Source organism: Chrysemys picta, chromosome 16, assembly GCF_011386835.1.
Source record: "Chrysemys picta bellii isolate R12L10 chromosome 16, ASM1138683v2, whole genome shotgun sequence".
NCBI lineage: Eukaryota > Metazoa > Chordata > Testudines > Emydidae > Chrysemys > Chrysemys picta.
Window position 1 is genome coordinate 27,522,063 of NC_088806.1, and position 72,089 is coordinate 27,594,151.

The 72,089-nt window shown below is 46.8% G+C and overlaps 1 long non-coding RNA gene across 1 annotated transcript; it reads right to left on the reverse strand.

The window, feature by feature from the left end:
• Positions 1–9,022: 9,022 nt before the first annotated feature.
• On the reverse strand, positions 9,023–27,041 carry LOC122173874 (uncharacterized). Its single transcript, XR_006174836.2, has 3 exons — positions 26,809–27,041; positions 12,174–12,303; positions 9,023–10,770 (listed from the first exon to the last, which is right to left on the reverse strand). It is a non-coding gene; the product is annotated as an uncharacterized LOC122173874 (long non-coding RNA).
• Positions 27,042–72,089: the final 45,048 nt, after the last annotated feature.

Here is a 72,089-nt window from a genome sequence, read left to right on the forward strand (position 1 = left end):
CAGAGACAACCTTTCCCTGGTCCCAGGCACTTCTAGCCAATGAGAGCACAGCATTTCACCTGGTGGCCACTTTAGCCGAGGTGTCTCGGCTGAGATCATTAATGCTTGAGTTACCAGATTAATGCACAGTGCAAAGCTCCTGTCTACACTATCCAGTGTGCATTGGTTGCCCTGAACAATGGAAAATGCCAGGGTGGGGATTGTGAGGCAGAGAAGTGAGCTGCAAGCGTAAAGCACTGTCCGCTTGGTCTCAAACAGCCCTGGGAGTGCAGGGGCTGAGGGAGAGTAACACACCTGAGTGTTCCTGTTTTCCTGCTCAAATCTACTCAGCCTGCTGCTGCTGCAGCCCATGGCTTGTGGCCTCTGCAGCTGGACGTCTAAAGCCAAACCTGGCAGGAACGGCAGGGTTTGGTCGGGCGGCAGAAGTAGCAGAATCTGCAGCCGCCTAAGTGGCGCTTGTCATCCTTTTTACTCACTCCTTTGCAGATACAAACTGGAGGGGCCTGCCGCATTAGCGCCTGCTCCTCCAAACCAGCATCCCCTGCTGTCATTAGGCTCATAAACAGAGCCAGCAATTAAGCATCTCACGCTGCTCAAATAAATGGCTGGGCGTGCATGCGCTGCAGCAGACAGCATTATGTGGCGAATAACATACTGCCTGGTGGGGGTCCTTTATTGAGTTGTTAGCCCCCCAGGATAGTCAGCGTTCTGGTCTGATGGTGCCAAGGGAGGCTCAGCTCTAAAGCAATGAGCAGGCGGGGGGACCTTGCTGTCCCATAAAGGGCTCTGTCTAACAGACTCAATCCTCTCTTAGGGCTCCCTTCCTCCTGCAGGAGGTTTTGGCTGGTCTCTCTCTCTCTTCCAGCCCAGCACCGTTCTAGCATAATGCATCGGCCCCATGTAAGTGTCTGATGTGGCCTGCGCAGGTTCTGCAGCCCCAGCCGTGCTCTGGGTGCGTCTGTGCCACCCTGGTGGCAACCCCCACATCTCTAAATCTTGCAAACCAATGGCTCCATTTGGACTGTGCCGTGCTCAGGGGAGCTTGCCATTCCCCTCTGTATCCTGGGCTGGTTGCCTTCTAAATATAGGAGCTAATTGGAGCCGGCTGCTTGCCCTTCCCTGCGGTTTCTTCATTTCAATCAAAATTGTTTTACTCTGGCAAAAGTCCCCATCCCATAATCACTGGCTTCGCTGCCATGGCCGCTGTGGAAGGAATTAACAGGCCTCAGATAAGAAATTGACTCCAAACTCTGGGTTTACATCAGACATTAAAGTCAGCTCGAGGAGCTTTCAAGTCTTGACTGGGAAGACGTGCATCTGTGTTACTTTTTCTGCTGGTTACTTGACCAAGGTGGGAAAAGACCCTGGTAGCCCCTTTCACCCCCTCCGGAGCCAGGTGTTCAAGTGCGCAGCACCTACAGTGGGGGGCCTGGTTTTCCAAAGAGCTAAGCACCCAATGTGCACCCGATGTGCCGAGCGCTTAGGAAAAACCAGGCCTCTGTCCACACCCCTAATGCAGGAGCCAGCACACTGCACTCAGGACACGTTGGCCAGCTCTTCAGCAATTTATGCCACAGGTGACCTGGCCTATTTGTGTCTTTTGCAACTGCATCAAAACTCTTTCTCCGGGGTGGAGGTGCTGCGGGGTCTGCATGGGACTTGCCTCCGGCGCCACCCCTGGGGATAACCTGCCCTTCGGTCACAGACTTTAGTTAGAGCCGTTGGCAGAGCAGAGCATGGGGAGGAGGGAGCAGGGCCCCTGTGAGAAATCCCTGTCTTGGTCCAATTGGAAGAAACATCCTAAGAAAGAAAGGAAGCTGAGCAGTTGGACTAAGAAACTGCAGAGCTGAAGTTTGAACCTTCTTTATATCCCAACATCCTTTGTGAGCCTCTCCCTTGCTCTCTCTAGGGCTTGCTCATCTCCTGAGTGCAGAGTTTTGGCTTTGTCAGACTTCCCACGCTGGTTTTAGGCCCTAGCCTGTTGCACAAGCTACATAGCTGAAACCAGTAAGACGGCTGGAGCCAAGCCCATGGGGCTGTGCGCCAGACCCCAGAGTGCCCAGCCAATTGGCCACCTGGTCCTTGTAAACAGGCCTGCAGATAACCATTTCAGTCTGAGACTGAGCGTGTTATAGAAACACCCTCAGAAATCATTCTCGCCCGGCAGTTACATGGAACGAGTCTATGGGGTCTCAGTACAGTTCCCTACTGTCCACGTCACAAAACCCCCCCTTCCCCTTGGCACGAGCTAGGAATTGTGATGGCCTGAAGATATTCTGATGCAACCTCGGAGCATCCCTGACACTGAGAACTGGACCTGTTTGGGGCACCATGTAAATGAATAAATCAATAAACCTCAGGACTGTCTCTGATTAAAGACCAACCCTTTCACATCACTGGGAGAATCCCTGAGATCAGTTTCCACTTGCATTCCCCCCAAGATCTGTTTGTACAGCTCAGCCCAGCATGGTTTAATCGAGGCCATTTGTGTGTACTGAAGCTCTGTTGTGAGTTGATTTCCCCCCCACGGCAACCTGATTTTGTTGTTCCTCTTTCTTTCTTGTTAATCTGAGCAACAGAAGGGTTAACGCAAAAGGGGATGGGCTGACAGCCTGGCAGGCCAAATTCCTCTCTGTTGTCCCGAATCAGAAAAATGCATCTCACTAGGGTGACCAAATGTCCCAATTTTATTGGGACAGTCCCGATATTCAGGGCTTTGTCTTATATAGGCCCCTAATGCCCCCCACCCTCTGTCCTGATTTTTCACACTTGCTGTCTGGTCACCCTACATCTCACTGACTCCAAATGCCTTCCTGGACTGGGGCCTTCCTCTCCTGTTCATGTGCTTAAATGCTTGGCTGCATCAAGGTCTCCAGCGCTAGAACAGCTAAAGAGGGGTGTTTCAGCCCTTCCGTGGAAGCTGAGCGAAGTTATGTGAACCTCCCTGTGACGCCCTCCCTGGCCTCTCTGCTGAGATTGCTGAAAAGAACTCAGCCTGCTCTCAAAGATATGTGGGAACACACAGGGCCAGATTCTCAGCAGCTGTAAATCAGTGTGCACTTCCATGGTGCTTTGCCGCAGCTGAGAATCTGCCCTCCCGCCCCCCCCCGTCTCCCACCAGAACTTTGCTGCTTGTTCCCTTTGCAACTGTGTTTCTCTTCCAACCCTTGCAAAGTAGCACAACTGGTGGACCACTGGTTTCTGTAAAGCCAGAGCATTCAGCAACTACCAGGGCCTGCTAGGGTGCACGCAAAGCCTCTCCCAGCCAGGCTTCTGTGACTGGTGTCCAGCCTAGAGAATCATGTTAGCTGACTGGTGGCCAGCTATCAGAGCTCCCCCATCTGGCTGCCAGACCTGCTGACTAATACGCATTCCAACCCAGAGTCAGACAGGAGACCCCGGCAGATGCTGTGCCTGGTGATCCCAGGGGGAGCCTGCCTTCCCACCCCCGCTCCCAGCTGAGCCTGTAGCAGCTGCATCGAGCGGCCTGCCCTAGATGTTGCTCTTTGCAGTTGTCCGACCCTGTCACTGCAGGGAGGCACAGTTGCTTTTGTCCCTCCCATCTACATTTAGGGAACTTTTTGGGTTATTGTGTTTGCAGGCTCCAAAGGGGTCGCTGTTATGTGATGCACATTCCCATATTCTATGCAGAAGTGGTGTCTTTTGGGGGTATCTTGGGTCCCTGGGCTTAATGGTGTTGAACATGTCTGGCTAAAGAGAAATACCACTTTTGGGCCTTCCCAATGCTCTTGTTGGGGACACTCAGTTTATGAGTTACAAAGCACATTTTATTTGGTGCTGTCAGGATTCCTTTCCCACTCTGAACTCTAGGGTACAGATGTGGGGACCCGCATGAAAGCCCCCTAAGTTTATTTCTACCAGCTTAGGTTAAAACCTGGTACGCTGCCACCACCAAGTGATTTAACAAGAAACAAGGAAAGGACCACTTGGAGTTCCTCTTCCCACAAAATATCCCCCCCCAAGCACTTACACCCCCTTTCCTGGGGAGAATAATATCCTAACCAATTGGTTACAAAGTGATCAAAGACCCAAACCCCCGGATCTTTGGACAATGGAAAAATCAGTCAGATTCTTAAAAGAAGGATTTTATTAAAAAGAAAAGGTAAAAATCATCTCTGTAAAATCAGGATGGAAAATAACTTTACAGAGTAATCAGATTCAAAGAGCCAGAGGAACCGCCGCTAGCCTTAGTTTCAAAGTTACAGCAAAACAGGGATAAACCCCCCCTCTAGCAAAGGGAATATTCATAAGTTGAGAAAACAAAGATAAACTAACACGCCTTGCCTGGCTGTTACTTACAAGTTTGAAATATGAGAGACTTGTTCAGAAAGATTTGGAGAGCCTGGATTGATGTCCGGTCCCTCTTAGTCCCAAGAGCGAACACCCACCAAAACAAAGAGCACAAACAAAAGCCTTCCCTCCCACCCCAAGATTTGAAAGTATCTTGTCCCCTTATTGGTCCTTTGGGTCAGGTGTTAGCCAGGTTACCTGAGCTTCTTAACCCTTTACAGGTAAAAGGATTTTGGTGTCTCTGGCCAGGAGGGATTTTATAGTATTGTACACAGGAGGGTTGTTACCCTTCCCTTTATGGTTATGACAGGTGCTTTCAATCCCCTGGGATCAAAGAAGTCAGACAGAGCCAAGCTGCCCTCTATCTGCTTCTAGGGTATCAGCTTCTGTTCTACATCCTCCACCAGCGGTCCATTGGCCTGGGTTCAACAGCATTATCAGGCCATTGGTAATCAGGAAGAAAGCAGGAGGAAATGTTAAGGGGGAGCCTAGAGGAGCAGCCCTCTTTGAAATCCTCAGATCCACTGGCTGCAAGGGACAGGATGGGGGAGGGCAGATGGATGCACTTGGGTACCAGAAGGATAAGGTGCATGGCTTATCGTCCATCTCTGCAAAACCACAGCGCCTTTTCACAGAGAACAACATTCTCCCTTCAGCTAATGGAGCCAAAAACCTTCTGACCAGGATGGAGCTGAGTCAGGAAGGAGGGCGCCTCCCCAAATCAATGCAGGGATGGCACCGGCCCAGCACAGGCAGCTGTGCATCTAATCCCTGTTTCGTGCTTGGAACCCAAATGGGCATTATTTATTTTCCCTTCAAGTGACAGTGCAAAAGTTATACTGATCAAACGGCTCATTCCTCAGGCAGGGGACTCTGTGGCCCAGTGTTCATTATCCTTCACCTTTCAGTGCTGGCTGCAGTGTTTACTGCAGTCCATAGCTCAGACCCTATGGACCAGTGATCCATCTTGGTTGCTTTTGGTGCCATCTCCCCTCCTGGGTGCAGCATCTCTAGCCTGCCCATGTATATCGGCTGCCCGTGCCCCCACTGCAATGGAGAGCACAGAGGCCTTTGCAGGCTCGCTGCCGGTGTCCCTGCAGAACAACAGGCTAAATCACTGACTTCCAAGTCAGCTGAGCAGATGGGCACGTCCAGAACTGTCTGATTTTGTAGCCGGACATCAACTGAAGGTCCAGTCTGTGCTCCACATTTCTGGCCTCCCCACTCCCCCACATCCTTTGCTATTGTTTGATGTCTGGCAGCCACTTACCATGGCGTGCCTTGGGGTCGCTGTTCTCAGATCGAATGCAGTTTAGTTTTCAGGCCAGGGTAAGTGGACTCCCAAACCTTTTATGCAAGTCCTGCTACTGCTGGGTTTGCCTTGCAATGCTGGGCTCCTGGGTCAGTCCCTGGGGTCTGCCTCTGTTAGGGAACCCTCATTCCTAGCTAAGGTCAAAGTGCTGCCGAGCAACTGCCCTGGCAGCAGGTGGCAGTTGAGGTGGGCGAGGTGGAATGGGCCATAGTCTCTGGCAGGAATTTGTTCAATAAGCCCACCAGGTGGAGTGCTGCGTCTGAGACTAGAAGAACCAGGATTCTGGCTGACAGGCTTCCAGGCCTGTGAATCAGACTTGATTTACTCTAATCCAGAGTGCCAATGCTGAGGCAGAATATTACATTATGGGCCAGCCAGGTGGCTGGTCCTTCTAGCAAAGAACAGAGTCCCGTGATATCTAATTAGCTAAGGGCATCTGTGTTTAACCAGCGACGCTGGTTACTCCACTGGGCTTAGCTCATCAGCTGGGCTACTTAGTGCTGCACTAAAGAAATGCTTATCTGAGTGCAGTCGAGCCAGCGAAAACTGAATTTCCCAGGGAGATACAGACACCACTCCCATGCACCAACATCACACACAGGTTCTATCTGCACATGTGCCATTCACAGTCAGACCTCCACCTTTGGATGGGTTATAACCCCTCCTACTTGAGGGCCTGAGCCCTCTGACTAACAAAACTCAGGAAGAAAAGTCCCTTGGGGCCAGGTTATCCCAAAACTGTAGGGTTTCTTGCACCTTCCTCTCAAGCAATTAGTTCTGGCCAGAGGCTGATTGAAAATTTTCTGTTCAAACTTTTTTTGATAGACAATTGGGTTTTCGACTAAATGAAATTCTGTGCAAAAAGTATCTCCTATCCTTGAAAACTTCCAATTTTTTATTGGGAAATCAAAAACTGAAAATGTTTTGGATGAAATTGTTCCAGTTTTCAGCTGAAAATATTTGGATCTCAGCCACAAAGTCAAAATTTGCTAAAGACCTATTTTCCAGATACCGCTAATCTCTCTCTCACTAACTATCTACAGATCTCTGTATTTACACACACACATCTCTATTCGGGCTGGTTTCCTTTCTGCTTTTTCAAAGGGATGAACCTCTTCATCTCAAAAGTCAAGAAAAAAAATGATCATGATAAGAAAATGTTCATTCTATATCTATGGGCCACCTCCTCCTCCTGGATTGGATCTCCACGTACTCTCCTACTTCCCCATTATTAGAGCCACTATTGCAATAATTAGCGCCTCGCTTTTTCCTTTTCCGGGCTCTGCCATTAAAGGGTGAATATGCAGAGGTAACAGCGAGGGCAGCCACTATTGTGACTTTGTATAAAAAAATATAGAGAGAGCATTTTGTTCAAACATTTGTCTCGAAGGAACCACATTTGCGGTTGCAACAGTTAACAAAAAAGATTCCCTCGTCTTCCCAGTAGCTAGCTGCGTCTTGGCTGCGTGCCGCCTCACTGGAAGACAGGATTAGGGACTGAAGTTGCAGACACATAAGAGAAGATTTGTTCTTGTGTTAGCTGGACTGGAAGATATTGTTTGTGGGGATTATGTTGCTTGTACATGGAACAGTCCTGCTTCCAAATTCTGTTGGCGACGTAGAAGAAAAACAATGTCGTGTCCCTCTTGAGATCTGACAGCAATGCCAGAACAATGCTTTGCAATACCAGGGGGAGATTGTTTTCGGATCGTTTTATATGGAGCTGCAGTGTCTGGCATTTCCTTTGCTGCAAATAGGCTAGAGCCCGAGCTATAATAGATTCAGCGGGCTCTATAGTTAGTTAGTTGACATGATTCGTTTAACTGGGAAATGAAAATGATTATTATTTATATTACAGGAGGTACTTTGAGGTCCCATTGTGCTAAGAGCTGTACTAAGACATAAGAGACAGACCGTAGCTCAAAGAGGTTCCAGAATAGACACGACACACACACACTGAGAAAGCTGGAAAATGAAATACTACGGGCCGGATCCTCAGCTGAGCTCCTTTCACTAAGCTGATTGATGCCAGCCACCAACCTGAGCGTATACATCTATCCCAGTACATACTCTTTTCCATCCTGGGGAGGCTGGAAGCCTACAGCATGTGAGGCAATGCAGAGGCCTGCCTGAGGGAAAAATATGCATGGTAAATCTCCGGCAGCATGAAACAGGTGCGTTCCATGCAAGGTCCCGGGGGAAAGATGAACTCTGCCGGTGGGTGTCTAGTTAAGGGCGAGTTATAAGTTGTAGTCGCTGGTCTGTCCGTCTGTCCCTCCTTGTTAACTTTTGTCTTGTACTTAGATCATGAGCATTTTTGCAGCAGGGACCTTCTTTTTGTTCTGTCTTTGTACAGCACCTAGCACAATGGGGTCCTGGCCCCCATTCCCATGGGTTACCATGTGCTCCCACTAATAGAAAATGGTGAAAACCAGCCCCAGAATAACATAGAATTCCCCCCAATTCCATTTCAGTATCAGAATCTGTTTGTTACAGGTCCTGGCACTTCATTCTGTAGTAGGGTGACTAGATGTCTCGATTTTATAGGGACAGTCCTGATATTTGGGGCTTTTTCTTATATAGGCTCCTATTACCTCCCACCCCCGTCCCGATTTTTCACACTCGCTGTCTGGTCACCCTATTCTGTAGCATGATCCTTCCCACTTCCTGGACTAGGGATGCCCAGATGGCAGGTGACCCTGTGCTCTCCCATAAGATCACAGCTCTGCAGAAATAGGCGGACTCAGCTGCAGTCATCCCTGAAATGCGACCGCTGGTTCAAATCCATTTTGTAGCCTGGGGCTGCCTGGCAAATGCAGTTGCTGTGAAGTGAAAGGGAAAAGGTGGCATCAGTTACCTGCCTGCAGGCCTGACACACAGAACCCTTCCCGCTCGGGAATGGGGAGGTGTAGGGGCTGCTACCCACGGTCACAGCTCCTCCTCTCCCATCTTCCAGCAGAAAGAAACTAATCCTGGATGGAACCCTCCTGCTGAGTACTATGCCTGTCCTCACTCAGCTTGTTTATACTTGCCTCTGGTAAGAACATATTCTAGCAAGTCGGTCCTCCCTCCCACCCAGGCAGGTGAGTTCAGCACAGGCTTCTCCTATACCCTGGCCCAATGACACTGGGAAAGCTCTACACATGCATCCATCCTCCCTCCCCGAGGGGTTTCCTGCATCACTGTTGTCTTCTCCATTCTGCTCCAGCCTCGGGTGGCTTTGGGGTTTCTAAGATGCTATAGAAACGAAGGGGCACTTACAACTCCATCTGATTATATGGACCCAGCGTAAGATCTGTTGGGTTCGACCAGAAATGAATTTTTTCAACTATTTTTTGGAATTTCCCGTGAGCCAAAGAAATGGTTATTCACCCAGCTCTACACACAAAGTACTGAGGATAAAGGAACAACAGTGTTTTATTGTCACTATAAAAACCACTCTGCAGCATTATCTCAAGAGAGCCAGGCCCTCTGACATGTAGCTTGCAATGTCACATACACACAACAGCACTGCCTACAGGTGAGGGAAGTTTGCGAGAAGTTTTTGATCAAGGCAGCAATTTTTCCACTGCAGTTCAATTACAACGTAAAATCAAGCACATTAAGGCTGAGGCTCTCAGGAGCTATTAATTCTTGAGAAAAGGATAATGAATCTAATAAAATTAGATTTTCCCGCTCCCAGGGGGCCCATGTGAATTATACACAAGGTATAGACAGCCATGGCCCCATTTAAATGCATCATGTAGGCCTGAGGCTGATGGTAGTGCATAGTATGTCATAGGGATTGGTAGTGGAAAATCTCTGATGCTTTCATACAGAACCTTGTTTGAGCGAGCTGTTAAACAGACATTCTTACTGCCTAGGAGACTAGAGATCAGAAGGGAATATAAGGCAGTATACATCAGCTGGGGGTCTCTGCTACTGTTCTAAGCAGCCAGAACCCATTATGAACCCCATGAGTGACTCAGCTAGTTACTGAATCTATCTGTCTATCTATCTATCTACTGATATGGCCAGCCAGAGCACTACAGGATCTGAGCATTTGGAAATAAAATGTTTAACTACAGTTACTAATTCGGAGCGGCAAACCCACTCTGTGTTGAATAAGGTAATTGTGACAAAGGCAGTGTGGAAGGAGCAGAGATTGTAAAGCAGCCACTGCCCACTTGCACACGGGGCTGACACTTAGAACATTTCTCCAACAAATCGTGTTCATCTATGCATCTGATAATTTTGTTCTTTACTATCGTTTCAGCCAATTTGCCTGGTACTGAAGTTCCTGCCTGTAATTGCCAGGATCATCTCTGGAACCTTTTAAAAAAATTGGCGTCACATTAGCTATCTGCCACTTAGAAGCAATCGGGGTGAAATCCGGGCCCCATTGAAGTCACCAGCAAAATTCCCATTGGTTTCAATGGGGCCAGGATTTCACCCCAGCTTTCTTTAACTCCCACCCCCCTCCAAACATCAAACCAAACCAAGCCTAGAGGTGGATGCACAAAACTTTCTTGAAATACTCCTGACATTATGAAATGAGGCAGCAGGCTCCTTCTCCCATGTTTGCTGGTTTATCCTCCACCCCAATAATCTGTATAGCTAATTTTTCATGCACAATAACCTTCTTGTTACGCTGTAGGGACCTAATCCAACGCACATGACAGTCAAGACAAGGATCCTATCAGTTTCTCTGTGGGTTGGATGAGACTCCTAGAGCTCAGCCACAATTGGGCAGCCAAGCCCCCATAGCTGGTTCCTTGGACTGGGGGAAGAGATAGTAAGTTCACCTGAGCTACTCAAAGGGGTTGGTTGCAATCATTGCAAGCTGATGCTCTGGAGAAGCCAGAAACACCTGCTATCAGGCAGAGCCAGCTCCTGCTCATGGGAGTATCTCTGGTGCCAGCCATCATGGCCATATGTAGGAATGTGAATCGCGTTGCCGTTACAAAACCGCTCTCTCGTTCCTCTTTTTCTCTCACGCTGAATCTTTGGACTTGGCCAGATGCTCAGTAGCTGCTGGGAAGCCAGCTCCGCTCCCTGGCCCCGGCTCCTTACATACTCCTGGGTCCGGACTGGTTTGCAGGAATGAAGATTAATGACTGCTGCTCGGTGCCTTCTGATCCACTTCATAGCACCATCTGTTGCGTGTGCTTGGGAAGGGATTAAAACCAAGAGGAGTGGGGAGAGAAGACACCAGGTTAGAAAGGGAGAGTGGAATAAAACAAGCCTTCCCCTAACCATCAGACCGTACCCATACTATGAAAATAGAAAGCATTCCCCAGGCAAAAAGTGTTGTCAAGACAGAGATAAGGCTGAGACTTTGCTCCTAAAATCTCCACTAGGCAAAATGGTGCAGCCTCTGCTCAGACCCTATCCCCTCACCTCCGGTGGCTGTCAGAGAAATGGAGGTTGCCTCCTTGGTAATACAATCAGAGACCTGACGTTTATACAAGACATGGAGGACGTCCGGACAGCCTCTGGGAGGTTCTAACTAGAGCTGGTCCAAACAATTTTTTGAGACGAAAATTGGGTTTTTGATTAAATTGACATTTTTGGCCAGGAAACATTCGTTTTGGTCAACATTTTTCAGGCTTTTCTTGAAAAAACAAAACATTGGAGGAAAAAAATCCAGTTTTAAACAACTGGAAATCAGAACTTTTGGCAGAAACCTGAAAAATTGCCTGACAGTTTTTCATTTGCTTTGAAATTTTATAGGACAAATAAAACACATGTCCCAACCAGTTCTAGCTCTACCACTCGGCTCCTCTTCCCGGCACATCCCAGACTGACCCATGTAAACTTTAAGCACGTTGGGTAGCCTATGGAAATTTAAGCATTATCTTAGGCAAGATGCTTGTCACAATGATAGCTACCTGCTGCTGTGACCTCTAAATGCCCCCATCCAATTCATACCCACCCAACTATTCTATGTTCTGGGGGTGGAGAAGATATGAGTGGTTAGTTATGACCTATTTTGGGAGAGTGCTTGGGGCATGGTAGAACCTGGAGCTCCTATATGTAGGGTGGGACACAGATGAGGTTCTGTTCCAGATCGGAATCTATAAAGATGGTGATCATCAATTATATGCAGGGGGCTAAGCGTTGTGTCCAGGTCTCAACATAAGTACACTGTAGGGGGTATGCGTGAACAATCCAGACTTACTATTGGGCTGGCACGTTGCTCTCATACAAACATCTCCCCTGGATGGCTTTGAGTGGGTGTCTGAAAATTCGCCCTGAGAAATATGGTGCATCGAAGAGCAGTAGCCAGTCAGAGAGAGGCGCAATGAGAATCTGTCAGTATCAGAAGGGTGTCAACACTAAAGAGAGAGAGGTGCTATACAGGGTGAGTCAGAGAGAGTGAGAGTGAGTGTGTGTGTGTGTGTGGGGGGGGGAGGTGGGAAATGGGGGGGGGGTCTGACTAGGAGTAACAGTCAGAAGTGAAGAAGGATACAATTTAGGCTGAATATAAAGGAAGATTCATAGATTGGCCAGAAGGGACCATTAAATCATCTAGTTTGACTTCCCGTATAGCACAGGCAATAGATTTCACCTGGTTAATGCTGTATTGAGCCCAAAGCGTAACGTCCAGAAAATCATCTCCGGTTCTGATTTGAAGACTTCAAGAAATGGAGAATCTGCCGCTTCCCTTGATCGTTTGTTCCAAGGATTGATCACCCTCACTGGTAAAACCAGACATCCCGTTTAGAAATAAGGCACATTTTTAAAAACGTCCACCCATTACATCTTGTTATGACTGTCTCTGCTAGATTGAAGAGCCCTTTAATAGCCTGTATTTTCACTCTGTGAAATCACTGGTACCCAACAAACAGGCCACCTGTAGATCTTTTTGATAAGGTAAACAGATTTAGCTCTTTTAGTGTCTCACTGGTGGGCATTTTCTCCAGCTTTTGAATAATTTTTCTGGCTCTACTTTGCACCCTCTCTAAATTGTTAACATCCTTTTAAAAATGTGGACACCTCAACTGGACATAGAATTATCTCTGAACAACGTCTGTGGAATTGTTTCCCAAAAGAAATGGCTTGGTGTTCCATCTCCTGGATCATTTAAGACTAGACAGGAGATAATACTAGGATATGCATCGTAGGGTACAGCTCAGCACAGGCCTTCTTCCCCTCCAGAGTGGGGTGGACAAGATGGGATCTTTTTGTATTTTTAACTATTATGATCCTGTATTAAAACGCGGACAGTTTCCCCTTGGGTCTAATAGAAAATGTGGACAGCATTATGATGGACCCACAGAGAGTGCTTGATTAAAATGTAGACAGTGTCTGGTTGATCCAATGTAAAATGTAGCCTGTACTTTAGTGGGTCTGGTATAAAAGTAGATACATTCTGGCCAGTCTAATATCAGCTGAAGCTATTGCTCTGGTCAGTCCAATATAAGATGCAGTAATTGTTCTAGTTGGTTGAAAGCAAAGTGCAGACAATGTTCCAATGGGCCCAATATAAATGTAGGCAGAGTTGCAGACAGTCCAGCATACAGGGAGGCAGCACTCCAGTCAGCCCAATATTCACATAGGTTGAGCTCCATTCAGTCCAATATCTATATAGGCAGCACTGTAGTGTCTGGGAATCTTAGTTAACAAGTAACCTACTGGGGGTTTGGGCATAAGCTAACAGAATGCTGCATGCGTACTAGCAAGAACTATATAAATAGAGAATTCTTTGATCCTGAAGCACTGAATCTCTGTGGTATAGGATATATCAGCGCAGAGGCTAATAAAACAGTGAGAGATCAGAGGGCCAATTTCAGGAATTCCTGCCCTAGGAACACAAGAATTCTGATCTAAATCAGACATGAGGGAGGTGTGTGTGTATGGAGGGGGGGAAGGGGGGATCTCGTTCCAGCAAACAATTAAAATCTGGAGATTAGTGCCTGCCAGTTCCCAGCAGGAGTCTGGAGAGCTAGGTAACCTCCATATCAATATATCTTTATGAGAGCATTTACCTCCTGGTGCTTCAGATGCTCTCCAGACACGCCGAGAAATATATATTAAGAAGTAAATAATTTGTGCTATTCCAAACAAATGAGTGTCTCCACCAACCCCATCCTGAGATCAGAGCTGTGGGCATTTTAACTGGAGAAGCATTGGGTTTTGTGATGTTCATGGTGGAATTACCTGTAAATATCATCACAAGCCTTGGCGACCCTGCCAGCATTTGGTGGAGCTGACTAGGGCTGTGGCAAACGTATCCGTGTGGATCGTTTTGGGTGGGAAACCTGATTTTTCCTGGCGTGATCCAATTGGTTATTGAGACACACAGCCTCCTATTTGTTCTTGGGGGTGAACAGTGCAGCAGACGAGCTGCAGGAAGCCTAGAAGGAGGCCAGAGGTGCTCAGTGCGCTATGCAAAGGTCAGGGGGTGGGGGAGAGGGAAAGGGAGGAGGACAGAGCAGAATCAGGGGACTAATGGCCCGTGACACTGAGCAAACTCTGGTTGGATGATTGAAACATGCAGTGAAAATTTCGCCCTGCCACGCTGATATCTATGGAGAGAGAGCTTTGTATTGTCCCTTTATGTTCATGTTTCCCCAATGAAATTCACGTTGTAACTTTAGTGATACTAAGCAGGCAACAATAGAAGCTTGGGGGGGGGGGGAAATCTTGGCATTATCTCTTCTACAGCTGTGAACATCTGTATTAATGCCCAATTACTGGTACACTGAGCCCTGCAGGAAACTGACAATCACTTGGATTCTGACTCCTTAGAAGACAAGTGGAAGGGATCTACCCCAGGGGAATGCCAGAGGGACAATGCCTTGGGCTCAGCCCCTCTAGCCACTGGGTGGCACTGTTGCTTCAGAAGAATACTGCGGGAGCAGTATTGATCTGGGAGTTAAAAAGGTGATCAGCTTCCAGTGACAGAGGTTCTGAAATGGCACTTTCGGCAGCTTAATAAGTCACTTCTGCGGACTCCTCCTGTCACTGATAAAAGGCACATTTCATGCAATCGTGTGGAGTAAAGAATGGTAGATGAAGCTTCAGTTTAGTTTTGCCGCCTAAGAATCATATGGTACTGCATCATCGGTAAATTAGAGACTACGCCCACACAATCCAAACTCATTTGGGAGGGATTAGCTCCTGATAGTTACTCCAGCCTCTGAGCAGAAACTAAGTGCTGAAGCCAAATCTCCTTCCTTTCTCTTGGATATTTCATACCATACCAGGACTCCTTATTCAGTTCTTCTGCGATGCTCTCCAGATAAAGATGTGTGTCAGGGCATATGTCGCATGGTTTGGACAAGATAACATAAGAATGGCCAGACAGGATCAGACCTATGGTCCATCTAGCCCAGTATCCTGTCTTCCAACAGTGGTCAGTGCCAGATGCTTCAAAGGAAATGAACAGAACAGGGCAATTATCAGGTGATCCATCCTGTTATCCAGTCCCAGATTCCGGCAGTCAGAGATTTAGGAACACCCAGAGCATGGGGTTGTGTCCCTCACCATCTTGGCTAATAGTTACTGATGCACCAAGCCTTCAGGAACTTACCTAATTCTTTTTTGACCTCAGTTATACTTTTGGAGTTCACAACGTCCCCTGCCAACGAGGTCCACAGGCTGACTGTGCGTTGTGGGAAGAAGCACTTCCTGATGTTTGTTTTAAACTTGCTGCCTATTAATTTCACTGTATTTAAGGTGTGAGTGTACCATGGATACATAAAATGGCATTATGATATTTTCTGGCATTATGATATTTTCTCCCTCATATCTTCTGCAGTGAAGACTGAGGCAAAGAATTCATTTAACTTCTCCATAACAGCCTTGTCTTCCTTGAGTGACAATCACTTTAGTGACAATCACTTTAAAGCCCTAGGCAAACTGCCATTCCACCTCAGTCGTTCAAAGGAGTCCTTCTGAAGCCCATAATAGGGACAATCTGGGGCTCTGTCAGGTTGCTGGCAGGAGAAAAGCAGATCACACCCGGGACCAGCTCATACATCAGCCCTTCATTTCTACAATCACTATAGGATCCCGTGTGCACCAGCTGGGAGTTCTTTTCAGGGCCGGCAACGGCTCCAGCTTTTTTGCCATCCCAAGCGGCAAAGAGGGAAAAAAGAAAAAAAAAGAAAAAAAAAGGAAAAACCGATTGAGTTGTTGCCGAAGTGCCGCCGAAGAGGAAGAGACGGAGCGAAGGACCCGCTGCCGAATCGCTGAAGACTAAAGCGGAGCGCTTCAGCTGCCACCGAAGTGCCGCCGAAGACCTGAACGTGCCGCCCCTTTCTATTGGCCGCCCCAGGCACCTGCTTCCTTCGCTGGTGCCTGGAGCCGGCCCTGGTTCTTTTGCAAGGTTCCTCCGCTGGCTTTACTAGCACTAGGTGCTGAAAGTGCTTTGCAATCATCAGTGAATGGAACCTTTTGTGTGACCCCTCCCACCCCCCACCATTGAGGTCCTTGTCACAAGCACCATACTTTATCTAAGGACTTGAGCATATTCCTGCTTCTGAGCCCATCAATGCTGCTAACTAAATGGCCAGTGGGACCCCGAAGGGCAAAATGTACTGCCCACTCAGCACTGCCAACCCTTACTGACCTAGGACGAGTACACCGAGGCAGGTGACAGTCCCTGGGCTTGTTCTTGGTCCCACTGGAGTCAATAGGAGGTTTTGTTTCATTGGTTTCCGTGGGAGCAAGATTGAGCCCACCAAGAAGCTAATTTCTATCATCAATTATCGCCACGATCTCAATGAAAGCACCTTGTTTTTTCATAGTTTTCTTTCTGAGTCGATTCCTTGCTGGGCTCAAAACCCTGCTCATCCCAAGAATAGGAGCGGGAAAGGCAGCAGGAAAGCAAGCCTCGTCCATGCTTTCCTCTCAACGTGCCTCACCCCTGGCCTGCAGAGACCTCCTTGTTGAGGTCGGAAGGGAGTTCAGTCACCCTGGCTTACTCAGGAAGACCTTGGCCTCTCTGTTGAGACTGCCAACAAGAGGGGGTCAGTTAGTGCCAGTGGAGATCTGGACACCCATTCCAGCTGGAAATGGACCGAGTCCCCGGATTATTTTGCAAGGCATACACAAAAGAGAGTGCGCGGTGGGTGCACTTTTGGGACAACCTTCCAGTGTGTACCCCAGAAGCAGTCATTTACAGACACTCCCTGTCCTTGTTGGCTGGTGGTATGGGGGTAGGTGTTTTGTTTTGGAGCTCTGTTTTTCTGTAGTCTCTGCTGTGTGTTACTGACATGGGCTTTATGTTTGCACTGACCGAGATAATAAAGAATCCTGTGTTTTCAAAGGACAGAATCCACGTTTTTGAAGCATGTTACATCTGGCAAGCCAGCAGGAGGGGTTGTGAGCGGCTGGTCCCTGAAGTGCGAAAACAACCCCCCCCCAGTGAGCAGAACCTAGAGACCAATATAGCCAGCAGCTGGAACTTGGAGCATGGCAGGTTAGCTCTAATTAGGTGCCTTAATCAGAACTGAGACAGCGAGGACATTGCTCGTTTGGAAGATCAGGGGATGCCTCCTTTGTTGGACCCAAGGGATGGGATGGAGCAGATAACCACCCCATCTCCAGGGAACAAAATAGTAGAGAATCCAACCCCAGTGGGAGAAATGAAAGCAGCACGAGCTCTGCACTATGCTCCTGCTAAAGAAAGATTGCCCAGCGACAGGACAGATTGGAGGTTTGAACTGGAAGGATGGATTGCGATTGTCAAGTCTGGCCCATCAAATAGAAACAGGACTATGAAGGGGCTAATGAAGGCAGTGGTCACAGCAATTTGAGCTGGAACGTCTTTGGAGCCACATGGAAGGAAATAGTACCATGATATTACTGAATTTTGAGATCCTACTGTCAAGAGAAGGGTCAACGGAACTCTATCGTAATCTTGCCAGTGTCCCAGAGTCCCCCAGATGCAGTCCCCAGTTTTCTAGGAGCAGGACTGGTCTGACAGTTCAGCAGATGATATACAGATTCAGTTCCTTAGTCCTCAAGGCCAGAATAAAATTGTGCCGGTTAACACTGGTGAACAACATCTGAAGGGCAGCCAGCCTATAATCACCTCAATAAATCCGGATGGTGACGCCTATTGTCCAGCTACGGCAAATGACTCCCAGACTGCTGGTGATTCTGCTGGAAGTGCCGAGGTATCACACAGCTATCGGTCAAAGGAATCAGTGCTAGCAAAGGGACTTAGGGAATCATTGGCCCACCAGGATGAGTAAAGAATGGAGGATATTCATGTATGATCAGCTTGGGACACCACGTTACCAGTATAGGAACCCACAGACCAATTTGGGGAGTTTCTCTGAGTTTATCTCTCCAGTGTACCAGTCACTAGACTATTTAGTGTCAGTACATTTAGTTACAACAATAAATACCCCAAGATTAATTGCTTAAGAGATCCTGTCATATTTAAATGGTTAATTTGAAGCATAGGCGTATCTCAGTCATTACACAATACGTTTATGATGCAAAATTGAACTCATGGCCCTATAAGTCTTGGTCCTTGGGCAGTGAAGGATTTGTTCATGTTGGAACCAAGTAAAAGCTTTATAACCAAGAAAGACTCACCTTTAATGCTGGGAATGTGGGGACGACATTTAAAGTTGCAGGTGGCAGGGGTATGAAAGGCCTACACAAAAGGGAATGCCCAGAGACACAAAAGGGAGTGCCCAGGGTTGAACCTTTTGGTCAACCCTCCCAGTACGTTCCCCAGAGGGGGTCATTATTAAGACACTCAACCCCCTTATTGGCTGGGGTTGCTGTGGTTTGTGGGGGACATTTTGTTTGGAGCTCTGTTTTCGCACAGAACTCCAAGACTGCTCCGTGTTACAGGCGTGTCCAGTTTATATGGCCTGAGATACTATAGAACCCTGTGTTTCCATGTTTTGAGGTGTGTTACAATTTCACACAGCCCAGTGAATAGCCATCAGATGGGTAGCAACTTTCAGACACGACTGACCTAGTTCAGACTCACGCCGGTGAACCAGCTGTGCTCTAAAGGCTTGTGCTCCAGCAAGCATAAAGCTGCCCCACATCCCATAGGGCGCAGTTCTTGCTGTCTCCCCGACAGATCCAGGGACCAGCTGTGGGGTCTGAGACAGAACCTGTAGCCAGGCTGGGCTACAGCAACCTTAGGGCTGTGCTTACGTCATAACATATTTATTGAACAACAAGAAATAATGGATCTGGAAACCTGCCTCAGTCATCCCTGAAATACTATATTGGAGGAGGCAGGCTCCCCATCCCAGGCTTCTCACACTCCCCTGCTCTCCCCCAGTGCTTAAAACACCTGATAATGGGTATGTCTACTCTGCAATTAGACACCAGTGGCTGGCCTGAGTCAGCTGACTTGGGCTAGGGGCTCAGGCGAAAGGACAGCAGTTGTTGGGGCCCAAAAAGAGCTCTGGGACTGTCCCACCTCGCAAGGTCCTAGAGCCTGAGCATCTGTACGGGAATTCAACAGCCCCTTAGCTCGAGTCCGCTGGCAAAGGCCAGCCGCGGTTGTCTAACTGCAGTGTAGACATACCCAATAATTCAGAGCCGGCAGGGATCCTCATGGTCATCGCGGGGTCTGATCTCCGGCACAGCACAGGCTGCTGATTACTGCATCTAGCCCCATAGCGTGTGAGCGATTTTAAGCCTCCAGTTGACGGTGGATGCAGCACATCCCTGGATAAGTTGTGCCAGTGGATAACTACCTTCACTTAACAATTGGCACCTTATTTTCACTTTGAACTTTTATGACTCCAGTTCCCAGCCCCTGGATCTTGGAATGACTCCCTTGATTTATTTTTCGGTTACATCTTTCCCGGGTCCTCCCCAAATATCCTGTGCATCTAAATATGTGAACGCCAGCAGTGAAAACAATCCCCCGAATTCACAAGAGGGCCAAAGTCATTCCTGTCCTGCAGCTCTGCTCTGACAGTGTGTCTAGGAGGGAATTTTGACGGTGCAGATCTCCCTGGGGTGAGTGAAGGTGCTGGCAGACCCTTTGGGAGTAGCAGTGCTGCGCACTACAAAGCATCACTGTAATTACTGTAATTTGAATGCCATCATGGCGAGGCAGGGACATGTCAGCAATTTAGGAAAGGTCAGCGCTGCATGGGACTGATTACGCCTGCGGAGAAGAGAGCGTGGGGTAAGGGACAGGAACAAGCGTGAAGCTTCAGCTGCTCTCAGCTACTCTTCCATTTGGTTTCAATCCTAGCAAGTTGGGTTGCTAGCGGTAACAGAGCTGATGTAAGACACCGGCTACCAGGCATTTGACTTGGCATCCCGGGATATTTCGGTTAAGAAGCTAGGACAGCACAAGTTCAACCTGGCATCCACAGGTGGATGGGGCAGTCTGAAAGAAGGCATGGATTTGGGCATGGGCGAAGGGGTGAGACTTGCACGAAGCCCAGGAAGGTGGAAAGTGTGGTGGAGAGGGGCGGGAACTCAGATGGCAGACACCTGTCTGCACCAAGTGCCCCTTCCCAGCATCTGGCATGCCTCTCTGGCTGGGGGAAAGTCCCATTGCAAGATGATTTGCTGCAGAGAGGAAAGGGAGCATTTTGGACCCCCTGGGTGCAGGAAGGAGTTTGGCTTCATGGATTTTCAAGTCAGGGCCCTTTATGAAGCAGGGTTATTCCTTGGACGTCACTCAGTCATTATTCCCTTTGAATAGCTCTGGGTTCTTAGTCATCTTTATTCTATTTTTCTTCCCAGGCCACTTGCCCTTGGAACAGTTGGAGCATGGCTGTGCGTCCACCAGCATTCTGGGTGCGTAAATGCCATACGCAAGTTATCATTACTCACTGCTGCTGCTACAATGACTGCAACACGCTGTCATACAACTGTCTGTATCCTCCCAGACAATGAGCCAGGCAATTACCTCTGGCTGCTAAGACTGCACTGCCAGCCCTGACATTCTCTGGTGCATTGCAGGGGCTTCGGACCCCCAGGCTCTGAGCTCCCTCTCCGACTCATTGCACGGCTGCTCTGTTCAGGAGTGGACTGCGGCTGGGGGACAGTGAGCTATGGAAAATATCAACAAGGGTTGGGCTTTGCTTTTCACTCCTCTTTCGAGTCTGAGCTGATTAATGCATAAGGGAAATGCCTGAGAAACACCAAGCAGAAGATGAAGTGCAAAGAGAATGGGAAATGACATCTCCTTGAATTGTGCTCTGTAGGCGTGCGGCTTGCCATCCCTTAGAGTCAATCTGAGGTTCCCTTTGCAGGTGGCTGGGAGGAGGGGGAATTTTGCATGGGACCCGACTAACAGAATGATGTTGACAGAGTCCGAGCAAGAGATGGCTCCCTGGAACAGAAGGAGGGAGAGGGAGATGGATGGAAAGACTTTGTGTGAGATCAGCAAATGAAAAGTCAACCACTTGACCCACTCTGAACTTATTTCAGATCCATCAGGCATAGAGAAAATTGAGACCATAACTCAGACTGCTTCTATTGGTCGCATTACCATTTCCATTACACTGGGCTGTTTATCTTAATTGGGCCTCAGCCTGTCCTGGGACTAATTGCCAGGTCACGCTGGCTCTACATTAAGGAACCAGAGAGATTTTTTTTCTTTTCAACCACCTGAAAGTCCAACTCCTGGCCACATTTCTCCAAGGGCCATCTCCTTATCCTGCTGCCTATCCTCCAAAGCCAGTTAAGTATCAAACGCCACGTCCATATCAACCCATCTTGTTACTAGTGTGATTATTTGTATTACAGACTGTCTAGAGGCTCTATGATGCCAAACAATAGGCTCCACCCCGAGGAGCTCACACTCTACAGAGACAAAGGAAGGGTTTTGATACCAGAACTGAGGCACTCAGGGGTTCAGTGTCTCACCCCAGGTACCACAGGATGGGGTAGAAGAGCTAGGAACTAGACCCAGAGACCATCCTGCCTAACAACAATGGGTAAAATTTTCCACAATGCCTAGGTGGTTTAGGGGCCTACTCTGCCAGTCTGCTTAAATTTCATGCGGATGTGCCACATCACCTTCCATGTACATATTTATCTTTTAAATATAAGCATCCATCTTGTAGGTGACACAGGAAAAGGTGGGTTTGCAGGAGGGATTTGCAGGAGCGGGGAGCGGTTTGGGGTTGCGGGTCATTCTAGTCAGAAGTAGCAATGTAAGAGAAATTGTGGTTAGGCACAACTGTGACTAAACACAACAAAGTTATTTCTCTCTTCTCTTCGGCCTCACTTTTAATTCCTTTCTCCCCAGCAGAGAACACAACAGCGGGCATAACTGACTAGCAAAGGGTGTGCCGCATCCCCCTCTAGTGGCTGCTCCACTCGATGCTAATAGCCTACTATAGCTGCCCGCTAACATACTTTCTTCCTTTAGCTCCAGTGGGATCACACAGGCCCTAGATTCAGTTACTAACGATGACCCAAGCAGTGGATTTGTTAAAAACTGGTGCCAGACAGGGACTCGACTGCAGGTACTTCTGAGGCTACTGCAGTGCTTACTCTTATGGGAGGATGCTGCTTCAGGATGTAGCCAGGACAGTGTGAATGAGGAATGTGGAATGCAAAGCTGCCTGATACTTGGTTCATAGCATTTTTTTGTGAGCCCACATTTCTTCCTCAAGTTCCTTTTGCCAGAGGATTCGCTGAGGCTTTTCACCCATTTCTTACACCGTGTATAGATAGGTATTGATTTAACAGTCCGCCTGGCAATTTAATACAGCTGATATTTACTAGCTGAAATCCAAATGCTGCAGGTAGGAGAGGAGGTATCCAAAGACAGAAGATCCATCTCTGCTTGTCATGCCATGGAGCCTGGCAAGGTAAAGGGAACTCTAGAACTCAGAAAAACACAATGGAATTTGTGGTCAGCTCAGCGGGTCTTGTTCATGTTGCTAAACAATAAATATAGATATGGCCTCATTTATTTGTTTGCATGTTTCCGGACCTTCGCTAAATAATGCAGCTGAATGCAGTGTCAGGTCTTTCTGCCGGCACTACACTTCAGTCTGAAGCCTCCTGCAGAATAAAACAAAACACAGGAAGAGGAGGAATTCTGAGCGGCCAAAGGGAATGGCTACACAGGGAATTTATTATTTTTTTTTTACCATGAGTTAATTTATTGCCAGTTAATTCCAGGGAATTAACACCCCTGTAACAGCTCATCTGGACACTCCCCAGATTTTTGTTTTAGGCCACACACATTTGTAGCATCAGTCTAGGATTTGTCTACACATAAAAATTAATCTGGAATAAGATGGAGTGTGAATTTAAAACAGATTAACTACTGATTAGCTCCATGTGTGGTCACTCTGAATTGGCTTAATCCACCGGAAACCAAACCAAATTAAGGCCACTTTAATTTTGAATGAGAAGGTCCGTGCAGGGATTTACTATAGTTTAACCGATCTGGACAACCCCTGTAGACAAGCCTTTAGACTCAGATGCCCTGCCTATTACACGAGCTGCAGTGCCTAGACCCTGCCTGAGATGAACTGAGTCACTTCCACACAATTTATAGCTCATATCATTAATCAAGTGCCTCCCCTCAGTCTCAGAATGTTAGCAGGGCCTGTCAGGCAGCCGCGCCACGCAGGATGCTGTAATGACTTGTGTCACGTCTAGACACCTAATAAAAAGCCATTCTGCTCGCTGAGCCAGCAGCACCAGTCAGGCTCAGACACATGCAGAACCCTGGGTACTAAGAGGTCACTTGGAAGGGAGCATGTATGTAAACAAGCCAAAGAGATCAATGCAGTTAGCAATTGCAAGCATCCTGCTGCCGATGGGATGTCGTTATCTCCCCGCCGTCCTGGCCAGGGCAAGATTCTTGGGCACAGATCACATGCAAATCCAGTTCCAAGAGGTATCTTTCTTCATCAGATAGTGTCCCACTCAGGGCTAATACGGAGTCTCCCATCGGCTGGTTTTCAACTGCATGTGTCCAGACGGGAGCATGGAGGGGGATTCATCACACACTTTTCTCTTCCTCCCTCTGCCTCTCACTGCCCAATCAGGAGACATTAGGACTGTGTGTGTGCAGAATACACCAGCGTAGGGGGGTCAGAAACTGCTCCATTGTTAACTCATTGTTAACAGCCAAACTCCTCCAAGCAGATGTAAGCTGGAGGGGGCCACCCCTCCCAGGGCTTTCGGGACTGTGTTTGAGCCAGCCAACAGCATGCTCATCGGGCCCCAAGCAGTGGTTAAAGTGATACATGGAACTGCTGGTTTTACACTCTCAAAACTGCCTGGGCATTAACCCTAGCAAGGGCAGAACATTGCCGTTTGTAACCTTGCTCAGGCCTGTGTGTGTGAAAGGGTTTATTTTGGAGCTGCAGCTGGACTGCAGGGGACTAGCATTATAGAAATTCATATGGCAATCTCCTATCAGGCCCCTCCGTCACCTCTGCTTGAACATCCTTTTCAATCAGAAGGAAACTGAATTTCTCTGAGGTCCTCGTGTCTATTTGATTTCCTCCTAACACACATCTATCTATTTATCTCCTTTGTGGATTTAGGGAGGAATAACATCATCAAATGCACTAAGGACCGCTAACGTCTTTAGACCTCAAGGGGGTTGGAGACCGTTTCATCAGGCTGTGGCAGGAAGGGCACCTGTAGAATTGAGGAAACCTGTAGCGGTGGAATAAGGGGCAAAAATGCATCCGCTCTAATGGCAGACAGGAAAGCAAGGTGGAAATGCAGCAAGAACCAGTAAAACCTCTAGCAACACTAAACGCTCCTGTAAATCTCTTCTGTGGCCTCGCATGCTAAGAAGCATTTAAAGGGAAAACAAACAAGCAAATGGCTCGTGGCTCTCTATGTAAACTAAATACCTGCGTTGCCCTGTGCCTTTATAAACAGCTCCAGGAATGAAATGAGAAAACCGCAGCACAGGCAGAGAGGGGAGGCAGGTTAAAAATGGAAAGGGACCTTGCAATACAAGTGACACTACAGATTACACAGTCCAATAAACAAACATAAGGGCTGTTCAGTTCCACCCGTGGCAGCTGCCTGTTCCCAGCGGTCAGAGTTCTCAAGACACATTCACCAGGTCACCCATGAGAAAACGCAGGCAGGGTTTAGAAATGGGCATTCTGCAGCCCACAGGGGTGTGGGCCAAAGTGTATGGGAAAATGAAAGCAACTTCCTTCAGCTTTTATTTTCTTTTATGGGCAGGTGCTTTTAGGTGGACAAATACAGCAATATTGTAGCTACTCTTAATCTGCAACTGAAAGGGCCTGCTGTAATTAATTAGCCCTTCATTACAGAGCATTCAGATAATCCATGGCTGGCAATGCAGTCAGGATTCTGCAGGTTTGTAGACATTCAGATGCTGCATGCCAGCTTTTGTGCTTCTTGGACAATGGAGAAAGGTGGCAGGAACTTAAATGTGTTTACATGGACTTGCATGTAAAGAACTACATTTTAAATAGCTCGTTAGAGCCAGGGATTTGGGATCACTTGTGTAGTGACCTCTCTAAAGAGCGTAGGATGTGCTCAGGACATTTCAGACCTGTGTTCTAAAAGGGTGTGTATTTTTTGGGGTGTGTGTGCAATTTTGCACCTGCAACTAATAGCCAGCAAAGATTTAAGGTTGTGGAGGAAGCAAGGGAGCTGGAGGTTGAATGAAATATTTCTATTTAACAGTTGCATCAGCACTGTAATGGATTCAGTATTAGCTCAGCTCTGTTACTGAGAATAGCAAAGCGGGATTCTGAGAACTGAAGCAAGGCAGAGTAGGGCTTCAAGCCTTCTCCATATGCCTTTGCCTGACCCATGTCCGAAATCCTTCGCCATGGTCTAGTTCCTTTCGCGCCCCCCCGACAGCACCTGGAATAGCAACACAACAATCTCCTTTCTTGCTGATAAGGGTAGAGAGAAGTGCAGCGTGAGAAGCGGGCCAGGTACTTGCCTACTGTGCCACTTTCTTTGTTCCTCTGTGCTGCTGGCATGGTAAGAGACCTGGGTGACGGAATCTCCCCTGCAGAAAGGCCATGGCTGGAGAGTGTGCAGTGCGCAGCTGGGAATGTTTTCCAGCACTCTCATTTCCTGGATGCGGTACATCCCCTGTGCCTTGATGAAAAGTATTTCCCTAAGTGTGGCAGAACAGCAGTTCAGTAGTTCTGACCTTATCAGAGTCATCCTTCGAACAAGGCATTAGAGCGGTTCTAACACCCACGTCTCACCGGTTAGAGCTCTAGGAACCAGGTCAGTACAAACGCTGCTGTGCTAACGCCTTCGCTGATCGCTAGCTGCCACTCAGAACAATGTGAATTGAGCTCATTCTATTGCTCCGAGGCATCCTCCCACGCAGGACCACTCTAAACAATGACTATCTGTTCTTGATGCTAAGAGACCCTTCTAGGTGTTTAAAGGACAGAGGGATACAATTTTCAAAAGTGCCTAGGTGATTTAGGAGCCCAGGTCCCTTTGATTTTCAATGGGACTTGGGAGCTTTTGAAAATTTGACCCAGAGGCTCCATTCCTGGACTCTTAAGGGTTAGGGCCCAAATTTCAGCTATCCAGTCATTGAAATCTACACTGATCACCACACCTGCGTATGCTGGGTCAGATGGCAGCTGGTGTAAATTGGCATTGCTCCATTGAAGTCATGATATCCCGTGGTTTTGCAGCCAATGGAGCAATGCACCAGCTGAGGATCTGGCCCAAGCATTAGGCACTCAGATACCTTGGTGATGGGCATAAGAACATGAATAGAATAGAATTAATCAGGAACCTGCGTGTGCACCTGGACAGCAAAATGCAGAGCTAGCTATTTTCAAAGTGGAATCAAAGCCACTTCAGGGAGCAAATCTGGTGAGGGATTGTACCCATTGGGAGTATCTGCAGGTCTGGAAGCTGGCTTTGCTGGGGCTGGGACAAGGGCTGTGTCCACACCGCCATTCGAGCGCTCTGGAGACCAGCAGCTTCAGATGCCCTGGGGCTCAAGCTTCACTGGCTGCCCCAGCCAGAGAGGCCCAGATTGGCAGAGCCTGCTGAGCACCCTGATTGGCTCAGGTGCACTAGTTAAGGACATTGTCTGTATAAATAGGAGGATCCCGGGCTCACTGCTACAGACCCCGCTGAACTCCTGATACCTCACTCCTGGCTTCTTATCCCCAGGTTCCAGATCCCCCTCCCCTGCTCCTGGCCCTTCATCCTGCTGCTGCTCTCCTACCCTGACCTCAGCTGATCCCTCCGCCTTCTGACTGGGCCTGGCTCATCCACTCCAACCCTGACCTTACCCTTCGGCATGACTCCAGTACAGATTGTGGCATCCAGAGTCGACCCACAGCCGGGATCCCGACGTCCGTACAGTTCTGGCCTTTCCTCCGTGACTTCCACTGTCCACTGCCAGCTTCACAGCCACGTGCCAGCCAGCGTGGCGGATATCGAGTCTGGTCCGGGCAGGCCTCTGAGCGAAAGCACTGCTTCCAGTTTTGAGGGAGACCTCGCTGGTGAACTTCAGGCCTTGGCACTAAAATTAACAAATGACGCGGTCAGATCTGGGGTCTGAACTTGATGAGGAAACGAATATTACGGTGCTATCTCCACTTATAAAATCACTCACGCTGAGCCTCGGAACGATAACAGCACCCTGATAAGTGGCTTGACGTGTTTAGCCTGATGCATCAGTATCAGCACTTGTTAGCATGATGAAAGCCAAGCTACTGCAGTTGCTCAACATCTTTGAGAGCTTAGGGGGCTTTCAAGAGTCTGGGAACAAATGACTCCAATACTTCGAGAGCTATTCTGCTCAGCGTAGGAGTTTTGTGGAGAAATCTATCATAGTCGTTAACTGCACCACAGGGCATGATCTGTGGTACAACACAAGCCGCGGCAATGCAGACGCCGACCCACTGCCGTACCCTAGCACTGACCTGGGGAGACTAGTGGAAGCTCCACTAGCAGGAATCAGTTCTGGGACCAATGAGATCCCATTATGCAGGCGCTGGCGACAATGGTTTGCAGAGTTATTGCAACTCAGCCAAGTGTCGCCCGACACTTTGTTTTACCTGATACCTTTTTGCTGAGCTGCTCCCTGTCGCTATGAGACATAGCAAGTCCTTTCCTTATCTTAGGAACCTATTATTGGGTTTGGGCTCAGCCCTGCCACCCTCCACCCATCCTTGGGGAACAGAATAAACCAAGGAAGGAAAATGTGCAACTAAGGAAACCAAAAAGCAACTTGCCTGGCAGATTATTTGCGGAGGATCCGCCTCTGCTTTCCAATTCCAGCTCACATTCACTCCTGGGAATTACTGCACTATGGAACTGCAGCAGCCACCTCATTCTCTAGTCTAGCAAAGCCGTGAGTCAGATTGTCATTATCCGGTTTCACAGAAATAATTCTACTCTTGGAATGGGAAGTTGAGGCTGAGGGTTCTCTTTTGCTGAGGCTCAGGGAGATGCGATGCAGGAGTAGAACATCTGCAATAGGTTAGAAACTCCCTTGCATCCTGGCTCACGCGCCGCGTTGTGATGCTGCTGCACCAGACAAAGAGAAACCCCACTCCTAATTCCACCTGCTCCATTGGGTTTCATTAGGTCGTCTCCCCCCTGGGATGTGGTTTGAAGCAAGAGCTTTTGCTGCACCCAGATAAGTTGCCCCAGCTGACTGTTGTTACAAGCTATTGAGATTGCATATGGGCAGAAAATGGCATGCTAGGACTCACTGCAAGGGAAGGTTTTTTGTTTTTTAAAAGCTGCTGCTGCTTGTGGGCCCCATCTCCCTTCTCTTCTCCAAACACCGCTGTTTTCAAATGCCCAGGACCTTCCTTTCTATCTTATGTATCTGGCCCCACCACCACAGTATCTGAGCACTTCAAAATCTTCAGTGTACATACCCTCCCAACAACCATGGGGGATGTTATTAGATTATCCCCATTTTACAGAGGAGAACTGAGGCACATTGGGGCAGATTTTTAAAGGTATTGAAGCACTTAACTCTCGTTGATTTCAATGGCATCTATACACCTTTGAGGACCTAGGCCTAAAGTGATTTGCCCAAGCCCTGTGGTGGAGCAGGGAATTGCATCCAGGTCTACCAAGACCGAGGGAGACATCCTGACCACTTGGCTGTCCTTCCGCCCTTTAAAATAGGGAACTCTCCTTTGATTGGCTGGTGAATTTTTCAGGCCTCGTTGCTGCACATCAAGGAAACTGTCTCAGGGCTTGTCTACACAAACGTGTAGTTCAGGGGTCGGCAACCTTTCAGAAGTGGTGTGCCGAGTCTTCATTTATTCACTCTAATTTAAGGTTTCACGTGCCAGTAATACATTTTAACGTTTTTAGAAGGTCTCTTTCTATGAGTCTATAATATATAACTAAACTAGTGTTGTATGTAAAGTAAATAAGGTTTTTAAAATGTTTAAGAAGCTTCATTTAAAATTAAATTAAAATACAGAGCCCCCAGACCGGTGGCCAGGACTGGGGCAGTGTGAGTGCCACTGAAAATCAGCTCACGTGCCGCCTTCGGCACGCGTGCCATAGGTTGCCTACCCCTGGTTTAGTTCATGGCAAGCGGGGTGTGAACCTACCCCACCGTGCACAAACTGCCCATGTGGACCCTGCGGGACTAATCAAAGAACATGAATGAACTGTTAAGGTGCATCAAAAGGGGCAGTGCGCCTGCAGCAGGCTAGTGTAGGTTAGATTCACACACTAGCTTGCCATGGATTGTTCATGTAGGCAAGCCCTTTGTTCCCAGATGGAAGGGAGAATTGAGCAGGGCTTTCTCCAGCTCGTGTTCCACATGGCCAGCTCTGGCTGTGGTCATGTGATATCACACGCAGAGTGTGAACTGGAATGGGCAACCTCACGTGTTCAAAAATCACAAGTCAGGCACCCCACAATCATGAGATTATGCGTAATTTTTAAGCCAAGGAAAACATTTTGAGTGCTTTTTCCTTTAGCCTTCTGGATTCTGAGCCTTAAGGGTACACTCGTTTCCTGTTTCCAAACTTTTCTCCCCTATCACAAGGGCTAGAAACTCTCTCCTCCTCCTCCTGCCCCCTTTAAATGAAAGCGGAGAGTCTCACAATCTCTTGATTCCAGCCTCTGGGAATTTCAGAGAACTTGCCACATATTGTGAGTCTCAGCATAAAATCCTGAGAATTGGCAACGCTGGCTGAAATCTCACCCTAATCCGAAACCCGTGTCTAAGTCTGGAGCTCAAAGCCCCTGCCTGTTAGAGACCTGGGCAGGTCCTTGAAGATTCTACTGGTGGCCAGTCGTATGGTCTGGCACTCGGGCTGTAACATTTCCATGGATCAGAGAGTATACGTGTGTGAACGTAACACCAACAAACCCCGGTCATCAGCAGGCGGGATCCAATCTGGGATCTCTGGAGCTTAGTGCATGAGCCTCTACCGCATGAGCTAAAAGCCACCTGGCCCTTAGCTAAGGCAGTAGAGTAGACTCATTAATTTCTAAGTGGTCTCTGTGCCCCTAGAGGGGACAGAACACCACAGTCAGGAGGTGTGTGGGTTACACGCACGCATGGGAGCGTCGAGGTATTGCTATTATTAGCATTTGTTGTGTCTGGGCAGGGAGTGGTCTTCTGCCTTCCTGGTCTTGCCGCCTTGCATTTATATTCTCTCACCGGAAGGTCTGATGTTGGGAGAAAACTGCAGCCTCCCTGGGCATGCCTGCAGGAGCTTTCATTATCTGGACACATTCATTACTGTTAAGGGCCCTGTCTCAGAGGTAGGCTCTCTATAAATTATGTGTTCATTTGAAATTATTACAAGATGTCGGGCTAATGAGTCTTTCTTCCCCTTTGATTATTTATAAGGCATTTACTTTGCATTAGCTGTGGCTGCTGGGAAGGGATCCAGGCCCCAGTAACTCAGGTGGCTGTGGAACAGGGACCGAGTAACCCTTTTCGATTGCCTTTGATCGAGGAAGGCGTGAAAGCCCGTCTGGTGGCAGGATGTGTCCAGTAAACAGAGACAGAAGCACCCTTGCACTCCTGCTTTATTGCTACGTGGACTGCAGAAGCCCGCTAGGCCATTAACAAGGCTTTGTTGTCACCAGCGTCTAGCCCTAAGGGCAGCAGAGGACTCTGGTGGCTCACTGCACCTGCCTGCAGGAGACTGGCTCTGCTTTCAGACCTTGTGTTCCAGGCAGCGTTGCATTTGGGGTTCCAAAGCAAAGCAGACAGACTGCAATGGGGACGTCCTAGTGCCCCGGTCGCCTAGACTCAATGGCAAAGCTCCCTTTGACTTCAACAGCGGCAGGATTTCACCCCATGTATTTAAGGGGAGGTGAGCGGATGTGAAAGAACCAGGTGCACAGGCAAATGCAAAGAAGAACCAGTCTGCAGCAATGTGTTGCTACTGGCTGTTCCTGGCTTCCCCAGGGTAAGCTGCACAGCCACTGCTGGGATAAGACATGGGGACCCAGCCAGTTCTAATCCAATTATTGCACCACATGACCAAATGCCAAAGCGAATGAGGTGCTAGGCGGAGATTAGCCAGTGATAGGAAGAGTAGTGTTGCAGAGGAGACAGCAGCTACGAATATGGCCTTCCTGCCAGCTGGAACCCCACATACCAATATCTGCCACCCCATGCCAATGTCTAGCTGTGCTAATCCATGCCAACAGGAGGATGTTCTTGTGGTGAGGGTACTGGACTGGGAGTTAGGAGATCTGTGTTTGATTTCCAGCTCTGCCACAAGCTCCCTGTGTGACTCTGGGCACGTGACAATCTCTCTGCACCTCAGTTTCCAATCTGCAAGATGGGGGTGAGGGGGTGATAATACCTAGCTCTACATAGGCCTTTTCATCAGTAGCTCTCTAAGTGCTTTCCAAAGGGAGGTAAGCATCATTACCCCATTTGACAGATGGGGAAACTGAGGCACAGAGCATGGTGATGTCTGGCCCAAGGTCACCCAGGAGGCCAGTGTAAGAGCAAGGAATAGAACCTGAGTGTCAATCTGGTTCTCTAGCCACTAGGCAGCACTGCCTCTACACCAGCACTGCCCTGCTTCACAGGGGTATTGCAAGGATAAAGTCATTAATACAGACGAGGGGCTTCAGTCCTGGAATGGTGCGGGCCTGGGTGTGTACAGAGGCTAATAGAACATCTGCCATCTCCCACGCTGGAAAGGTAACAGTGGTGTAAAAATGAGTCACTAATGCAGACCCAGATACTTATGTAGCTATCTACCTAGCCGCACCAAGCAAATTACCACCTGCTGTGTGAAGTGTCGGGACATTCAGCCTTACAAACAAATCCTCTTCATACGGGATATTGCTGATAGATAGATACAGACACTTTCACAATACCATTAAGCGTGAGTTAAGCTCACTGAACCAAAATTAACAGCAACAACCAATTGAAATTTGAACTAGCACACAGCCAGCCTTGGGCAAGGTATGGGCTTTATATTTTTAATTTCAATCATTTCCAGGATCTGTTGTGACAAAAAAGCTCCTGACTCTCTCTGAAGTTCTTGGAACAGTAAATAAATTAACAGTGACACAACTGTGGATTCAGCTTCCCAGGCACCTACTGCTGCGTTGCCTCTTTCAGTGACTAATGCTTAGCACAAGAGTTATGGATTCAGAGGAGAAGATAAGAGGTAGTGGATGGATAGCACCGGCCTGAGACGCTAGCACACAATGTCCGACATGTGTCTTTGCTTTTTTGCAGTATGATTGTTCCAGAGAAGAGTCTAGCAGGGAAGGGAGGGGATGTGTCGTTTCTTCTTTGCTTTCCTTTAACTGGATCCCTCAATTCTATCCCCTTCCCTCCGCCCCTTTGCTCTCTTTCATTTTGTGGGGCTGGCATGACCCTTGAACTCCAGGAAAGCTTTTGTTACTCCATGGATGTTCTTTGTGCAACCACTGCCCTCCAGATGCACGGTGGTGCGCTTTGTGGGAACCGCAAGTCACAGACAGGCAGGCACCGGGGTGACTTTGGCATGGGAGAAACTGGTCTAGTATTTTAGTCACCGGGATGTTAGCCATTTCCTTGAGTCCCCTTTAGTGCTCCCATGCTAAACTCCCTGGACTCTGAGTGGACTACCAAGGGACTGCAGAGAGAGTCGTTCTCACGCCATGTTTGGAACCACCTGTCCCATAAGGCTTTGATCCTACCCCAACAGGACTGTGGAAAAAGACTTCCAGAAGGGGCTGTCAAGATGTTGCACTGAGCAAAAGGAGCACTGCCTCAAATTTCTCCCCCCCTCTCATTGCTCCCTTCGCTTTGGAACACACTCACTCACAGCCTGACCAGGCAGCATGCAAGATAAATTGGACGCATTTGGTAGGTGTCAATGTTAGTAGCAACCTCAGCCCTGAGGATTGATGGGACAATACCCAAACATTCCTCAGCCCGTTCTATCTCCCATTGATGTGTCATCTGTCTCACTAGCAAGTCCTTCTGCTCTGGAACATGGCTCCATCTACACCTGTCAGGGCTGCCTTCTTATTGCTTCCTTGCTGCTTCTCCAGCAGGCTGACTTCCCCTGAACCGCAGAAACCTGTGAGAATTGGATCCATGGGAAGAACCTCCCCTCCCGCTTGCCTGTTTGAGAAAACACAGATCAGCCTAGAGAGGCCCAGATCCTCAGCAAGAACTTGTATCCTTTTCTGATTACAGCTGCTCGAGTGACGAGCTACAGCAGTACAGCTATGCGGATTAACACCAGCTGAGGAACTGGCCTGTTGTATTAGAGAACTGCTGAGCCAGCAGCAGTCAGCATCATCACAGCTGACGAGATTCCCAGTTCTCACTCCTCCTCTTTATTATTAGTCTTACAGTGATGCCCGAAGACCAACAACAGGTCTCCCATTGTGCTACTGAAGGGAGGCAGGCCCAAAAAAGGACTGCACAAGCCACCTATGTACAAGAAGCCCCTTCACCCACCCCCAGACCAAGCCTTTCCATCCTCACTACAAAGCTTCTGTGTTTTTCCCATCCAGGAAATAAATGAAATGCTTAGAAACAAGAACCTTGTAAGAACATAAGAATGGCCATACTAGCCCAGTATCCTGTCTTCTGACAGTGGCCCATGCCAGATGTTTCAAAGGAAATGAACATTGTCCAGTACAGACAGAAGTAAACAAAATCCTCTGAAAGAAAAGGTCAAGAAATTATCAATAGAAAGGCTGCAAGGTGGCGGCTTCCTTAGCTTTGACTTCTATGAATATGTCTTGTCCGATTAGCCTCACATTTCCCATCTATTACAGAAGTGTATTGTGTCAGAAACCATTCTCCACGCTGAGAAAACTCCTTATTAATTCTCAGGCCCTTTGTGAGCACAAGGGAGTGGGAGTGTATTGTGTGAGGGATGAATCAGATCCCTATTCTGTGCCTGTTGCCAAAAAGAGATTGTTAAAAAAAAAGTCAGTCGAGAAGTGTGTCCAGATCAGGGAACAATCTATTTTTCTTCCCGTCCAAGGGGTCCTTTGTACCTATTCTTTCCTTGTCCTTTTCTAGCATTAAAGATAGCTCTGAAGATAACATGTTCATTTGTCATCTTCTTTTTGAAATGTATATATGAATTCTTGGTCAATGTTCCTAGCCAGTGTAGCTTGCACCTGAACTCAACTAGACACATGAATTGAGTCAGGGAGGCAGACTGAAGGATCACTGAGCAGAAAGAGGAGTTAGAAAGCAGATCAGATTCCCAGAGGACTTAAAGTTTCAGCCATTCCATCCCTTTGTTGGGAGTACGCGCAAGAAATTTTGAGTAGGTGCAAAAGCTTGTGCTGCAGTTGCTTTGGAGGACTGCAGTAAGACAGGGACAGAGAATATATTATCCATATAGGCAGATGCTTCAGATGTTTTCCAACTCTGTATTTTACCAACTTCTTTCACCTTCCCTTGTTTCTGTTTGGTGTTAAATGACATCTGAAGCATTTTCAGTTCACATTTGTGGGTGGTAAATATTAGTTTGGTTAATATGCCCTGTACCAGTGGCTCTCAACCCTTCCAGACTACTGTATCCCTTTCAGGAGACTGATTCCTCTTGCATACCCCCAAGTTACACCTCCCTTAAAAACTACTTGCTTACAAAATCAGACATAGAAATAGAAAAGTGTTCCAGCACACTATTACTGACAAATTGCTTGTGTTCTCATTTTTACCATATAACTATAAAATAAAACAATTGAAATATATATCTTGTACTTACAGTTCAGTGCATAGTATATAGAGCAGTATAAACAAGTCATTGTCTGTATGAAATTTTAGTTTGTACTGACTTCACTAGAGCTTTTTCTGTAACTTGTGTAAAACAAGACAAATAGCTAGAGGAGTTGCTGTACCCCATGGAAGACCTGTGTACCCCCAGGGGTTCATGCACCCCTGGCTGGGAACCACTGCCCTGTACGGTCTCTTTTCACTTCACACCTACAGTAAAGAAGCTCTTGGAAAGATGGGCAGGTCATGAAGCAGAGATTCAAAACAAATTAAACCAATTATTTGCACAGGTTTGGATGGATCACATTCCTATCTATATACTGTGATTGCAGGCACAGCAAGATCATTGGACTCGTTCATCCCAGACCTCCCTCCCACATGTTTCTCATGGTCACAAACTGGCTAGAACCTCTGCAGCTAAGTACTAATAAACCCACATTCCTGGTTACCTGGCGTTGGAATATCAGCACTCTCTATTACAGACACTCATCTCTCTTGAGTGGCCCTAACATGGTCAAACCTCACACCCGTTGAAGTCCGTGAAAATATTCCCATTAACTTTAAAGGCAGTTGGATTAGGCCCCCAGCTCTTAGCCAAGTAACCCATAATCTCATTGACTTCAGAACTCATTACAGTGATACTGAAGACAGGGGTAACATTTTCAAAAACACCTAAGTGGCTGAGGGCAGGTCCACCCTACAAGCTTTTGCCATGATAAGAATGTCAGTTAGGAGTATTATATTTCGCAAGATTTCTAACACCAACAAAAGCCCCAGTTTATGATGGCATAAAAATGCTTTTCCCATTATAGCTTTTCACACTCCGGAACTGGTATAAGCAAAAGCAATTTTGGGCTGGTTGTAAGCTGTGTCTACATTAGGAGCCATATCAGTAAACCTTTTCTAGTGCAGAACGTGACTTAGAAGCCTAAATCCCATTGACTTTCACTTTTGAAAATAGGACTTAGGTTCCTCAGTCATTTAGACACTTTTGAAAATTTTGCCCAGGGCCTTTTCTTCTTATGGACTAGTCCTGTAGAACTGCCTAGAAAATTATCTATGTACAGAATTTTGGAACCAACATATCAAATTTTATAGCCAGGATCTCATTCTCCATTGCATTCTTTGGGGTTTTTAAGAGTAATTTCTATAGACTCCTATTTAATTTTGACAGAAACCAACCAGTTTATTCCCTCTTGAGAACTTCTTAAAGTTAAAGTGGAAGAAGACTGATAACTAGAGTTTGTCATAAGATTAAACATTCTTGTTAATATTGTTTTAGCACCTGCAGTTCTCAGTCAGATTGGGATTCCATTGTGATAGGCAAAGTACAAACATACAGGAAATGACAGTCGTGCCCCCAAGACCTAATTGTTCTATTTACCTCTGTGGATACTTCCGGGATCTTGCTCCCCATCACTGTCCTAGCTGAGGCCCACATATTAAGGATGTGGGCATGAACACCTCACAATCCCAGTGAGATAGGGAAGTATTGTTCGAGGAAATTTATGCAAGAGCCAGGAATCAAACTTAGGGTGGTGAAGCACTGGAATGGGTTGCCTAGGGAGGTGGTGGAATCTCCTTCCTTAGAGGTTTTTAAGGCCCGGCTTGACAAAGCCCTGGCTGGGATGATATAGTTGGGAATTGGTCCTGCTTTGAGCAGGGGGTTGGACTAGATGACCACTTGAGGTCCCTTCCAACCCTGATATTCTATGATTCTATGATTCTCCCCAGTCGCTTCCTCACAAGACCTTCCTTCCTCCTCAGACAGACCTGGAGCTGATACTGTAAACCAGGGGTTCTCAAATGTCATTGCACCGTGACCGCCTTCTGACAACACAAATGACTACACGACCCCATGAGGGGAGACTGAAGCCTGAGCCCCGCTGCCCTGGGCTGGAGGGCCAAAGCTGAAACCCAGGGGCTTCAGCTCCAGGCAGCGGGCCTGTAACTTGAGCCTTGCCACCAGGGCTGAAGCCATCAGGCTTGGACTTCATCCCCAGGTGGTAGGGCTCAGGCTTCAGCTTCAGCACTAGGCCCCAGCAAGTCTAACGCCAGCCCTGGCAACCCCATTAAAACAGGGTTGTGATCCACTTTGGGGTCCAGACCCACAGTTTGAGAACCGCTGTTGTAAATATTTCCATCCAAACGTTTTCCCCCAGAAAACTGGGGTTTCGACAAAACAGAACTCTCCACGGAGAGTGTCTGCTTTCCTTGAAAATTTTCCATTTTGGTGTCAGAAATGTTTCCGGTTTTCAGTAGCTTCTGGCCAATTTTTCTCCCCAGATTTCAGTTGTTTTCAGCTGAACATTTTTTCAGGCTTTGGTTACCAAAAACCAAACTTGTTTTGGTTTTCAGTTTATTTATTTATTTTTTTAAACACAAAGGGCTCTTCAAACTAGCAGAGAAAGATAGAACATAATCCAATAGCTGGACCTTGAAGGCAGACCATTCAGCCTGGAAATAAGGCATACATTTTTAACAATGAGAGTCATTAACCATTGGAACAGTTTACCAAGAGTCATGGTGGATTCTCCATCACTGACAATTTTTGAATCAAGAATGGACGTTTTTCTGAAAGCTCTGCTCTAGGAATTAGTCTGGGGCAAGTCTCTGGTCTGTGTTATACAGGAGGTCAGACTTGATGATCACAGTGGTCCTTTTTGGCCTTGAAATCCTTGAATCTACAAAAAATGTCGGTGGGAAAAGACTCCTATTTTCTGACCTGTTCTACATCAACCCCTCAGGGAATCAAACTCCATCTCTGCCTGAGCTACAGGGGACACTTTCCCAGAGGTAGTTGTTATTCTTTTAGTTAATTTGTATTATAGGTAGTTATTAATTATTATTATTTCAGTTAATTTGTATTATAGCAGCATCTGCAGGCTCCATCCATGCTCAGGACCACACATTAGTAAGTACTGCATTAATACATCACAACTGATACTCTTTGCCCCAAGGAACTTGTAATGAAAATAGACATGACAGACAAAGAAGGTGACACCTCCCCCATTTTACAGATGGGGAACTGAGGCACGTGGATGACATGACTTGGTTAAGGTCCCATGGAAAGTCTGTGACAAAGCTGAGACTTGAACTCAGCTCTCCTAAGGGCATTAACCACAAGACCACCCATTTTCTCTAAAACATGGGCAGCTAGATGGCTCTGAGCTAAGACTTTTTGCTCCCAATGACACACAGAACTGTAACTATAACCTAACAGCAGATAAGCTTCTGCATTGTACCGGAGTTCTGAGTGTGACATTTTAGCAATGCCAACAAAGACAGTGTGTGCACGCGTCTGTAATAAACTGTGACTGGCACATTAATCAGATGCAAATGATGTCTAAGTATTTAAAATAAAACAAAACTGAGCCCCCCCTTCCCCCGCAATTCAGAGCTCCCAGCCCTAACCGTGCCATAGCAAACACTGTTTTAAAGGGAGAAAACATTACTTTCAACATGACCTTTAAAGATTAAAAACATTTGTTCAGCACATTATTCGGATTTACAAAGCAGTTTTGACAGCTCCATTATTGAATTTTACAAACCGTTGCTCAATATTGAAATCCCATCATCATTTTTTTTTTTTTGGCTGTTGTCATTTGGGTGGTGGGTGGAAGTAAGAAAGAAGGAATCAAAGAGGGAAGCTGTTGAATGAACTTGACAGGCCTATGTTTGTCTGCCCTGTTTGTGTGCATGTTCAGGAGAGATATGCTAACTACACATACTAGTCAGATCACAGGCTCAGACGTGTGTCGATAACTCGCTTCCTTCAAGCCAGGGTTTTACATTATCCCCAGGGAAGGGATGTTGCTCTTTCCAAAAAAATAAAAATAAAAATAAATGTTTTTTAAATAAAAAGTTAAGAAACACAAAGTTATAATAAAATGTTATTCTCTGACATTTCTACATTTAAATAAATAAAGAGATGGTGCAGAATAGGCCATTTCCTGCTTTGTGTCAGGCAGAAGTTTTTCAATCAAGACGGCCCTCTCTGAAAGAATACAAGTGAAGGAAGCTTATTTGCTGGAGGTGAATTTGGCCCAGACGTCGATTTGATTTTGAGGAACTCTTTAATTCCCCCCCCACTCTTGGCACCTGAGCTTTCGGGCAGTTGTAATGGGCTAGGGGCTTTGCTTTGCTACAGCTTTCTCTGTATTTAGCTAGCTGCTGCTGTATTGTCTTGTGATTTGAGAAACACAGTGCTTACAATCCCCATCCCAGACTGGGAACCCCTTGTGTTAGGTGCTGCACTTGTAGGAAGAAACGGTCCCTGCCCTGAAGCCCTTGCAAATGAATAGACAGAGAAGTGGTGGGGAAAGGAAGTCTCATCTCCATTTTACAGAAGAGAAACTAAGCCACAGAGATTAACTAGTCCAGGGGGTGGTGACAGAGACAGATACTGAGCCCACATCTCCCGAGTTCCAGCCCAGTGCTTTAACCACAAGATCATCTTTCCTTTTGAGGCCTCACGTCTTCTGTTATCAGGTTAAGCTTATCCAAGTTTAACTGCACAGCTCCTAACATTCCTCTGCTAGCACCGATAAGTGGGAAACTCTTCAATTCTCTTTCATTTGCAGGGTTACTTCTCCAGGCCAGAAGCTCCGATTGCTGAATAAAGCCCAAGGTTCCAGATCTCCCCGGTGCTGTGCTACCATCATCTCATAACTCAGATATTGAATTGTTCCAGCTGTAAATTAATCTCCTTTCCTCATGATTGTCTCCTTTTAGCATCTTTTAAATTAGATCCACCTATTAGGAACATTCCCTAATCTCCTCTGCGACTCATCAGAGTTTGCAGCCTGGCACATCCAATTTAGATCTAAACTATGTTGACTGGGTTTAAAATGCTGCTTCTAACATACTCCCTCACCAATTGATGCATTAGCTGGCAACATTAAAGGGGAGGGGGAAGAGATTGAATTTGCACAACTTGTGTTAACCTTTGGCACAAAATGAAGGCTTCCCTCAGGCAAAGTCTGTAGAATTAAAAGTGCCCATAGCTCAGAGGCAATGGACTGAATTCTAACAACTCAACATCAGTACTGGGCAGCCATTAAGGAGCACATTTCCTGTGATCCTACCAGGGCTACCCGGGGGAGGGGGGGAGGGAGGCAAGTGGGGCAATTTGCCCCAGGCCCCGGGCGCCGCAGAGTCCCCGCGAGCCCTGGTCTGGCAGTGGTCCAGGTCTTCGGCGCCATTTCGGCGGCAGGGGGCCCTTCAGTGCTGCCGAAGACCCGGACCGCCGCCAGGTGAGTACAAGCGCCGCAGCTCCCCTGCTTTGCCCCAGGCCCCTTGAATCCGCTGGGCGGCCCTGGATCCTACATGCAAAACCCCACAAGCTCTTTCCTTCTCTCTCTAGGGAGCCCTATCCTCCAAGGGATTCTGGTGCCTGCTTGCATTTAAATGGATGCACCCTAGCCTCTGTTTGCCAGAAGCTGGGAATGGGCAACAGGGAATGGATCACTTGGTGATTCCCTGTTCTGTTCATTCCCTCTGGGGCACCTGGCATTGGCCACTGTCAGAAGACAGGATACTGGGCTAGATGGACCTTTGGTCTGACCCAATACAGCCGCTCTTATGTTCTTATATTCTTATGATTAAGCAGCAGGAGTTTCTGATAAAGCCGACAGGCCTAATTGCTAACAGCTCGGAGGCTTCTAGCCACCTGAGAGAGTTTTAAATCCTGATTTGCTAAACCCAGTGTCCAGCTCCTGACACACAGCAAATCTCAGAGGTAAAAGGTTTAATTTTGCCTTCCATTTCGATGCCTATGGTTTTACACACATGGTGTCAGTGTCGTGTGTACACTTCATACTCCGCACAAAACGATTCTAGCCCTTTCTCCTCACACCCTTTTAGCGCCTGAAGATGCTTTCATTTATTTATTTATAATGCAGCAACATCTGGAGGCCGACAGTGCTAGGGGCGGTACGAACACACACTAAGCATTCTTACAATCCTAATAGATGAGGCAGAGAAAGGAAACATCTTCACTAGCCCCATTTCAACAGGCAAAAAATCACAAAGACATTGAATAATCAACTCACAGTCACGCAGAAAGTCTGCAGCAACGTTTGGAATTGAACCTGGCCTGTCCAGGTCTCAAGCCAGTTCCTTAACTATCCTTTTATGGTTCTTGTCTGCCCCTCTTCCCCCGCCCCTTAGTGTAGTATCTGAGCATCTCACCATTTTTACTGTATTTATCCTCACCCCTCTATAAGGCAGGCAAGGGCTATTTTCCCCCTGTTACAAACGAGGAACTGAGGGAAAGAGACTTAGGGCTTGTCTTCACTGCAGTGTTGCTCCAGGTATAATTTGCCCCTCACCTGACTCCCGTCTGTACACAAAAGTCTCTCGCTTCAGTGAAGTGCTGCTTTAAACCCTGCGTGAGCTGGACCTGCGGGGTAGGCGTTGAAGCTTGAGTGCTGCTGCTGCTCTGCTGGTAATGCAGTGGGGACTCAGCTACTCTGGGCTGCTAATACAATCACTCTGTGCAGCTGGTGTGTTGTTTTGCAGCCTGATCACTCTCACTTGCGTGAGGCTAACTCAAGAAATGTTAATTCCAGCTAACATGGCAGTGAAGACAAGCCCTATATGACTTGCCCAGGGTCATACAAGGAGTCTGTGGCAGGGCAGGCCATCTATCCCAGGTCTCCATCCTTCCTCTCACCTCATCTTTCTCAAGCATAACAAAGGACACTGCCACAGTTACCCACTGTCACAGTCCAGGGCAACTGCACCTGTGTCCCCTCCTCGTGGCCCAACAAGGGTATCCAACTCTAGGCTCCCATCTCCTCAGCCATCACCTCTCTTGGGTAGAGACCCATGTCTCTCTCCCTCCTGACCGGGGTTTTTCCAGGCTGCACAGTTCCTTTCCTGCACTGTGATAGCCCCAGCAAGCCAGACTGCCTAAGCAGGTGAGTGTCTACATTTTGCTTTCTTTCCAGAGGTTATGAACAGCTGTAATTACCCACAGTTGCAAGTCCCCACACAGCTTTTTTTTTTTTTTTTTACCAAGCACATTTATTTTTAAGGTGAAAGTGTTAGAGAGAAAACATATTATAAACAATAAAAGACCTGCATGCATACTAAAACGCTTACCAGAGGTCACCCCAACTCCAACCTTGGGCTCTGGTAGGGGTCAGTCTTTCAAACCCCACAAATCAGTTTTCCCCATGGCTACACATTCGCAACTAGCTCAGATTCAGAACCAGAACACTCCGCAGTGCAGTACATCCATTGCTTTACACAGTTTTGGCCTTTGATGTCTAGCCTCTGGGAACAGGTCATCAGCAGACAAAGACTATCTCCTCAGGGCATAGCTTCAGAAGGCTGGGTTGTTGCATAGCCAGAAGTGGGGAATTCACCTTCCCCTAGGTATTTCCCAGGAAATCCACATCAGATGTATTTACCCAAAAGTCCATTCTTGTCTGGCCCATTGTTCAATATAGTCCTTTGATTGTCCAGTCCTCACATCCCATCTCCCACCTAGAGAGGTTTCATGAAATCCCAGCCCACAACAATACAGAACATTGGAGTCCATTGTACTAAATGCAAAAGATACTTAAACATAATTCAATAAGGTTTTTCAAGAATAATGAAGGAAATTGCCATATCTGTCACCCCCAGACACAGGCAAAATTCTCATTTCTGTCACCCTGCTAGATCAGTTTCTGCAGATGATTTTCCTATCTGAAGTTACTTTCTGATTTGAACACAATAGGAGTCAAAATATTTCATCTCCTTTCCCTTATTTTAGAAAGGGAGGGGAGGACAGCTTTGATGAATGAACGAGGAAGACAGAGACGTTAAATTTTCCTGTAGAGCAAGAATGGTTGATGCAACGTACCTCACCTATACAGAGATGAAGCAACAGCAGCTCTCATTTATTCAGCAGGATGACTCCAATTTAATTGAATTTTGAACTCCAGTTACTGTGTAGACTGGATCAATTTATCTGCAATTAACGCAGGACTCTCACAGAGCTAATGGTTTTTCTTTTAAAAAGCCAAACCAAAAACAAACAAAAAAAACCATCCCTCCACCCCCAGAAAATAACCACAGGTCATGGAATCCTGGTAATTTCAAATCCCAACCAGCTCTGGTTAGTTTTCCCAGTATCTGGACAGAGTGGAAGATATTTTTTTTCTTTGTTGCTTGGGTACTTTTTGTTGCTTGTGTTTTTATTAACAATGCATTTAGATAAAATGATACATAACTAGAGAGAATAACTAAGGGTGTGTATGTTTAACTAATAGAGTTCTATTAGGACGTGAGCACCTCACTGTCTTTTGTCCTTTTGAAAATTTTCCAGTTAGGTCCTGATCCTGCAATGACCTCTCACCCAAGGAGGCGGCCGGTACTTGCCTGGAGCCCTAGCAAAGCCACAAGGATCCACCCACACATGCTCATTGCAGGATCAGAGGCTAATTTTTGTCCCTCTACAAAAATCAGTTTCCAGTCAAGGTCACGCCACTGCACACAATTCATGCAGATGGAAATAAGATGTGCTAATAAACCGGGTCACTGAGTTTTAATTAATTGCCCCGTATAAGGAAGAAGAAAAGAGAGCAAATCCCACCCCAGCCAAGTTTGCTGATTCTAGAAATAGCCAGAGCTACACAATGCAGCCTGTTCTCCTGTCTGCACAGGCTCCTGCTCACCATCAACGGCTTTGGTGGTAATATTATTTGTGCGTGTTGTGGTGCCACCAGGATTAAGGCCCTGTGGTATTAGGAGCAATGTGGCTCAGCATTCAACACGCATAGATCTTCTGAAACACTGGCCCCGGTTATAGCTGCCGACCCCTCCTGATAATTCCATGCTCGTTTCAAGCTTCCCTTTCCTTCCAAGCTGTTCCCTCTGTGGTCCAGCATTGTGACATGCAATTCGCAACTTCTCCCTCTACGTGGCTGCTCGGCAACAGCCGCTGATGGCAAAGCCCCCAGAAAGCACACATCTGGGGCAGCAGCAGGATCCTATGAGAAAAGTGCTGCTCCTGCTACAGCTCTGTGGTTAACCTGCCCCCCGACATGAAAAGAATCCCCCACATTATGTGCTGTCACAATGCAGAGCGGTGGCTGCTGTTCTGGAATTGCCACGCAGCAGAATTTTACTTTGTGTGTGATGTGGGGTCCACAGGGCCCAGTGTGTCTGGTAGTGACTGAGGAAGAATGGATTGGAACTACCATCTGCTGTATTTCTTCTTCTTTGTGGTCCAGTAGCACACCTAGATTGGGGTCCTATTGTTCCAAGAACTGTACAAACATAGAGAGAGACAATCCCCGACCGGGGAAGTTTATAATCTAAATAGGCAGAAGCAGCATTATTACCCTCATTTTACAAATGGGGCACAGACAGATTAAGTAGCTTGACCAAGGTTGCACAGGAAATAGATGGAAGAGACAGAAACTGAACCCAGCTCTCTTAAGTCACAGTCCAATGCCCTACCCATGACACCATCCTTCTCTACCCTCCCTCCCCTTCGTTCTACTAAGATTCTTGTCTCAGGATGAGATAAAGAGCTGATATGGCAGATTTGGGATGGTTGAATCAGGCCACCTTTAACGTTATTTATCTTTTAAATAGGGTTTTGTATTTAATTTTCCTGTGTTGAGTCAAAAAGCTGGAGGCCATTTTATCAGGATGTGCAGATCTTGTTATGTGCGCCTCCTCTAATCCCCTTAAGCCTTAATTATATTTAAAACTATAATTAACGTTTAACTCCATCATGATCTTTCTGTTGCTTCTTCTTCTGGCTGAGACATAATGGAGATTCACCACCAAGCTCTGATGCTCACGGGCAAAGTCAATCATCTTCTGCTGTGACCTTGACAAACTAACCCCCTGTGTTCTCCCTCTCGTGGGGAGAAAGTGGAGGGAAACTTAGTTATAGGAATTTGTGTTGAAAAGAGCCACTCCCAAGTGAGGTCAGCTAAATCCAGGTCTTGCCAGACTTCTCTGACAGACAGGGCGGAAGCAGACACCAATGGTGTCAGCGTGAGCTTTGGCTGGGGAGCTGTGCAAGACACATGTACACTGTCGGGTCTGGTTCCTGGAAGGGCATGCTCTGCTGGTTGGTTAGTCCCCCCTCGTCCCCGTATGGGCTCGATCAGCTGAGAGTGATAGCAATGGTCTTGCAATGGTCTGCTTGGAATCAAATGAGCAGGAAGCCAAGGAACCCTCCGGTCTCAACAGAATACCAAAACCACACTGCAGCAGGCAGCTGCCTCGAAGGACTCTCTCTCTCAGTGATAGAAGGGGTGGATACATGGGCATATTTGAGTGCTGGTTATTTGAATGGGCCTGCTGGCCTCTCCACCCTGCCTTCCAACAATGAACCATCCTTTCTCTGAGTGTGGCGGAAAGCCTGGAGTGCCACCATGCCAGCAGCACCACACCAGTGGCTTTTTGTATGGTTCTCTTCAGAAGCTGCTGCATCCTAGAAACAGAGTTGCCGTGACCTTTCTCAGAGTCAGACACAAATTGATTCTGGCAAAGGGTCTGTTATCCTAAAATCAGCCCCGCTCTTCAAACAGCAAATGAGGGCAGTGCCCCTCTTAGCTCCACATTTCCAGAACAATTTAGTTCCATCCTGCCTTGGTTTTAGCCAATTGCCATTACTTATGCCTTTGGAATGAGTTGTCCATCAAGATAATCTTCAGAGCTGAATGTCATGCTCCTCAATGACTATTATTTGGTGGGAAATTGCTAAAAAACAGCAATTTCTCCTTCAGGTTGCAGAGCAGATGCTGGGAGTAAGATCACAACCTAGGAAATACCCCCCCCTCCAAATAACCCCCAGGGGTTAAATAAATAATATACTAGGATGAGAAAGTGCTGCTCACCAAGAGAGCTCTCTACAAAATTAACCTCCCATGCTCACACCCTTGTGAATATCTTTTTGCCTTCACTTCCTCCCTCCCAATGCTGTGTTTCCACCAGAGCTGTGCACGCACTATACACCAGTGTTATCACACCATCCCACATGAGCTAGCAGGCCCAAGTGTGTGTGTTTGTGTGTGTGTGTGTGTATGTGTTTCTGTGCCAGTGTAACAACCCAATGTCCTCCAAAATCGGGTCTTTGGTAAAGTCTGCGTGCAGGACCTTCAGCTCTCAAAGCATGAGTCTCTACCACTCTAGGCCATTAGTTGGTAGCTACAGTAGGTTCTTATTCTCTTATGTGGACCAGCCACTAAATGGCAGGACAAAGACCCATCTGCTCCTAGTATGGGCTGCACATACATGCTAAAATTACTCCATTTAGGGCCTAATCCTGCCAGGTGACTTCAGCGAAGTCCTCTGTGCCCTCAACTTCTTTTGATCTCACTGGCTCTAAAAGCACGTGAAGGCCATTTTCTTGAGTCAGAACATTATTCCATCAAAGTGTGAAGGAGACAGGTATCTTTCCGGTTCATGCAACATGAGGAACCAGTCAACCTTTCCCATAAGACTTGCTTTGAAAAGCCGATGACTGGCATCTATTCTTTGGGACGCAGTAGCATTTCCTAAGGATTCCACCACACTTAGCAGCTTCAGGTCTTGCCGTTCTGACAATTTGGCAGAGTCATCCCAGCCTGGGATAAATCTAGACTTTGGAGGCATGAGAATTTATCTGCATGGCCCTTTGGCCATTTGGCTTGTGCTGGTAGGTGCCCTTCTTGGAATAGGAAAGCTCTTCTGTCCTTCCACCACTGGGCTCGGATTTTCCAAAGAGCTCATCATGTTGTTCTGGAAAACCTGGCTGTAAGAGTCCCAAGGGGGGCTTCTGGGTGCTGAGCCCTGCAGAAAACACGCCTCATGCTCCTTTTTATACCAGCACAAAAGCCGACGGTGAAAAGGGGAGAGGGAGAGAGAAGTGTGCCAGCGAAGACACTTACTACAGTGACGGGAGGAGTTCTCCACTTCCCTGAGAAGCCGTAGCTAGATTGATGGAAGAATTCTTTCTTCCACCAGGCACTCTCTACCTCGGGGGTTAGGTTGGCTTAACTCTGTCTCACGGCGGTGTGGGTTTTTCATATCCCTGACAGCATAGGTACTGGAATTAGGGGTGCTGGAGGGGCTACCGCACCCCGTGGCTTCAAGTGGTTTCCATCATATGCAAGATTTGCAGTTTGGCTTAATGGCTCCCAGCACCCCCACTATACAAGTTGTTCCAGCCCCCCTGCCTGAGAGATGTAGTTAGGCCGAAGACAGAGTGCGGAGCGGAGTCCCATTTATTTCTCTTGGGCTGGTAATTCTCCCTGTAGTGAATGTCATAGAACCAGATATTTTTTCAGCACTAATGGAAGTGACTCAACCCCAACTACGGTATAATAATAATAATAATAATGAACAGGAAGCTTTTACCACTTGGCTTTAACACTGCAGATCTCCCCGCGACTGTAGCCTTGACAAATCCTCAGGAAAGTCTTTGATGCTTCACTCGCCTCTATCTCCATCCAGCATCTCTGCATTTCATCCACTCTGAGGCTACGTCTACACTATGACTTACGATGCCCCTGCTCCTGTCCACACACTCCTGCCAGCTCTGATCAAGCTAGCATGAGCGTAAAGAGCAGGGTAGCTGCGGCAACACAGGTAGCAGCAGCAAAGGCACGGCTTAGCATGTACCCACCGGTGTCAGGCAGCTTTGTATTCAGCACAGCCAAATCGTGCCTCTGCTGCTGCGTGCGACTGCAGTGACACTGCTATTTATCCGGGCACCAACTTGATGAGAGCTAGCACACGCGTGTGTGTACACGGGGAATCGTAGTGTACGTAGCCTAAGATGGAGGTGTCACCATTACCATGGGATTGGCCTTATCTAGACTAGAAACATGACTGAGGCTAGGTCATGTTAGCTAAGCCCCACCTAAAGTTGACCACTTCTCTAGTCTAGGCAAAGCCTGAGAGACGCTGACCTCTGGGGTGACCATGTGAGCCAGGTGGGGTAAAATCATCATAGTTAGATGAATAATAAAACAGGTGACCTGACTGTGACACTGCCTTTCATCAAAGGCTCCCCAATTATTTTGCTGATATCAGCTATTTTCGCCTCATGTCACCTCTAAGAGGTAGGTAAAGACGGAAGCAGCTTTCCAGATGTGTAAAATGAGGCCCAGAGAAATTAAATCTTTCCCAAGGCCACAACATGAGATAGTGGCAGAGCCAGGAGCAGAGCAAAAGAAGTTCTGTCTACTGTTCCTCCCCTTTTCTTTTACCACTAGGTCACAGTCCCTTTTCTAGCTGAGAGGAACCCTCGCTGCCAGTCCAGCGCTGTAACCGCTAGGACCCATTGCCTCCCACTCATGTCACCAAGTAAACAACACTTTAGCCAATGCAGAGAGACTCCAAAACCCTTTACAGAATGAGACCAAATCTATTTCAGGCCACGTCGTTCTCTTGCATGGGAATATTTTGTTCACGTTGCTATCTCACTCTGCCTTGCTGCCAGCCACCTCCACTAACCAAACATCTGGAATTCCTTCCTACCGACAACCTCTCTGTTATCTGTATTCCACCACAGTGCAAGTGCCACTTTGTAAGCAAACAGATACCAACTTGAAAGCAGATGAGGTTCTTTTCGGTCCGATTACCATCTGCTTTGCTCCCCTCACTCCTCTCTGTGCTACGCCCCATCCCTGTGAACTGTAGAGAGACAGCTTTGATCAATATTTTATAAGCACTAAATGTGAAGGCGAAAAAAATAAAACCATGCAATTTACAAACGACAGGATTCAGAAGAGCAAAGGCAAATGAGATTCAGCACTACAAAAATTACTTCGGTTTTGCAACTCTCATATCTTGTGAAATCTATGGAGGAGATTTTATATATGCAGACAGAGAGAGAGCATCTTCAGTGAAAGGTTCTGGCTGGCTTTGACTGAGAGTGAGAATGGTGGTCTGCTATTGACATGGACTTTAATGTATATCAGTTAAGCCAGCTGTAGTCCATGGGCGTACTCTGAAATATCTGACAATTAGTATGGGCTATGTATGATGCCTACCATACGGGTTGGACCACGAGCTGCTGTGTTTACCATAAAACGAGGCTTTTCAACAGTATTATTTATGCAATTAAACAGATGAGATACCAGACAGAGGCTACGTCCCCGGCAAAGTGATTGCTGCCTCAGCCAACATGTTTGGAAATGTCAAATTTCATCAGGACACTTAATTCTGATTGGCCAACCGCCACGGTTGGATCTGTCTGTCGCTCCATAGGATGCATTAGGGAGCTCTCTGCAGCTATTAAAATAGACAGCTCTTTAACCAACATGCACTTGCCCTCCTGGATTAAACCATTTTGTCCTTTACAGAACAATCAGCGCAGTGCTCTCCTTGGGGTCTAATGGTTGCAGAATAAAAGGATTGCTAGGGATGGAAGGGGCCAAGGAGAGGGGTAGCTAGTCTAGCCTGCTGTTTCATCTGGAACTCACTTCTGTCCTGGATTCTCTGCTCAAAGAGCATGGGGAAAAGACAGAGTTGCAAGGAAAGTGGTTGTGGCTTCCTAAACCCCAGGCTGGCTCTATGCAGGCCTCGGCAAAGATTAGAGCAGTTTGGGGGCTGCTCTAATCCATGACCGCTAGTAACTGGTGCCCAAGGGGATGTTCACCAGCTGAGGCTAGCTGGAGCACTCCAGCTATTCTCTTCCCCCACATGACATGCCACCAACATTGGGGCCAAAGGGGCAGTGCAGGACCTGGATAAATCCCCCAGTGCCAGGGGGATTCTTAGCTGACTGGCTGAGCCAATTTCTGTCTGCTATCATAGTGGCTACATGGGAAATTGACTGAAATAGCTATTCTGGAATGAAAGTCACTTTATTCTGGAATAATCAGTGCACTTCCAAAGCAGAGTAATTATTCCAGAATAAAATCACCTTTGTTCCAGAACTGAGTGCCCAAACAGGGTGTTATTCTGTAATAGCTATTCCAGTCAACTGGGCCATACAGACAAGTCTTTAGGGCCTGATTTTCTAGGGCTCTGAGCAGCTTTGCTCCCCACTGAACTCAATGGGAGCTGCTGTGCTGAGACCTGAAGAGCATTCAAAACCTTTAACACATTTGCCACGTTCTTATTTACACTCTGGAAGTGACAAAATCCAGACAGTACATTAAAAGGAGTGATCCTCCTATGTTGTAATAACGAGCATTAGGTAATTAGGGTGTAAATGAGGGGCCTTGTGCTGATGGTCACTGATCTTACTTAAAATACCATTTTTTTTGCATGCAAAAGCTGTTAACGATGCAGGGAGGAGGCGTTGCTACTGCATCCAAATGTGCTTTAATTGTGGACCACATCACAGTGGTTTAAAGTCAAAGAATTCCATTTGAATATTACAGGTTACAATGGCTTTGCAGACAGCCGAATGGCAAATTATAAACAAAATGCAAATGTAACCAAGGAAGAAATGCTCTGTCCAGGTGGTGTCTGCCACGCTGTCTTCAAAGAAAAGGTAAAATTGAAAGATAGCTGGTGTGTTTGAAACACCTGGTCCCATCTATTGACTACCTATGGTTAGGTGATGACCACATGTAAACATAAAACACTTCATGGGCAACATACAAAGGCTGAGACAGATACGTCGATTTGCTATCGAGGGCCAGATCCTCAGCTAGCGTAGCTCAGCAAAGCTCCACTGACTTGGCTTATGCCAATGTACATCAACTGAGGACCAGGCCAAAAGACTAATATTCCCACAGCATCTTGGTGATACTTCACCCCCACTTAAGATCTATATTGAGGACTTAAGTGGTGCACAGGCCCCGTGCAGAGAACGTTCCCTCTAGGAATGTGTTAAAAGCAATCAAGTTAAACAGAGGTGAGCTAAGCAGAAGGGCACTGCACTGCTGTGGACAGAGGACCCCGATGCAGACTGAAAGCAAACCACCCAAAGCAGGATCCCACATCAAGGGCAGCCCTTGGCTGGCTTGAGACTACGGCGTTAGCCCTGGTAACCAAGGCTAACCCTCACCTCCATCCCTAACAGGGGTCATAGATTCCAAGGCCTATTCCTTGAGTTAATTCCTGCTTCAAGTCCAATAACTGTGGCTGAACTAGGCTGAAGAGACCTCTATTATCAGGTTTCTGCTCCTCGTGTGGGAATTTGTAGGCTGTGATCAAGCCACTCCTCAACCTTCTCTTTATTAAGCGCAATAGATTGAGCTCCTGAAGTCTCTTGCTGTATGGAATGTTTTCCAATCCTTTCGCTGGTCTCGTGGCTCTTCTCTGAAAACTCGTGGAGGAGACTCAGAAGAACATCCTGGAAATGTGGGTAGGGGCACAAAGGGATGCTCTGAACTTGGACTGCAGACTCCCAGGCAAAGGCAGACGCTAAGATTTCTACGTACATGTGTTCCTTGGGACAGGAACGCCAAGAACTGACTACAAAGGAGACATTTCAGAATTATCAAAACTGATTTGGAATAACACTCTCTCTCTCTCTCTCTCTCGTTTTAATGGAGAGATTTACAAAGGGCTCCTCTGCAGTCTGTTGACTTCCTCCAAAATCTCATAGGTGCTGAGAATTCCCCACACTTACCAATTTCAGCTGGAGTTCTGAGTGCTCAGTACCGCTGAAAATCAGCCCCAAGTTTTGCTTGCAGGGCACTATCCAAACTTCTGCTCTCTAGATAATTTGCTAGGGTCTGATTGTGATCAGTGGGAAAGACTTCCACTGATTTCATTGGGCTTTGAACTGGCCCTTAATGGGCAAAGCTTTTCAGCCTTCCTTATGATAAAGAGTTGAGAAAAGCTGTGGAGAGAGAGACAGGTCATGTGCTCAAGAATGAAAAGAAACACGGGGCCTCTCTCTCTCCCCTCACTGCTGTATTGCCTGGAGAATACTGAGCTAAACAAACGGATTTGGGAAGCCGGGAAAATTTTCAAGCTCATGAAAAGAACAATATTTGGGGGAAAGTCAGACCGTTTATACACAGAATGAAGCTGCGTGCCCTTCTATCTCCAAAGTAAAACAGAAGAACAATGCAGGCTAGTGTCTCCAAACAGCTTGTGCATTTACCCAGAGACATGACCAATCTTTCGTGGCTTTGGGCTTTTTGAATGGAATGTGTCTGTTTTCCAAGCAAGATGGTTTCAAAGCATTCTTGGGAGATAAAGGCCAGTGGGCTTTGAAGTTGATATTGCAATTAGGACCATATTTATAGTAAAGTAAACATTAAGGATGAAAACTCAGAGGGTTCCTCTATCCACGCTTTGCATATCTGTCTGCTATGGCGCAATAAGAATTTTACTTTCCAGTCCAGAATTCATTGATCAAAAGGCTTGTCTTTAGGGACAAACCCCCATGGTTAATGTAGGTCACTCCAGTTTTCAAGAAACAGCTGCTAACGTAGTTGTTTATGTGGCTCTAGTCATCACCCCTACCAAACGCCATGACCCTCTTTGAAGGACACTTTGTAAGTTCAACCTCGCAGAGTTTTCCTTTATCATTATGAACTGTATTGCAGTTGCACCTAGGGGCTCCATTATGCAAAGCACCCTAAAGATGCAGCGTACGAAGCAGCCCCTGCTCCAAACAAGCAATAGAGGAGGAAGAGAAGCAGCAGCACAAAGAGGTGACATGACCAAGGTCACACAGGAGGTCAGGGGCAGAGAGTTGGGAGTAGTACTCAGGTTTCGTGAATCTCAGTCTAATGTTCTAGCGACTGGATGACACTGCCCCTCTGGCCTCCTGGAGAAAGGTGGTCTGGCCCACACTTCTTAAATGAGACAGTCTCCCCCTGCCCAAGAGTCCTGGGAATCCCTAGTAACTGATGGAGTCCCGGCTGAATGCATCATAGCACCGTTTTTCTGCTCCTTGTAGAACACTTGGAATGTATTGCCTTTTGCTCCAATCAAAAAGTGGTGTACCATGTTAATAAGCTTTTTCTGCAAGCACCATTTGTTTGCCTTCAGTTTTAAGTGGTTATGTATTTTCCAGGTCACAGCTCAGCTTTATCTGTCATGTTGGGAAGTGAGAGAGAAGCAGTTAGAGAAGTGGTTTGATTCTACTTGGGGGGGGGAGGGAATAGACAATTTACCTGTAAGTGGCACTAGAATATACAGGCCACAGGACCAAGGGAAGCACAATGCATATCATTTAAACTAGCTATAGGAGAAAGGGGTTTGGAAGGATGGGAGAAGTTCATGTCTCTGTAAGTCCAACCCTGCACTCTTCTGGAGGTGCTACATTCACATGTACAGGAACGAGTGAATCACCACTTCCATGTGGAAGCCAATTGATACCCAGATCTTAGCTGGCAGGATCTACTCTTCTACGCCAGCATCGACAATAGAACCGTGGGAACATTCCATTGCCCTTTGCTCTGTTCTTCAGCCTCCCTAGCAGATGGCAGCTTCCCCCACTTTGCAAAAATGCAAAGGCTGATTTAGGCAAAGTGGCCTTTATTCCATCAGGCTATCCAAAGAGACAATATTCAATACCCTGCAGCTGCTATGAGCATGAATCTGAGGACTGTTTGGTGATTAAACCCATACATATTGTTCTTAAGATGCACCTCAGAAACTTGTGGCTGGGGTTTTCAAAAAGAGCCTAAGGGGTTTAGGCACCCACATCCCACTGGAATTCAATGGAAGTTAGGCAACTAACTCTCGTAGGCCTCCCTGGAAACCCCAGCCTCTGAATCTCCACCCTATGCATGGCTTCATCACTGTGACACCATGACAATGATCTTACAGTGAATTTCACCTGTCTGCACAAGGTCACAAGCCCCATGGTTAGGGCTGAGTTGGACACAAGTGAGCCAGGAGGCTCCGTGGGGTGAAGTCTGTCCTCACTCAATGGGTGACTGTAGACAGGGATGAAGGTAGCTAGGTGTTCTGAGTGAGTTGAGCCTGATGAGTCGTCTGAGGTAATTCCCTGAGCATCCTAAGGGTCCAGCCAACCCACAAGCAAGGGTCCAACCAGGTGATCCCTAACACAGGTATATAGGCTCCTCATGAAAGCAGCTACTCCAGTCTCCTCAGTGTCGCTACCTTGTTGGGAATACTCCTAGTTGGCTAGTAGTTCTGACAAGCTGCTCCAGCCGGTGCTGGTTCCTGCTCCGTGGCCAGTCGCCCAGCTGTGCTGACCCTGGGAACTCAAAGGTCTGTGTTCCAGGAGAGTACTGAGCCCAGGCGGTCCCCGGCCGTGCCCTGACAATGCCATCTCGACTTAGTCTGGTTTTGCAGTTGTGTCACTCCACCGACTTCCACAAGAGGGAGGGAGAACGAGAACAGGAAACTCAGTAGTTACCCTGGAAAGTCCAGTACTAGGATGGAAGTGCTCAGGTATAGGCCAGCCGCAGCAGAACTAACACGTCCAGGGAAATGCAGCTGGCTATACAATTGTGACATCTTTTTCACACAACATCTACTGCTCCATAGGGTCAAACTGTGTAGTGCTCCCCCCCCCAAAGCATTTAGCAGGATGTTTTCAATGTCAACAGCAGGCAGCATCACCGTATCAGTTACTGACTTTATAGGCTTTTTTATCCAGGGCCAGGAGAATTCAATTACAGCTGGAAAAGACCCACGGAAATAGACATGAATGTCTTAATTTGAATACTCAGTTAATAAAACATTTTAATGGGCCAATAAATAATCCCGTGCACTGCAAGCAGAGCACAGCTCTGTCCAGAGAGCTGCCAAGCAGGCGGGGCTTGGACAATGATTGAGGGACTGGAGGGATTGACTTGCAAGGAGAGATTAACGGAACTAAATGGCCCAGATCCTAGACTCAGTCCCAGGCTTGGCACAGCTCAGGAGGGCAGGGCAAAGGTGGGGACCTCTGGAAAGGAGAGGCACTCCAGCCATATCCCCTTCCCCCCCGTCCACCCCTCTGATCCTGGAGGCCAGGAAACAGGTGGGGTAGGAGCAACTGAAGGGGCTTTATGCAACCAGAGGATTTCCTTATTCAGGGGGAATCCTCCACCGACTGTATCTGATGACATTACAGCCACTTTCCACTGGTGGGTAGAGGCAAAAAAGCCCCAGTATGGCTGAGAATCTGAGCCAACAGGCATAGCTTGGCTGAACAATGACGAGACTTGGACATGATAACCCTCCACAAAGCTGCAAAGGGAGTCAGCATTAAGGAGGGAGAAGAACTGTCAGGGGGTCTGAAGGATTGTGGGATAAAAGTTGAGCATAGGAATATATAGCAGGAACAAAGTCAGGACACTGGAGAGCAGGATAGTCTCCCAAGGGAAGGGGTGGAAAGCTCATTGCTTGGTGTATTTAAAGTCAGCCTAAACAACGCTCTTGATAATGTAGAGAACAATGATTATTCATTATTTATGTTATGGTAGTGCTTAGTGGCCCCAACTAAATCAGCTCACCGTGGCACTAGGTGTGGTATGGACTCGGAGTAGTTCACGTTCCAAACAGCTTGCAGCTTCGGGCTCCAGTCTGGCAAATGGATCAAGAAGTGCGGATCCTTGTACCCTTGCAGAGCTGCCCTGAAGTCAGACCTTTTCCATTTCTGATTTCTATGATTCCATGGGTCAGGACCAGCCCATTTCTACAGCCCAAGCTTGGCAACAAAGCTGCTGCCTTCCTATCCCCTGTGCTGAATCTCTGAAGAATGAAATTCTTGGGTTTCTGTGGTTGTGACCTTCAAAAGGAAGAGGGAGTAAAGTGAATGCCTGAGAACAGGCAGGAATCAAACTTCACTTTTGCGTCTCATTTCATGAAAGAAACAAGAAAAGGGAAACCAAACAATGTGAAGTTCCCTAGGGGAGCAGAATTTAATTATAGAAAACAACTGCCAAAAAAATCTTAAAATAATTAATACCAGTACTTTGCGTTTTCAAAAAAAAAGTTCTGTGCAAGATAGAAAGGAAGAGAATTTATAATCCAGAGGATCAGAGTAGAATTCAGGAGGCTGTGTGGGTTTTTCTCAGGGTATTGAACAGGCTGATTCCAACTGCACATATTTTACTGTTTCAATTAGCACGGATTACCTCCCCCCCACAACCCCACTTTCTAGGCAACCAGGCAGTAATTATTCCTGTGATGAGAAAGCTTTGCAGGTTTCCTAATTTGCACTGTACACACTGACTGAAATATAATAATAAACTGTAATGAAGTGAAGGCAGATTATTTAAGAGCCCAGCCTCTCAGTACGGATGGGTGGCTCAAAAATATATTGTTAGAAATTAATGGCATGCAAGTATCATAAATGTATCATAAGGTAAATTAATGAAACATTTACAATCAAATAGCAGGAGGTGATGGTTTTTAAAATAACTTACTAGGGAGAAGTAATTGTGGGATCAGTGCAGTGGTGTATTTGTGTGTGACATACTGTCCTGGCTAGGATGGGCTTGAAAGAGGGATTTGCACATGACAGGAAAATTTGGGGATGAGAGCTTTCATTTGAGAAGAAGGATGGGCTTGCCGTTAAGACACTGAGCTGGGACTCAGGAGATCTGGATTTGGTTCCTGCTCTGCCACAGACTGACTGTGTGTCCTTGGGCAAGTCGTTTAGGCTGCGATTTTCAGAGGGGCTCAGCATCCATTACTGGGACCAGATTTTCTAAGGAGCTCAGTTCCTATTTAGGCATCTCAATAAGTAGCTAGATTTTAAAAGTGCTCATCTCCCACTGAGAAAAACAGAATCTTCTGCTGCCTTTCACGCTTGGAAGGAATTCCCCATAAACATCCACAAAACTAACTCATTATCTGCCTTCAAAACTCTCTGTTGCTGAGATGCCTACAAAAAACTTGACAATGGTTAGGCTGCTGGTGTACTCTGACAACTGCCAATATTGTCTCATTGGTTCCTTGTGCTCCCCCATCTGTCTAATCTTATACCTAGGTTGTAATGTCTTTGGGGGCAGAGAACGCTTTGTGTTGTGTTTGTACAGCGCCGAGCACAATATAGTCCTGATCCATGACTAAGGCTCTAAGGAACTACTGCAATACAAATAATAAAGAATTCCCCTCCCTGTGTGACAACCATGGGAGCCTTTGGATACGAGGTCCTTTCAAAATGTGACCCAACACCTCAGCTCCTCATCTCTAAAACAGAGACAACATTGCCTTTCTCTGTGTCTGGTTAGATGGTGTCAGCTAGTCCACGCTCACCGGCACCATGGAGCTCTGCAGACTATCAGTAAGGTGTGACTTGGCCCTCTGGCTAAGCCCCAAATGTCACCAAGCATTGCCTGGTGGGCCTGGATGTCCTGACCCTCAAAGAAAAGGTGGGGAGAAAGGACACAGGGTACTTAATAAAAGGGGCATGTCAGTATTTAGTTTAGCATCATCTACATCCAAAGTCTTTTGTCCCATTTCCCCATAAGTTCTCCTATCCCTCAGGCAAGTCCAAAGTTTCCTGGGGAGGCAGGCCCCAGCTGTACCCAACTCGCCCTAAACTCAGTACCTTTTCTTTAAGGTGACTGCCTCTCCTCCTGCCCCTTTCTCCTCTTGCCATTCAGTCTTCCTGGTGTTTCCTCTCCCTCACCGGTATGAGTTGGGTCTGGCTTATATAGGCCCCAGGCTCCTCCCACTCCCAGCAGCCTCTGAGAGGAGTGATTAATTGGAGTCAGCTGCTTGGGATTCTCCCCTCCCGGCCCTATGACAGTTCACACTGTCACTCATTATGAGCCCGTTGAGGCAGGCTCTCTCTCTAACTAATAGTGTTGTTTATTTGTATTGCGATAATCCTTAGGAGCCCCACTCCTGGACCAGGACTCCATTGTGCTAGGCGCTGTGCAAACGCAGTGAAAAGAAAGGCAGTGCCTGTCCCAAAGAGCTTACAATCTAAGTGTTTGTACAGCACCTAGCACAATCCCAGTCGTGGCTTTTACATGCTACTGTAATGCAAATAATCAATAAAATAAATAAATAAATAGATAGAATCAACTCACATGGCCAATAATTTTCTATGCAGCCCGGTCTCTCATCGGATCGATTTCTGTTCTGATAAGATCAGAGAAAGAGCTGAACCAAAACCATGGATCTACACGCCCACAAACTGTGGAAGAGTTGAATTTTATCTTGGGACATGCAGGGCCGGATTTCCAATGAGGCATGTGCCTCGGGGCGCCAGTGTTCTAGGATGCCTTACCTCTCCATCACTGTGTGCAGCATGAAGGTCAGATGTGTGTGTGTGTGTGTGTGGGGGGGGGGGGGGGGCACTGAAGATGCTGTGCCTAGGGATGCATAAGGTGTAAATCCGGCCCTGGGGACATAGAAGGCTCCTTGTGATGCTAGTACATGACATTAAGATGCACCTCTTGTTACAAATGACAGAGAGGCTGCTGGGATATGACCAGCTGAGTTCTCTCTGGCAGAAGCTTTTAAGGATTAATCTAATTTAGAATCAATTTCCCGCAGTCTTTTAGGCCAGGCAGAAGGTTTTTCAATGTGACCTGGAGATGAGAGTGACTCTTTCTCCTCTTGAACCTAGTGTCAGCTAAACTGAGAGAAAAGGCTCCATTTGTCCACCAGACATGCTGCCTCGGGGCACTTAAAGAAAGAGATAAACAATTATCAATTGGCATTTATAATAATTATTACCACCATAGCCAAGTGTGGGCCTCAATTGAGATTAGTATCCCATTGTTCTAGGTGGTGTACAAACACATAGTGAAAGACAGTCCCTGCCTCAAAGAGTTAACTAACGAAACTGACAAGACAGGGATGATTATTCTCCCAATTTCATGGATGTGGGAACTGAGACAGAGATTAAATGACTTGTCCAAGGTCATGCAGGGAGTCTGTGGCAAAGCCAGGAATGAAGCCCGATCTCCAACGTGCCAGCCCAACATCTTCACCTCAAAACTATCCTTCCGAGCAACAAACTGAAAAACGCCTGAGAGCTGTTTTCAATCTACGGCTAATAACAAATAATGCAACAATCTTGTCCATTTTGCCCCTGCTTTTGGAATGGTGCAGATGAAGTATCCTGCTATTTGTGTCATCTCTCTTGAAAGCTCTTGTCTTTGCTGTGAGGAATTGGTGAGACAATTTTCTGCAGTTGATAGGGACTGAAGGTCAGCTGAGATCTCTTGGCATCTGTCAGTCAAGTTAGAACTTTTCTCCTGTCAAATAGATTCTAGGGGGCCAGACTCTGCTCTAGTTACAGCAGTGTGAACTCAGTAACTCCATCCTGGTGTAACTGTCAGCACAATTTGGATCTATCTTCATCAATATATTTCCTCCCCTAGTGAGGGACAAGGGCAAAAGGAGGCGTATGTGAAAAACCAGCTGAGCAATGAAAGCTTGTTGCATTCATGAGAGAGAAAAGGCTCCCCCTTCTAAACAGAGTTGTGAGTCCACCCTGAAACACACAGGCTATGCAATAGGAAAGCGATTTCCCAAGGAGACAGGCCACAGAATCCGCAGCCACATCTACTGCAACTTCTGGCAGACATGAGAGAACAAAAGCAAGTACCGATGGGCACGCCAGCCTTTATTTATGACAAAGACGATCAGTTTGGTATCTGACCTCTAGATTCCTGCTGCCAAGTGGGATAACAAGAGACAAATCGATCAAGGGGCTCGCCTTCCCTGTTGATATTTTCATAATTGTGCCTTGGCTGACAAGCAGGGCTAAAAGCTATAAATTCTGGTCCACCAGTCAAATTGACATTTAATATGATGACACAGCAGAAACCTTCTTCCTCCTTGCAGCAGCTTGTTGGTTTTTTTTAAATCCACCCTGTTTTGCATTCCAGCTGAAGGACTCCAGAGATGAAGGGCAGAACTAAGACAAGTCCACAGCCCGCTGGGGGCATGCAGGATGGTATTAATCTACAGAGAAGTGATGTAGCTCAATGGCTCAGAAATGTCGTTGTGGGGGAGACGTGGGTTTGACCATCCCACTCTACTGGATTGTTCCTTGGGGTGATTTTGGGGGTTCTTCCGGGATCTCCCCATCTTCTCTGAAGAGTCCCCATATCACCATGAATTAGGAGAGCTGGCTACAGATCCCTCCGGAGTCTGCCAATGATATTTGTTCTCTGGCTGGCTAAATGTGGCAGCAGAGAGAGTGAGTCCATACCCTCTTTCCCCCGAGGAGTTGAGGTTTGCTTGCTCTGCTGCATTCCCAGGTGCAAGAGGAGGGACCCTCTGTCCCCACTGCCCTGGCCTTGGATTCTCTGGGTGGCAGCTCAGAGCTGCACCCTTATTCAACCAGACCAGCTCCTTCATATGAACCTAATGCAGTATGGTTACCAATGCATGTAATGCAGACCAGGAAGTAAATGCCAATTGACATGCACTGGGCAGGCTAAGTACCGTAGCTCCAGATCTTGCAAAGCCCAAGAGGGCTGTCGGGTCCTGACACCCCACAGAGTAGGCAGCCATTAGCTTGATGTGGCACCACGGCCCGATGGAGCTTTCTGGTGCATTGTGTGTCACAGCTACACAGTGCGCTGGAACAGCGTGACAATGGAAAATGATGAGCAGAGGCCTCCATGGAGCATGCCAGTACCTACTAGACTCCTGCCTCCCACTCCAACAGAGCCTTGATCTAGCTTGTTTTCGTATTAACAGGCAAGCCCGGAAACATCAGCGGGATTGGGAATGAAAGGGCCGGGGCCTGGTCTGTGACATTTCCCTAAGAGCCGGGCAATCAGGATAAAACCTGCTGAGCATTTTCAAAAGGTCCACCAGGCATCCCAGCTTCCTTTGAGAGGGGGAGAAACCAATAGATTAAAGGGGAAGCAGATAGAAGGGAACACACTCCTATTTTTGGTTGTGTGTGTGTGTACGTGGGCGTGTGTGCATAGTCCTGGGTAAGGCTTTTATCTTTTAAATAAACCTGATCATTCTTTCCACTCGTACAATTGGGACTTATTGAATTCAGCGGGCTCAGGCTATGACATTGTAACCAAACTGACAATGCCATGTGTTCCGGGGCGGAATCTGTGGGGTTAATTAATAATGATACTTAGGCTTTGTCTACACCAAGGGTTCCAGCCACCATTAGCCAGCAATTGGGGTAGAGAGGGTTTAACCCCCCGCTGTAGAGAGGCACTGTCTTTTTGCACTGGGGGAGTTAACATCCACTTAAAACCCGGCAAGAAGGGGATGAGGGAGGGCTGAGGGTTTATACATTCATCTCCACCAAGCATGTTGAGCTATTTAAATGGAAGGAACTAGGGAAACACAAAACATTACTTTTTCATCAATGAGGGCGATTTACCAATGGAACAAGCCACTAATAGAAGTGGTGGATTTGCCATCTCTTGAAGCTTTTGTATCATGCCTGGATGCCTTTCTGAAAGACATTCTTTAGCCAAAGACCAGTTGTTGAGCTTAGTACAGGGGTAATTGGATGAGATTCTCAGGTCTGTGTTGTACAAGAGGTCAGACTAGATGGATCTAATTGTCCCTTCTGGCCTTAAAAAAAATCTTTGAATTATGAACACAAAATGCAGGTCAGCAGCAGCAGCCACATACCGTAAAACAGCTGAGGTTGGAGAGCAATATTTACCGCTGCATACAGCAACATGGACCAAATTCTGCTCCAAGTGTCAAGAGTGTGACTTCATTATTTGAGTGGGGTTCTGCTGAACTTGCACAAGAGCAGAATCAGACTCTGCACACAGGTCATGTCCCCAGGGGGGCTGGAACGATGTGTATAGTGGGGGTGCTGAGAACCATTGACTCAAACTGTAAACCCTGGATATAATGGAAACCACTTCAAGGCAGGGGTTCAGCAGCACCCCCAACACCCCTAGTTCCAGCACAAGTAAAAGGGGCTCTCTTGCTGTTTGTTTCGGGGTCATTCACAACACAGCATTTCTGTGATGAAAGGAGATGTGTCTTTCACTACCAGGGAGATCTATAACTCACCGATTTGCTCTTCCATGAGAAAAACAACGTGGCTGGAAATGAGGAGTATAAATAGCTCTAACTATAACTGCGCCCCTTCTTCCAGCCTTCCTAATGGACTGCAAGAAATAACTCTCAGCAGAAGGAAAATATATAGAGATAAAAATACAGCCCGGCAACCAAACCAAGAAAGCACAGAAATTGGGGACTGAAGTGCTGTCCATCACTTCAGCCACAGGAGATAGCCAAATAAATAAAGGCAAGTGACATCTTTATAACCCTGATGGCGAACGATTTCGTCTGGAGAGCGTATGCATTTATCCAGCTTTCTTAGCCCTACGTCATGTTTTTACAAACCCAGATAATGTATTTTCACTTAAAACTGTGGGAAAGGCTGAAAGGTTGAGGCCTCATGGTCATATTTATCATCCTATTGGGTTGGAAATCTCCTAATCTTTCATTGGGAAGTGTTCTGATCGGGGCTATAATATTTGTTGGATCACACAAATCTGTTCCTTCCCACAGTTATAAGGTCTTCTGAGATTATTAATATTATTTGTGATAGCACCTGCTATGTCCTAGATGTTTTCCTAGCACTGAAGGACGATCTGTGCTTATAATCTAAGGTCCCGATTCAGCATGGTACTTGAGCATGCGCCTGACTTTAAGCACATGACCAGACCCAAAATCTTAAACTGAATCATGGTCTAAGGATGGGGAGAGAAGTTGGCAGATTTTAGGGGAAGAGGAACAACAGGCAGGCTATCTACAAGTCAACTCAATCCAAGTAGCATGGTAGGAGTAAGTCTTTAAAGAGGATGTAAACAAAATTATTGTAGTTGGGTTCTTAGCTACATCAAATAACCCTCATAGCATCTCTTACACAACCTCCCTTGTGCCTGAAACGATTTACCTATGTCTTCTTGTCATTCAAATAACTTCTAAAGTATTATTGGTCCAAAAAAAGGTAAGTAAGCTCTTTGGGCCAGGGATAGGTTGGGATGTAAATGTCAAACAATAATAATCTTTTAATTAAAAAAACCCCAAAATAAATTAACATTTTTTCTTTTTATTTAACGTTGTTGTTGTATCTTTTTGGCTTTCAGTGAAATATTTAATTTTGTTTCCATGGGCAAAACCCCATTCTCTCTCACTTTTTTACTTTTTTCCATTGAAAAAATGAAGAGACATCAAGAAGTAAGACAAAGTGGATTTTCCTCCCCCACCCCAACACCCAAATATCAACATTTCAAGATGAAATGAACATTTTTGTTTTGTGTTTCAAATGGTATTTTTCACTTTGGTTTGGTTTTCGAAAACCATAACATTTCAGCTTTTGAGAAACTAATTGAAAACTTAATTTCATTTGAATAGAAAATGTTTGTTGAGATTCAAATTAAAAAAAAAAAAAGGGTCATTTTTCTTTCATTTCAAAAATTTTCCACAGGAAAAAGAAACTAAACTTTTCATTTGAAAATTTTCACAGGAAAACCGACCAGCCAACCAGCTGTGTTGCAGCCAGCTCCAGCCAGGACTGTCTCTAAAGTATCTGACACCCATTTTCCCTTCAGAAATGAATCCATATAACCTCCCCAGTGTCTTCCCTCTTCTCTGACTTGTTGCCCAACTACAGCTGGAGTTCAAAAATGTCTTCCTCTTAAAAAAAACGAAACCTCAATGGACCCTCTCTGCCCCATCTCTCTGACTTCCTATCCATCTCCTTCTACATTCACCAGCTTTTGTCTTGCCTCCACTCTTGGCCTGTCCCGTCCCCCCTGTCCCCATCGCACATTCCTCCTCTACCATTAGATGCGAGATGGAGAAATTCTCTTCAAATCGCTTCTCCCCTTTAAGCCTTATGGAAAATGCTCTCTTTTCCTTCTAGCTTATATACGGCTAATACACAGTCCTCACATACTGCCCAAAGGCCACTCTTTAAAATAAGCGTGCTTTGTATTTGTATCACTGCACTCAGTCATATTTGTATTGAATGGTGTGAGGTTTGCAGGAATGAAACTCAGGCTGGCTTGAACATGGGAAATGACAGACTTGTTTTCTCACGTTTCCAGAAGCTTTTGCTAAGACATGCCTAGAATCAGAACAGTAGCTCAGTTCTGAGAGCTTGTCAGACACATTAACAAGAGGCACTTATACATCCCTAGCCAAGATTGTCTCAAATCTTTCTGTAGCACCTAGCAGAACAATGTTCCCAATCTCAGTTGGGGCCTCTAGACACGACTGGAATACAAATAATTAGAGCTGGCTGGAAAATTGAATTTCCATTCCCTGGGCAAGGCTGACATTTTGAAGCTTCCCATCCTCCCGCTTCGGGGTGCAATGGTGAAAATTGAAAATTTACCACAAACAAAAATTCCAAAATATTTAGTTCCAGAAAGATCTAAACAACCCTATCAAAACATTTCATTTAGATAACGTTGAAACATTAAATATTATACATATATGCACACACCAGAAATATTAAATGATAATATAATATTAAAAGTAAAAATAAAGTCAGAACAAAATGGAACGAGACAACGGACATGAAATGAGAATTCGTAACGAAATACTCCATTTTGTTTTAAAACATTACAAAAATGTTGTCGAACTCGTCGAAATCAACATGATCCCGCGCAACATTTCGATTTCCATCAAACAGAATTTTCTGATGGAAAACTGCATCATCGAAAATTTTTCAACCAGCCGCTCAAATAATAATTATAGGAGAAAACAGGCCCTTCCAGTCCTCACAGGGTTACTGTGCTCCCACAGAACGGAGTGTTTATTTTGCGATAACAGCACTCTGTATAAGCACAGTTAAGGTTCCCAGCTTCTGCACACCTATTCATCAGATCTGCCTGCTGTAAAAATGGATCTTTGTGTTTAGTTACTGCCCATTGTTTCCCGTCAAACAGATCCATTGCCTGCCATCATGAGAACATGCACGCATACGCCGGACAAACACTCCGGACACCTGGGAGAAATTTATTGGCCCTTCGGTGAGGGAGAGAAGGCAGCTGGAACAATTCTATCTCTTCTGGTGGTATCTCCTGGTTGCCTGGTGTTTTGACGGGCTGCCATTCTTCTCCAAATAAATGTGATTGCTCTGATGCGAGCGCTAATAACAAAGGGCTCCGAATAACAAAGGACTCTGATTCTACACAGCAATTGTGCGAGACCGTTATCAGCCTCTTTGCAGTGATTATGCTCCCAGCTCGAGATGTCATGGCTTTATAGTCAAGAAAATCCTGTGTGGAGCTCCTCTTTCTTGGCAGTCTCCCTGTCAGTCATATGACTGCACAGGTGTGGTACAAAGAACAAGTAAAAAGCCTCAGCTGGTGAAAATCAGGGTACCACCACTTACTTCAATGGAGCTATGTTGAGTTACACCAGCGATGGGGATTGTCTCTTTGCTGCCAAAAACCCCTGGGAAATTCAGAGCTAAAGCAATAAATATTTCATGGTGAAAACATCACTGTGATGGCCAGGCCAATGATATGAATCTTTGCCTGCTGCCTTGACTGTCACTTCAGCAAGCCCTCCTGGGAAAGGAGCTGGGCAGACATGAAGTCTGTGATTTTGTGCTCCCATCCATCTGTCACCACAATGGTTCTTGTTTTATACTCGGATTGTGAACTCTTTGGGTGCACGGATCATCTTTGTGTTCTGTGTTTGTACAGCACCTGACACAGCCCTGCTCCATGACTGAGGCTCCTAGCCACTGCCACAGTACAAATAATGAACAATTGAATGACATAAGGGCGCCTTGTCAAAACCGTCCTGGGGAGCTGGGCTAATGAAGGTGTCTGTGCAATGCTAGTAGTGGAGAGCAGAGAATCTACCCTGATCTATTTACTCTTCTGTACATTTGGCTACAGTAGCTTCAGCGGAGCAGGGAAAAGGCCCTTCCCAAGTTTGTCCAGGGACACAGACTGTCAGTAGAAATAGATTTCTGCATCCTGCCTCTCTAGGGCCAAGGAAGCTGATGGCCGATTGCCTTGACCGTGGTTTACCCAGGGAGCAATGGCTTAGGACAATACTGTATCTCAAAAGATAGAGCTTAATCTTCTTTTTCCTGGTCCCTTATGGCGTGAGACCTGGTTAATCTGGGGTTGGGGGAGGGTTAGCTGGAAGGTTTAAGCAGTAATCAGACAGAGCACACTGGGTGCTATTTCCTGACTCGCCCAGGATGTGGAGAATACAGGAGATGGTTGGGATGCATCGGCTCAGGTCGCTGCTTTGCTTTCCTCGGCTTGGGGGTAACCGTTCTAATTTTATCCCTTTGAAATGCTGCTGCCCTGTAATTAAGGCTCCGACTTGCTATTTCTTTGCTTTTCTTTTTGTTCTGAGCTGACATTTGCCAGGAAGGGAAGAAGAAGAAACGCTTGCTCTAAAAAGGTGCTGATTTAGAAGATGTAGTTTTTAAATGTTTGCAGCCTGTGAACCACTCCTGACCCCCTTCGAGCCTCTGGCTCTTGGCATCATTGTGCAGGTGTGGGGCAAGTTAGTGATGAGGAGGGAATTGGGATATCGGCAGGACCCAAGGGATTTGGGCTCAATTCCTGTCTTGGGTAACCTTGGGCAAATCTCTGTGCCTCAGTTTCCCTACCGATAAAATGGGGATAATAATCCTTCCTTTCTCTCTTATCCTTCTTCTGTCTCGTATATTTAGATTATAAGATTGTCAGAGATTCCTACGCCAGAAGGGACCATTGTGATCATCTAGCCTGACCTCCTGTGTAACAAAGGCCAGAGACCTGCCCCACAATAATCCCTAGAGCAGAGCTTTTACAACAGCAGCAACTCTTGATTTCAAAACAGCCAGTGATGGTGAATCCCCTACAACCCTTGGCAAATTGTTCCAGTGGATAATTACTCTGACCAATAAAAATGTGCACCTTATTGCCAGTCTGAATTTGTCTCACTCCAACTTCCAGCCACTGGATTGTGCTAGACCTTTCTCTGCTAGACTGACGAGCCTGTTATTAAATATCTGTTCCCCGTGTAGATACTTACAGACTGTGATCAAATCACCCCATAACCTTCTCTTTGTTAACTTAAATAGATTGAGCTCTTTGAGGCAATCACGACAAGGCATGCTTTCTAACTGTTCTCCGGGCTCTTCTCTGAACTGTCTCCAATTTATTAGCATCTTCAGGGCAGGCACTCTCCCTTATTGTGTTTGTACAGCACTGAACCCAATAGGGCTCTGATTTCAGTTGAGGCCTTTAATTATTACTGTAACACAAATAAATAATATTATAATCTCCAAGTCATATGGCTCTAGAGGAGCACATAGTTGGATGATGAGGCTGGGACCTGCCTTTCAAAACCTATCTTACCCCCTGAACTAAACTCCTGGAAGCCCCTCCCAGGATATCAATGGGTCTCAGGTCATTCACCGGATGTTACCTACTTGTTTCCTACCAATACTGAATCCATTAATAAATTATTTCATTCAGTGACCTGCCTGTCACGTCACCTCACTTTACCTGGGGGATAATAATACTTAGTTTCCTTTATCAAGTCCTTTGAGAATTTGGGATGAAAAGAGTACATAACAGCTGAGCTAAGTATTAAGATTGCAGGACACTGGTTTAATCTACAAGAGCACATTGGGATGCACTGCTTTTGTGTCATCATGACTGATGATTTTACTACCGTGAATTACCAAAATAGATGATTAATTGCCTTGCATTAGCGCCGCATTCTCCAGTGAAATTAGCACTTCAGCCATGGAGTAAAAACATATTTCATCTCTTCCTCAAAAAGGGAAAACAGTGGCACCTTATCTATTAATCAAGCCTAACATTAATCAGGATAACACACCATAATTGTGATTACAGTTAGAAATCAATTAATGCTCACCTTAAAATAAAGTGTGGAGAGGGAAGCAATTAAGGTAATAGAGCCGGAGTATCTGGAAGACATGAAGTGTATTGACAATTATGAAGAGCATATTGCACTTTTGTGTTTCCCTAAAATCTTGCAGAGGCTGGTAAGGGAGAGGAAAGAGTCAGATCCCATCTGTCCTCACAAGGCCAGATACGTGCACCTACTATATTCTGGGCTAAATAGTGGCTTTGCCACAAATGCTGAATGAAACCCAGCCATGGGCTGCCCTAGGAGCAGGCTAGGAACCAAGCTGTGATTCAGAGTCACTATCTGGTTCCTTGTGTCCCCCTTGCTTAGGAGGCCACTAATCTGGACCAGCAAGGTACCGGCAGCAGATGACTTCCCCTTGGCACATTGGTGGGAAAGGAGCCAAGGCTCCAACTCTTCTCGGCCCTGCCCACCATCTCCACATGCATAGGAAGGGGAGTGGAGGTTCTGCGGTGGCTGCTATCCGCACTACGATGCAGGCAGTGAGCACAAGGATGGGCTAGAGCCTGGCCTCTCTGTTTGGGCTACGGTCTTATCCATAGCCTGCATTAGCCTGTACGGATTTTGGCTCCTCCAGACCTTGGATGATTCTGTCAATTAAAAGAGTAACTTGAAAGTGTCCCAGCCAATCCGAATGGAGCAGTCGCAGCTGCCTTATGCAACTGGACCAAAGCACGCTAGCTGGCCGTGGCTGCATGGTCTGGGTTATAGCCATGGGAAATCAAGTCCTGACATAAGGACCAGCGATGGTCCTGGATTTAATCAGGAATTTGGAGATTAGTGTACGATCCCTCCCAAACTTCCCACTCCTCTTCTAGGAGCTGAACGGCTAATTCTACAGATGGGATGTACAGGAGGCCTGGGTGTCTTACACATGCCTGGGTATCTATCCCCTTTGCGAGAGCCAGTTTTCAGTGCCCGGTAGGTCGGGGTATGAAGACCTGCGGATTGCCTAGATGGCAACGTTCAACTGACCATAACTGGATGGGAGAGGCAGCCATCATCTGATAACAAGAGCATCCCACTGCTGCTGTGTCATCAAACCAAGCGTATGGAAGTGAAAAGGGTCTCACGCACCAAGGAGTGGGGGTAAATGCTAGGGGCCGTTTCAAACGCTCCACTCACAGTCCCGGGATTTATGAACCAAATGGGCGTGTTGTGACGAGGAATGATGGTCGCGCGGTTAAGACGCTGGATTGGCGCTGAGCCAATCTGGCTTGAGTTCCCAGATCTGCCACAGCCTCCCTGTGGGACTTGGGAGAGTACCAAGGCTCTCCTCACTGCAGAGTTTGCTCCAGCTAGCCCAGCTTGAGTGAGAGCAGCCCAACCACAAAAGAACACTCACATGGACACTGCTCTCACTTGTGTGTGGCGCTGGGACGGGAGGGATAGCTCAGTGGTTTGAGCATTGGCCTGCTAAACACAGCGTTGTGAGTTCAATCCTTGAGGGGGCCATTTAGGGAACTGGGGTAAAAAAATCTGTCTGGGGATTGGTCCTGCTTTGAGCAGGGGGTTGGACTAGATGACCCCCTGAGGTCCCTTCCAACCCTGATATTCTATGATTCTATTCTATGACTTCTGGGAGCACACCCCCTGGGTCTTCACATGGCAGTGAGCTGAGCTGCTCTATGAATGCTTTCCCAGTGGATTGTGGGAGAGAACTTGTCTGTCCTTTAAGGCCACATGGTGGGAACTGTGGGGAGGCATTGAAGGATGGGCAGCACTCAAGCGGCGTTAGCCCCTGTGTCCACAGCACGATCTGGTTGTGTTAGCAGCTGATGAGCTGTGCTAACTCGAGAATCAGCCTATACCCACCTCTCAGGCCAACCACCACACTCATGTTAAGGGTTTTTGTATGTGAACAGGGCTTGAGTTAGGAGCAACACTCCCATTAACTCTGCAGTAAAGGCGAGTCCTTAGTTTCCCTGGGTCACAGATCCCCTTCTGTCAAATAAGGAAAATAAATCTTTTTGACGCTCTAGCTCGACTATTTAGATTATACATTTTTTGGTGCAGGGAGTGTCTCTTACTATACATATGTACAGCACTCACCAACTGGTCTTAATTGGGATCTGAGCACTCTACTGTAAAACAAATAATCATGAGCTCGTCAGTGTCTTTGTCCCTAAGGCAGAAGCAGGCATCTCTCACCCTTTGGCTTCCCCTGCCTTTCCCTAAATCCGTTCTGTGTTGCCTTTTTTTTAATTTTTATTTTTTTGTTCATTTCCCTTTTCAAAACACTTTGGCCCCATTTCCAGCACAAACATTGCCATAATGCAGATATATAAACACTCTTCAGCTGCGGTGAGATTAGCTTCTACAGCCATTAGAATGAAAAGTGAAATGTGGGTTTTGTCTCTCCCTGCTCTCTGGAACTAATTCCTTATTTGGCATTTTGGTTAGTGCTTTCACTCTTCCTGGTTTCTGTAGCCTGATTAATATTCTCATTGTCTGGGCTCAGAATTCAGTGGAATCCTTGGATTTAATGTAAACATTTACAGTCGGACAAAGGAGAGGGGTCGGCCTTGAGTCTGGTGTCTCAGGCCAGGCTGAGGGGACGTTTATACATGTCACAAAACCACGACATAATCTGGCACTGTTGGCTCACTCTGTTCAGAAAAGGCTCCAGCTACACAGCAGCAAAGGGGCTTGCAAATCAGGATTGAGGTGCACTGGGGCAGAGATGCTTTGTATGGTCTGGTACTGGAATATTGGGGCTGCTGCAGGTCAGGATCAAGCTACATTGAGAAGAGGCATTTGCAGTTAGGACTGGAATAGCAGGAGGTTTTTCAGTTCAGCACTGACTGACTTACTGGGCTAGGTCCTCTACTGATGTAAATCAGCATAGCTCCCTTGAGCTAACCGACTGCCCCCAGCCGATGACCTGGCCCTTTAGTTATTTTAGGTGAGTGTCTTCTGAGAACCATCCTTTCCTCCCCCCTCCAACACGCTGAAAGGTATGCGAGAAATCCCAGAATGCATAGAGCCTAGCGCCGGAACACTGCACCACAGGATATCTGCCAAGAGTGCTGAGAGGTTATTTGGAAAAAGTGCAGAGCTGTGTGGATTGCATGATCATCGCAATGTAGGGCTGGGAGGGATTTTGAGAAGTCATCAAGTCCAGCCCTGCGCTGAGACAGGACCAAGTAAACGTAAACCATCCCTGACAGGTGTTTGTCCAACCTGTTCTTAACAAGCTCCAGTGATGGGGATTTCACAACCTCCCTGGGAAACCTATTCCAGAACGGAACTACCCTGAGGGTTAGAAAGATTTTCTGAACATTTAACCTAAAGCTCCCTTGCTGCATGTAACAGAGGGGTGCTCTCTTACTGCTCTGGCATCTCCTAGTGACCCATCTGGGGATTAGCTCGCCACATAGTCTGACACCTCTTCTTGTGGTTGCTCAGCCCGACACTCCCCTCACTCGCTCCATGGCCTCTTTCATGTTCCGAGCTGCAGCGCTTTCCTTTCCAGGGCTTAGCCCTCCAGCCCAGTCACAGAGAAGTTCCCCCCTTCTGGGGTTCTATCATCGAATTTCAGGACTGGAGGGGAGCTTGAGAGGTCGTCTAGTCCAGTCCCCTGCACTCATGGCAGGACTAAGTATTATCTACACCATCCCTGAAAGGTGTTTGTCCAACCTGCTCTTAAAAATCTCCAAAGATGGAGATTCAACAATCTCCCTAGGCAATTTATTCCAGTGCTTAACCTCCTTGACAGGAATTTTTTCCTAATGTCCAACCTAAACCTCCCTTGCTGCAATTTAAGCCCATTGCTTTGTGTCCTATCCTCAGAGGTTAAGGAGAACAGTTTTTCTCCCTCCTCCTTGTCACAACCTTTTATGTACTTGAAAACTGTTATGTCCCACCTTCCGTCTTCTCTTCTCCAGTTTAAACAAACCCATTTTTTTCAATCTTCCCTCATAGGTCAGGTTTTCTAGACATTTAATCATCTTTATTGCTCTTCTCTGGACTTCCTTCATTTTGTCCACATCTTTCCTGATAAGTGCCACCCAGAACTGGACACAGTACTCCAGCTGAGGCCTAATCAGTGCGGAGTAGAGCAGAAGAATTACTTCTTGTGTCTTGCTTACAATACTCCTGCTAATACATCCCAGAATGATGTTTGCTTTCCCCCCGCCTCCCAAGTGTACACTGTTGACTCATATTTAATTTGTGATCCACTATGACCCCCAATCCCTTTCCACAGTTCTCCTTCCTAGGCAGTCATTTCCCATTTTGTTTGTGTGCAACTGAATGTTCCTTCCTAAGTGGAGTACTTTGCATTTGTCCTTATTGAATTACATCCTATTTACTTCAGACCATTTCTCCAGTTTGTCCAGATCATTTGAATTTTGATCCTATCCTCCAAAGTACTTGCAAACCTTCCCAGCTTGGTATCAGCTGCAAAGTTTAGAAGTGTACTTTCTATGCCATTATCGAACAGAATCAGATCCCTGCGAGACCCCACTCATCATGCCCTTCCAGCTTGACTGTCAACCACCAATAACTACTCTTTGGGAACGGTTTTCCAATCAGTTCTGCACCCACCTTATAGTAGCTCCATCTAGGTTGTATTTCCCTAGTTTGTTTATGAGAAGGTCATGCGAGACAGTATCAAAAGCCTTACTAAAATCGGGCTATACCACATCGACCACTTCCCCCCGCATCCACAAGGCTTGTTACCCTGTCAAAGAAAGCTACTAGGTTGGT